Source organism: Adiantum capillus-veneris, chromosome 5 (assembly GCF_014529385.1).
Source record: "Adiantum capillus-veneris isolate H3 chromosome 5, ASM1452938v2, whole genome shotgun sequence".
Classification (NCBI taxonomy): domain Eukaryota; kingdom Viridiplantae; phylum Streptophyta; class Polypodiopsida; order Polypodiales; family Pteridaceae; genus Adiantum; species Adiantum capillus-veneris.
In genome coordinates, this window is record NC_140935.1 from 159,888,742 (window position 1) to 159,960,830 (window position 72,089).

At 43.4% G+C, this 72,089-nt stretch overlaps 1 protein-coding gene across 1 annotated transcript; it reads right to left on the minus strand.

Annotated features, from left to right (window-relative positions):
* Nucleotides 1-2,284: 2,284 nt before the first annotated feature.
* LOC147458425 (GABA transporter 1-like) lies at nt 2,285-40,345 on the minus strand. The gene is made up of 7 exons (XM_086513063.1): nt 40,129-40,345; nt 39,648-39,878; nt 9,269-9,366; nt 8,994-9,180; nt 8,477-8,607; nt 4,033-4,269; nt 2,285-2,692 (listed from the first exon to the last, which is right to left on the minus strand). The coding sequence occupies exons 1-7, from the start codon at nt 40,211-40,213 to the stop codon at nt 2,303-2,305; spliced, it is 1,359 nt and encodes a 452-aa protein (XP_086369189.1). The 5' UTR covers nt 40,214-40,345; the 3' UTR covers nt 2,285-2,302.
* Nucleotides 40,346-72,089: the final 31,744 nt, after the last annotated feature.

Below are 72,089 nucleotides of genomic sequence, written 5' to 3' on the forward strand. Positions count from 1 at the left end.
TTGAACTGGGGAAATCCAGGTGCCCACGACTGCGCAGGACTACACAGCATCGACGGAGGCTACGTCAAAACATTCAGAGCACGCTGGCCAGGCATGCACGACGCCCGGTCAGACTACTAACCATGGAGGAAATTGATGAGATTCGCCAACGACCGATGCTAGATCTTTTGTGATTCAGCTATCCCAACTAGCCACCCATTTTTGCTTAGTTTTTCGGCTTAGCTCACATCGACCTATCTAGAATCCCATAATATATATCTTTGTTTTGTACTGTTGATTAGGTTATTTTGTTACTCTGACTTTGTATCAGATCCACCACCTTGTAACTTTCTGGTCTCATAGGTCACTATGGCCTTTTGAAGACGTTAATATAACATTTCATTTCGTTTCATTTCTCTCTCTCTCTCTCTCTCTCTCTCTCTCTCTCTCATTTTCTACACGCGCACGCGTGTGTGTGTGTGTGTGTTGGTGGTGGGGGGGGGGGGGGGGGGGGGGGGGGGGAGACAAAAAAGGAAAAATGGTCAAAATGCTCTTCAAATTTGTGGAAATTCCCAAAATAACCTTGTAATTGGAAAAAATTCCAAAATTCTCCACAAGTTTGGAATAAAATTCCCAATATGCACGTGACATTTTCCAAAATCCCCAATCAACAGAAAACATGGCAAAAACGGTAATCTTCCCCATGTGAAGCACTCAATTCAACAAATGGAGCATGTTAGTATGTGAATTCTTGATGGTATTATGGACTCGACAAATAAAATAACTCGATATTGACACAGGCAAACGCTACCATTTTTGGGTATGTGAATGATTATATTTGGCTAACTTTGTAAATATTTTGCAAATTATCATTGAAAAAACTGAAACAATTCCTTGTAAAAAATAGCACAAGGGTATTTTGGGAAATTTTCAAATTACAAAGAACTCTGAGAAATTCCACAAATTTGAGGGGTATTTTGGTACTTTTCCAAACAAAAAAAAATACAATTTGAGTTTTCAACAATTCACGTGCAGATAAATTTTGTGGCAAAATGAATAATTTGTAGTTCTAAAGATATGGTCAATGGTATTTGATCAAATCTAATACAAATACGACCAACATATGATACGATCAAAAGTATTGGTCTAATTGGTTGATTATTTGTGTCATTTGGGTTTATACAAAATTATTAAATTATTACCCTAAAGATGACAATTTGAGGCGAATAATACAACGCGATGAGAAGGACTACTTCTTGATGGGTCATGCCACCTTCTACATCAGCCCCTAAGCAATCAAAGAGAGAATTTGAGAGAGAATGCCACATAGATTAACACTGACTGGAGTATCATTAGGCCATAAGAGTACAAGGGCTGATGCAAAAAAAGGCTGCCAAAAAGAAGTAATAGTCCATGCAAATATAAGCAAAAAAACAAGCTACAAGCTGTTTTCCAGAGTTGTGACCTTAGGTGAGAGGGAAGTCCATCAATCACTTTTCTACTTTGCAGCCCACAAGAAGATAAGGGCCTTTATCCCCCCCTTTCCATATTGTGGGTAGCTCATGTCTCATTCAAAACTGACATGGCTGATGAAGCTATGACCATTGTAGAAGGTGGCGGGCTGCACCGCATTGAGAGAAATGGAAGGGACAGGCTCTAGCATAGGGGTGGTAAGAGAGAGAGAGAGAGAGAGAGAGAGAGAGAGAGAGAGAGAGAGAAGAGAGAAAATTCTCCCTTTAACTTTTATGTAATCAATACCTTTTACTTGCCAGCACTAGTTATTTTGGATTGTTTCACTGTATTAACAAAGCACAGTCTTTGCCCTTTGAACAAGCTAGAAAAACAGGCGCTAACGTTTATGAAAGCTTAGATTACACATTCATCGAAATACAATAGAGTTTAGAAAAGGTCACCAAACAGTTATCAATTCTTACAGTGTCTAACCGCCGACAGATAAGTCAATGTTACTATCAGCTGAATTTCCCATCATTTTGGACCAAAAAAATTTGTTTTTCTCGCATGTGTGTGTGTGTGTGTGTGTGTGTGTGTGTGAGAGAGAGAGAGAGAGAGAGAGAGAGAGAGAGAGAGAGAGAGAGAGAGAGAGAGAGAGAGTCTTCAAAGATATCCGGTAGGAAGTTATGCAGATTGTTCTATAACTAGGCTCATGCAGTGAGGTCATGGTTGATGGTAAATTATGTTGGTGTTCTTCTACCATCTGCATTTTGCCAACAATGCCACCATTGATGATAGTTGAAAACTCCCTATTTCTTCTCGTCTTGGGAGCTACCACAAAGAGACTCGTGCAAGCACTGAAAGGTGTCTATCAATATATGACACCATTAGCAAAAAGCTTGAATTTCTTTGCATCAAGGGAGAGTTGCCCAATGGCAGCAAGAGAGCCTAGGATTGTCAAAATTGAGAAGCAAATAACCATTCCCATATGGAACCAGTACAAGAAACTCTGTTTTGGAGGCTTATAAACAATCGCGGCAAAAATGATTGGAATTACAAAGACTATTGGAGTGTACCCAAGTGCTCCCATGAGTGCATTAATGTCTCCGAAAAATGGTAGCATTGCTGCAAAAAAGCTGGCTGTTCCTACAAATAACGCTCTCCCAAAAACTCGAGGAGCTAGGTTGCGTATTGAAAATCTCCCTTTGTTCACATCGGCAAACTGGGCCTCCAACACTTCGAATGCGGGTTGTAAGTACACCTAAAAACATCTCAAGTTATTTAGACAAAGATGAGTCATTAGAGTTGCTTCTCTCATTTATGATCAAGTCCTCTAGGATTGTTTGGTTAGCATGTTGAATGTACATAAGAAAATTCCAGAATAGCCAGCCTTACACTTCAAAACATTCCTTCTTCCCCCCCCCCCTTTCCAAAAAAGGAAAAACACACATACACACGCATGCCCCTCTTTGGACATTGCTGCCCTTCAACCTCCACAGCGTGCCGTTCCTTGCAGCTTTTTCTACACTTGAGTTGGCTTCAGATTTCTCTTCTGCCTTCCTGGTCAAGATGTGCTTGATGATGTGGGTTTTCAGCAGTCACATCAGCAAGTGGACTGGAGTTGACCTTGCTGAAGCCCCCCTGCCTCTCTCCTGCAAGTGCGCAGCCCCTTCTCCAGCCCTCGCCATCGTCCCCCCTCCCCCCAGCTTCCTCGCCCTAACGCTCCCATCCTCAGCTCACCCCTGCCCTCCGCCCTCCTTGCCTGCCTTTGAGCCCGCCATCGCCCCTTTTTCGCAGCCGCGCCTCCTCTCCCTTCCCCCCCCCACCCCCCTTTTTGCTGCATCCCAACCCTCACCCCCCGCCGCCTCTTACCCTTCTCTTGAGAATGGAAGTGGAGTGTGTGAGTGGGTGTGTGCTTGCAGCTTTACCCTCGCCATCAACGCCTTCGCCTTTGCCTTTAGACACAGATGGAGGCTCCTGCCCCGCCACACTCGGCCAGAATCCGCAAGTTGGTAAAAACTTCTTCTACTTCTTCCATTAGGTTTTAGGCCCCTTGGCCCTAGTTTTGTCAGTTAGATCATGCCACGTCATCAGTTTGTGACATTCCCTTCTAAACCATGTATATATAAATTCTTCCAATGACAATACAAAAGTCATCTAGTTAGAAACATTTAGGTCTTTGTGAGAAGAGAAGCATCAAGGAAAGTCCTCTCTCTGGGCTTCCATGAAGTTTAAGCCAGGTTTAGTCCTAGTCTGCCATCCCTCTAACATCCCCTGCCTGGCCTCTCTCTAGCTGTGCATAGCAGAAAACATGCAATGTTTACCAAGCCCTGTCCCTGATGACTATAGTAGTGAATGCTGTTTGATACATAAGCATAAACAAAATGTGTCAGCTTGTTCACTTCTACAAAATTAACAATTTTCTACCTACTAGATTTTGTCATTCTCTACTTTTTCTGAAATAAACAATCAGTCACTAATGCAAGCCATAGTTAAAGCAAGCACACAGCTAGAACAATTTCATCAATCTATGCACCCCAATAAAAAAGGGAAACACTTCAAATGCCATGGTCCAATCCAGAGAAAAGAAAGTAGACTTACTACGGAGATTGCGATCAGCTGGATAAAGACGAAGGCATATGCAGTAACAAGTAATGTCCTTGGCACCAGGTGGACACCATTTTTGGGAGACATGTTGTCAAATATGTTACTTTGTGCAGCATTTCCAAATGCCCAATATCCAGACACCGCAACTGAAATGAAAGTGGATACTACAACGCTGTAGCAAAGAAGTAGGCCTTTGACCATTTTCCCTGCTACAGGTGGGGAAACTGTGGCCTGTCACCAGGGTAAAATATTTTCTCTCTCTCTCTCTCTCTCTCTCTCTCTCTCTCTCTCTCTCTCTCTCTCTCTCTCTCTAAGAAAATCTTCTATCAAAATAAACATCTCAAGGGCAAAGCTTCAAGATAAATGTACAAAGGCGATCGCTACAGAGGTGTGATCCCAAAAACGTCCATACAACACAATGAATGACCAAGACTATTTCTTGGTTTTCAGAAAATTCTCTCAGCTCTCCTAACATATACAGTCTTTTGCAATCCAAGAGGGTAAAATTCTCCTCGTACTGTGCCATAGGCAAAGCAAGAGGAACAATATCTCTGTCAAAGCTACATAAAGGTACATTAGAATCCCCAAGAACCTCAACGGTTCAAGAGGATCCGAGTTGTGGGCATCTGTGGGAGGACTTGTGTCATAGATCCTGACCCAGCAACTCTTGAGACAGGTCATTGGAGGCTGTGGGCTTGGGAGAGCTGTCCACTGGCACGAGTGCAATGGGATCCTGGAGATTGGTTTTGGAGGGACCCTTTCTCCTCAGCCGACCATCTAGGTGTCCCTTCCTTTCAGTACAATGTTCGACTAGGACGTCACATACTGGCAGCACGGAGAGAGGCTCCTCCTGCTGTAGCACCTCAATGACAGGAGGAGGGTATCAATGAGAAAGAGGAGTGTTGGGAGCTCGTCTGTGGCCTGACACTCTGGTTCATCTGGCAGGCCCGCTGCTTCCGCATCTTTGACGCTCGCTTTGTGCCACCAACAAAGACTGTTTGAGATTTTTGGCTAGAGCTGATCCATACTCTTAGGGGACAATTCGAGAGACTCCAGGGCAGCTCCGACCGCATGCGGGAGCGTAGAGGCATTCCTTCAACTCTGGCGCCCTGGGCCTTTCTTCACCGTGGTCCAGGGTGTGCGCAGATGGCACTACCGTCCACCTCTGTGGCTTTTCCCTCCTCCCATCTCCTGATTTAGCCTCATTGTACATATGTTGTTTTTTCATTGGGAGAGTCTCCCCTTATGATTGTCGTAGCCCTCTCTACTAGAGGTGGTTGTAGACCTATGGGCAGTTTCATTAACTAATAGAAGGATCTCTTTCTTGGGGGGGGGGAAACAAGCCTTGCACAAAATCAGCCAAAAACCAACAGCACAAAACGCGAAAATCTGTACAACTGTGCTACGTGGCATGTCAACGTAATTTACAAAAATCAGCCTCAAAGATCAAGCTTTTGTATGTTAGGGTTAGGCCCTTGGCCAGTGCTTTGTAAGTTCTTCAAGTTGTCACAGTTAGGATTTTAAAATCCTATCCCCTTTTTAGGCCCCTCGGCCTCAACTTCTTCAATTCTTCAGCTGTGCTACGTGGCATGTCAACGTCAAAGATCAAGCTTTTGTATGTTAGGGTTAGACCCCTTGGCCAGTGCTTTGTAAGTTCTTCAAGTTGTCAGGGTTATGATTTTAAAATCCTAATCCCCTTTTTAGGCCCCTCAGCGTCAACTTCTTCAATTCTTCTGGTTTGAATTCTTCTTGTCCTCTCGGCCATTTTCCTTCCAGTGGCTTGCCACATCATCACTTTGAGACATTGTCCTAGTTAGAAGCCCAATAAAGAACACGTCATCACTTTGGGACAGTGTCCTAGCTAGAAGCCCAATAGAGAACACTGTTGAATGTCCTCTCCATGCATAGTAGCGAGAGAGATGGGAGTCTTCACAAGAGGGGTGAAAACTCAGTTGCCAGATGAGAGAGTATATGCCATTGGACTGTGCACCACCCTCACTCAATACATGCCCCAGACTACTAAGTTATGCAGCAGGAACTCTGGTGGAACGTCATCGTAGAAGGCTTAGAAATCTACGAGTAATAGCTAGACCCTTGCCCAAGCTGGTAAGACCCATTACCTGTCTCCATCCGTATAAGTAACAATAGGATCTGCCAAAGTCAAGCAAACTCCGTGCTAGAGCTCAACTAGCCTCATCCAATGTCTCAATTAGACCCTAAAACCTCCTCTCCCCAACAAGGGAAAAATCACAATCCTGGAAATAAGCATAGCAGGAAAGGTAGCCCTGAGGTAGTGCAAAGGCTGTGTAGCCAGCAACCTATAGCCCACCATCTTGCATACCAAACATAGCTCACCACCTTGCATACCAAACACCATGCCTCCAATGTGACCATTAAACTGTTAATGGAGCTGTGAGTGTCCGCTTAAAGAACTCCGAAGGAAAGTCCACTGAAATCCATGATGAAGAGAAAACTCGCCTCCAATAAGTAAGGACGAGTGCCAACAGAATGTTGATTTTTTTATGACCCAGTGGGAGACCCCACAGTAAAATCACTGAATTGAGTATGGATCCTGAAATGCACACGACCGCCAGTGCATGACCATCACCATTGGGTAGCCATTGATGGTAAACAAAATAGTGAGGATTGTCCCTGTGAGACAGCATATGCTTGGTACCTCATAATAGTTGCAAAAAGGGATTTCATACTATTGTAACATGCAATCTCAAAAGAACTTCACATCTCCAGCCACTAGATCTCGTGCAGGAGTGATGTGGAGTTGCTAGGTGACATCCAAAGCATTCTCTAATTTGACAATTGTTTGGCATGGTGGTTCATTAAAAGTGGACAAAAAAGAAAAGGTGCCAACCTATGGGTCCAATCCGGTGTCCTTCTCTCTCTCTCTCTTCTCCCTTTCACTTAAAAAACTTGCGTTGAATTCCATTTACAGGTTACAAATGACACGAACTGTGTCAATAAGCTACACAGAAATCTAGACAACAATTTTTTGCCACATTTTGTATTACCGGCCTTTGATGTTCCCATAGGCTGGTTTCAGCGATTCCGTGTTACTGCTTGTCGACATTCCAGTCCTGCTCATCCTGCCTTGCTGCGGCTGACAACTGGAGATATGGCATAAAAACTGTGGCCTACGGCCGAGTCTGCTGACGCTGGTGCTGAATCTAAGACCGTTCGGCACTGGCAAACCACCACCAGATGCCCCATCTGACAATAGATAAAACAACTGCCTAACTCATCTATAACAACCGTCAGAAGAATAATCTCCTTAGGGAGATCCTTAAGATCGCCAATCAGAACCCTGCTGGTAGGAATACCAGCAGCCTTGGAGGCTAAGGAAGCAAAGCTCATCGGGGACTCAATGAAGGAATCATTGAGATCCCCCATCTGGGGAAGCAAGGGGAGTACTCAAGGAGCAGGCCAAGGAGGCAGCAGATCGAAACAGGGAAATATCCCTCCTCGATAGTCACATCACTTGCAGGGTCAACACCACAGCATCATCATTGAAAATAGGCTCATTTGGAATACTTTAGCACCATATCTAGCCCCTCCAACTCAATCTGATAGTATCCGCAGGCAAGAATCTGCCGGTCAATGATCTTGCCTCTGTAAGAAGGGGGCCCTGGACCAAATATCAAACTTCTCTCTATTAGGGAGTGTGCAGACAATCCTGCAAACGACAGAGGTCACCTGAAGACAATTGACTCCTGTTGCTAATTTCACTTTCTCCTCCGAAGATAGAGAATGGTATTCTGTGGCACGGCGGGGGGGGGGGGGGGGGGGGGGGGGGAGATGCGCCTTCAAAGTTCCTCTTGAGGCAAAGGGAGAGTCCTCCGTTTAAAATTGTTCCTACTGTTGTACAAGTAGGAAAAGGTGCAAGAGTGTGTGCGGTCCAAACCGCAAGCGTGGAAGCGGAGAGATGCAAGAAAGAGAGCTTTCCATAGTCAAAAGAAGACGAAATATAAACTAAGGACATAAGATGGTACGAACGCAATTTGCAGTTTCTCCACACTAACCTGGGTATCACAATTTCTGGGATCCTTAGAGTGACTAAGTAGCTTTACTTGATTGAGGACTCTCATTGCATCTTGCTCTAACAGCAGATACATTTTATTTGAGTGTCTCTGTGTCGCAATATTCCTCATACCTTTTTCCCACTAAATTACTAATATAGCAACACAGCAAGGATGCTACAAGAAAATACTTCCACATGCTCTGAGTGAATATTCCAGACAACTTAAACAGAAAGGTCGTCTATCTACGAAAATCATGAGGTTTATAGCATGAACACACCAGAGATTTGCACCTCCAAGTTTACAATGCTGGTGATCACTAATCTGTTCGTTCACAATCACTTTGTCCAGGATGAGAAGAAAAAAAGGAAAAAGCCTCTTGCTTTTGAGCATCAGCAATTACAGACCTGAATCTCTGCAATGATGGCATTACCAAAACTGGTTGCAATAATAGCAAGGGAGCCAAAGACTCCAAAAATCTTATGAATCACATTTCCTTTCACTGTATAAACCTTGGCAGGAGCATCAGCAGAAAGACCTGCACTGGAGAGAGTCTGATTAAATGACAAGACCTCTGAAATTCCTACAGTTCCTCATAAGAGAAAGCATGCATCTCAAGTAGACAACGAACCTGACATTCTATCAGTAATACTTACAATACTATCAATTGTAACAACCAGATATATTTACTACTGCAATACATCCATGGTCAACTGGAACAAATAAAAGGTGGTGCGTATAAAAAAAAAATCAATTGTGACCTGAGGTTTCAAAATTTATAAATGGTGACAATCCTGTTACTCATCAATAGGCCCTCATTCAACACACAACTGATGCACTTATCTTACTGTTAAAAACCAAATCCGCAAAAAAATCAGGAAATAATATCAGAACTCTATGCTGGAAACTATATCAACAATTTACCTGCGATAATAGATCCACAAGTTGCACACACACTGTATCCAAGGCAAAGCAAAAGAGACAAGAAATTAACATGTCGCAAAGAATGAAATGATGGAAGCTGAGCCAGGATTGCCGTGATAACTCCAAATAACGAAATAAACTGGTAGAGCTTTAGCGGGCCATTCGAATTGTATATAATGTAAATTTCCTGGAAAACAAAACATCACATAGCCTTCGAAAGATATTCATACTCTCCTTTGAGTAGAGAAAGATCTTGCTCCTAGGAACACAAGTACCTTCATGCAGACACCACCAACTAAAACCGCTCCAATGACTGTAATGTAACATATTGTAAACTGCAATGGTCCTATCAGAAAAAAGCTCCATTTCTTCCCTGAAAAATAGACAGGTAGCTTAAACTAAGCCATCCCTTAAGCATCCAAAAAACAATGCACATGAAACCAAGCCAAGAAATTTATATGAGGTCATAAATTACGGCAATTGAGACATTTCAATTGTTTGACCAAAAAGCACTTAAAAGCTGTCACAAATTAGATGATTTGGAATGGCCAAAGGGAAAGAGTAGAGAACAGAAGAGACGAGCTGGAGTGTCCATGCAAATCACCCTGAAAAACATGGCAGGGTTCGCACCACGAACCATGGAAAGCTGTACGGATGGGCTGACGCTGCACTCTTGCACAAAATTGCTTGCTGAGCCTCAGTTATGAAAGCAGGTAATTTTGAGATGCTTTTGTGCAACAGTTATAAAGGGCGGTTCACTTTGGTGCCTTTGGTACTTTCTAAGACTGACTTATGATTTTAAAGTCGACTTTGAGGGTTTAGGCCAGTGCCTAAAAGAATGAGATCAGGGGCACCATAAGTTCTGAGACTACAACTAAGTGGGAGACTGAGAAGAGAAGAAGCATGTGTGCACTTTTTGAATTGCAACCTCTGCCACTGTCAATAAATAGAGAAATACTGCCAAGGGCGCCTCATCGAGGGGCTTCGAGGGGGAACTCCACCTCTTCATGATCCCTTTTCACAGGCATGCCATATTGTACGATGAACACGATTCGCTCATGAATGGGCACGAATGTATGCAAATTACTCATGAAAAGATGAAATGTTTACATTCAAGGAATTCACATTCCATGTCTCTTCCTTGGCACGACACAGTATCAGAAAGAGCACAAGAAGGATTGAGCATCAAGCATCGGCATTTCCATTGTGTTTTGCCACAGTTGATAGATTTAGATCAGAAAGTCAAGATTCGACCGCATTGTTTGCGTGTGTTTGATGAACGGTTTGGCACTCCGTCTATATGTTCATCTGCATTGCATGCACAGTTTTTTCGAAAGACTAGAATTTTTCTAGCCACTTTGCATGGAATGAATATGTACATGTTTTTGTGTTGGAAGTGGTTTCAGGAATTTTCAACCTCGAAGATTCTTGAAGCAGGAAGAAGCATGACTATCAACGAAGTTGAAGCATTGAAGGAGCCACAGAAGACTTTGTGACGCTTTCGGTGCGGCCCAAAGAAGCAAGCCTTGCAGACCTTTATAAAGTTCAAGTATCGCACGACCCACGCATTAGAGTGGGCCGGCGAAGAGTCCTTCGCAAGATTCCAGACCCTGTAGGCGATCTCCCTCGACACCATACAGTTCGGTACCAGTACCTCACTTTGAAAAGGAGGGGATGTCACGTGCACATCTAACCCTATGTGTATGTGGACAAGCTACTTCGTGACGTTCAGCCAATCTAGATTAGGAAGTGATCTGGCGCTTGTGTGAGTCTGTTCGCAGACCATGCATGTCCAGACACTTAGAGTAGATGCATATCCTCTGGTTACACACAGCATGATCATCAGATTCCCACCAGAACCCATCAGGAGCGTTTTTACAGTGCATAGACCTATTTTCCCTATTTTTGACATTTTTTACTTATTATTTTAAGTGACTTTTGTTGGGAATTGGGTAGGGCAATTTCACTAAGCAAGTATATATAGAAAACTAGCGCTACCATCCCACAGCAAAAGAGGCAGCAGTGACCAGACATCCAACAGGCACCTTCTCAACAAGACCCCCCCCGGGACATGTCAACCTAGCGTTTTCAGCCATCAACCAGAATCAACCAGCGTTTTCCAACAATTGTAGATCAGCCAGCGTTTTGCAACTTGCAGATCTACCTGGAGTTAGCAGACCACAGCAGAACACCTAGCGTTTTGGCATCAGATCGCAGATCAGCCCTAGCGTTAGCAGAATCAGCCCTAGCGTTTTTGGATCTGCAGGACTCCTAGCGTTTTGCAGATTCGTCGCGACAGAAACCCCAGAAGCATCAATGTTTTCAGTTTTCAGCACATAGACACCGCACTAGAAGTCCCAAACCTCGCAGATCTCACCTTCCCGCAGCAGATCCTTGCCGCACGGTCAGATCCAGCATAGTTTGCAGATTCAGCCCGGAAAACGCAGATTTCAGCATCTGCGTTTTCAGCGTGTTGTCGTCGCATCGTCGTCATCGACGTAGAGTCAGAATTCAACAGATAAAGATTTGCAAATTTCAGCCATTAGCATTTTTCAGATTTCAGTCCGTCTCGTCGTCGTCGACATCGTCAGCAAGTCCAAGCATTGTAGAGATTTGGTAATAGACCGCTCTCGCCATAGAGAGTGGGGCCTTCGGAGGAGGGTTTGACAACATTCTAGTGTCGTATTCTTCTCTCTCTATCTCTCAATCTCAACACCTTCATTCACAATGTTGATCCACTTTGTTTGTGATCATTTGCACTCTCTCACTAAAGGAACAGAAGGCTCTCCCTTCCGTAAGTAAAAGGAACCCTTGAGCACAGTTCGGAGCACTCATCTTGAGCAAAGTTCAACATTCACTTCCGCTGCACCTCAGAGTGGCGCAAGCCGAGATTTGGACTCCAACAACCCCGTCATAGAGAAGATCACATTCAATTAAGTATGATGGTAAGATGGATGCTAGTGTTATTCATTCTTGGTTGCATCAATTTAATGCTTATTTTGCAACAACTAAGAAGACAGGAAATAGCAAGGTTTTGACGGCAGCTATGTACCTTGCCGATGATGCCATTAATTGGTACTACGCATGGCAAGAGGCACAGTTGGGTGCGCACCTAGAGGAAGCCGAGGAAGGCACGCCCCTTTCCTTCAATTGGGCCGACTTCCAAAACAAGCTCAAGACGCGGTTTATGCCACCACAGTACCTAGCACTGTTGAAAGACGATTGGCGCAGTCTCAAGCAAAATGGTATGCCAGTTATGTTTTTCTCTAATCATGTTTTGCAGCTCGGCACCCAATTACGCAAATCGGATGATGAGCGCAAGGAGGCTTTCATTTTCGGGTTGGACGACTATACCAGGTTTGATGTCGAAGTCCTCGACCCAATCGATCTCAACAAGGCGGTAGCGATTGCTCTCGCACAAGAGATGAAGCACAACAAGGGAAACCCTAAGGAAAACAAGACTTCTCCAAGTACCACTCAGACTCCTCAGAACTGTAAGAATGGTAAGAATGGTAAGAACGGTAACTCTTCTAACCAATCTTCCAATAGTCTCTCAGAAAAGAACTCTCCAAATAAACCTAAGGGTAAAGCTAACACAATTGCTAAACCTAAGCTCACTCCATATGAAAAGGCAGAACAAGGAATTTTAGGAGGATACATCACGTCGGAAGAACAAAGCATTTTGTTCTAAGGAAGGTCGTTGTTATCATTGTCACATCAAGGGTCACATAAAAAGAACATGTCATAAGCTTGACTCTAATGAATCTAAAGAACCCACAGAACCCACTTCCTCTGTCAATGCAATAAATGAGAACACGTGTAACTAAGTCAGACTTTGTAAATAATGAATTTATTTACGAGAAAAGAATTATCTAATTAGTTGTGTGCACATCAGAATAGATTTAGCAGTTCTGGGGCCTCAAGTGCGCCCAAGTTTGGGCCAGTGCACCTCAGGGAGACCCTAGCAGAAAATACCCTGAAGCCCTAGCGATTGGGAAATCGGGTCTTCAATGAAGGGGTAGATAGTAGCCTCAAATTTCAGGCTCAGAAAATTACGCACGCTAGTGCAAGCACAGGAATGAGATGGGGTCCTTAGAATAATAACCCTAAGACCTGATTATTTTACGACCTTAGGATAAGTTAGTTAAAAGTATTCTTAAATGATTTGCGCTGGACCAAATGGCCGGACAACTGCGAACAGGTAATGCCAGAGCATTGCTGGTACGGCAATGCGCTAGGGAGCAGATAACGTTTTCATTTGTTGCATCTATGTGTGTAGTTGTGCACTTAATTACACATTTCATTAACTAGCATAGGATTTTTAAAGTCAAAAGTTAAATGGTTTTTAAATTTTAAAGTAAGTGTGCCACTTGGCACACTTTCCCATGCAATCTCTCTCTCGCTCTCCCTCACTCCCTCTCTTCATGCTAGCGCCCCCTCTTCTGGGAGGCTATAAGAGAGCAACCCCTCCCCCTCTTGCCAGGTTGGCAGTGCACTACCCCCCCCAAGTTGACCATCCTCTACACAGTGAAGCTCTCCATTGAAGCTTGAGAGCAGCACCTTGTGGTGTATGTGGAGCCTCTGAGCACCCATCACCTAGAACAAGGCCTCTCATGGTTGCATGCAGCTTTGGGAGAAGTTTCATCGCGTAAAGTAGTAGAAAACTCTCTGTCTCCCTTGTCTAGCTGCTGCAAATTCCCTGTTTTCAGCCCCTAATCACTTGTATTAGGGTGAATTTCAGCAAAGTCTTAATAGAATCTTGTTCCTCACTACCTACTCTACACATACACCAAGTTTGGAGCATTTCCATCGCGAAAAGAACCTCCATTTTGACATTGGAACACGCTCAGGTAACAATTTCTCGTTATGTGCAGAAAATTACAGCAAGCGTGTGTGTGTGTGTGTGTTTTGCATGTTTCTGTGGTTGGTTGATTGCAGGAATAATTACGTCCAAAGTGACATAGTTAGCGGAAGATAGACCCTCATTCGTGAGAGCTTCCGATGAGTTTTGTGGAAGGTAGACTCTCCCCTACGAGAGCTTCCCAAAATCTCGCAGAAGAGGATAGATCCTCTCAGTAGTCAAAGAGCAGTTCTTCTACTCTCTCAGTCAGAAGCAGAAAAAGGCCAAGAAAGAATAGAGGACGGGCTTTCGCCCCGTTCCTGTGCTTGTAAAGATTCTCCCTTAGTAATAAAGATATTCTCTTTATGGGGGGGGACCAGCCCATCTTCTGGTCCCCAATGAAGTGTCAAGCTTTCTCTCTCTCTCTAATTCTCTTAGAGTATTTGAAGTACAATTAAAAGTCAGTTTACGCTTCCGTATTTTTGTGACAGTGGTATCAGAGCAAGGTCATCTCTCTCTTCCTTACGGGATTGACGACTCTTGGCAGACTGCAGAAATAGGAGGACGTGAGATAGAGTTCTCTCTCCTTCAACAGCAGGTGGAAGAGTTGCAAAAAGCTCCCTCCCATCTAGAAGTCCAAAAGATTCTCCATACTCTTGAGAAAGGGAAGGAGAAAATGCCGATGGGGTCGGGAGAAATCCCGCAGAACCCAAAGGCGCCAGAACCAAGGAAAGATCCTTTGATTGGAACCTCCCGCATGCATGAGAGGCAGAGGAAACCTCCAGAACGTCATGTGCGGTTTAACCCAAAGGTTCAAGAGCAGAATCCCCCTGATTCCCCTCAGTTCTCTTTCATGAAGGATCTGGATGACATCGTTGCTCCGGAAGACATGTTTCTTGACGATCCGTCGCAGCAAGAAGTGCATTCAAGGGAAAAGACTCATGTCCATAAGGAGTCTAAGCATAGAAAGAAGGAGCACCATAAGAAGAAGCACCACAGGCAGAAAACATTGAAGTCGGGAGACAAAGATGTGAAATTCGACACCTACAATGGACGGCGTGATAATGACAAAGCTTTGGCTTTCATCCGCCAATTCGAAGTTGCATTTGCTAAAGGGAATTTTAAAGAAAGATCCAAGCTTCGCCATGTCAGTATGTACCTGAAAGGCACCGCCAGCAGTTGGTGGTTAACCCTTACCCTCGAAGATCGCAAACCCCAAGACTGGACTGCTTTCAAGAAGGAGTTCTACGCACAGTTCGTTCCTCCAGACTATGAGGAAGAGGTAAAGAAAGAATGGGATCGACTTTCACTGTCAGAGAACGAAACTGTTCCACGCTATGTGGATAGGTTTTGGGACGTTCTCTTGAAAGTCACTCCATTCAAGAAGATTGACGATTCGGAGAAGATGCGCAAGTTTGAAGCAGGTTTGCATGAAGCTTTGCAAAAGGCTATGAAGCTTTACCCTCGAGGTAACTTGCAGATACTTATGGAATCAGCCCGCATAGCTGATGGAATACATGACAAGGGTACTCCCAAGAAGATGGAGCAAAGCACTTACCATGCCAAGCAGAAGGCTCTCCATGAGCAGCCTACCTCTACTTCTTCTTCGCAAAAGAAGAAAAGAACCGCCTCTGAAGCAGAAGCAAAGCCAAATCAGCCCAAGAAAGGAAGATATCTCTCTCCTGCTGAGTTGCGAACCTACATTAGTGAAGGAAGATGCTTCAAGTGCGGACAAGTTGGTCATATGAAGGGTGATTGTCCTACCAAACCTCTGCAACCACCCTCTTCCAATGCAGTCCCAGATGTACAGGGAAATACAACCAAGGATGGAAAAGAAAGAGCTCTTCTCAAAGCATGGGGTAGTATCAACAACCAACGCGCTCTTATTTTGTTTGACCCTGGTAGTACAGACAACTTCATCTCTACCAAGCTAGTTGATGACCTGAACTTGCAGCCCAATCGTTTTGGAGTTTCTATTCAAGCACAATCTGCTTTCAAAGGGCAGAACTCAAACTCTACTCCAATCATAGGGAAGTTGAATCTAAAGGTCGACGACTACAAAGATCAAGAGTCTTTCTTACTAGCTTCACTTGAAGGATGCAATGTTATCTTGGGAATGCCTTGGCACTACAAGAGGCATCCCATTCCTGACTATGTTCAGAAAACCTTATCCTTTGCTCATAAAGGAAAGGAGTATCTTGTACTTGCAGATGCAGGTGATTGGCGTATTCCTATCGCCAATCACATTGCCATCAAGAAAGAAATGAAAAAGTGTGTTTCAACGCACTTGATTTTTGGAAGAGAGAGAGATGTGTCTGTTTCACAACTTTCTTCCTCTTTACAGCAAAAAAGACTAGAGCAAAAAAGACTTAAGTTATTAGAAAGTTATAAAGATTGTTTTGCAGATGAACTTCCAAATGAACTCCCACCTTCGCGACCTGAGGATCATACAATTGATTTGATCCCAGGAAGTTCTCCTCCAAATCAGCCCCCTTATCGAGTTAGTCTAATGCAGCAAGAGGAAATTCTCAAGCAAGTTAACGAACTTTTGGAGAAGGGCTTAATAAGGCCTAGTACTTCTCCATATTGTTCACCTGTCTTGCTAGTACAGAAAAAGGATGGCACATTCCGCATGTGCATAGACTATAGATCTCTAAACAAGATCACAATCAAGAATCGATTTCCAATCCCTCGGATTGACAACATTCTTGACAAGTTACAAGGAGCAAGTGTCTTTAGTCGTATAGACTTGAAGAGCGGTTATCATCAAATCCGCATAGCTCCTCAGGATGTGCATAAGACTTCATTTAGAACAACCTTCAGGTTGTATGAATTTCTAGTGATGCCTTTTGGACTCACTAATGCACCAGCTACATTCAACAGAATGATGGATAGAATCTTCCACTTATATAGAAGTTTTACAGGCGTTTTCTTTGATGACGTCTTAATCTTCTCAGAGTCGGAAGACGAACACTATAAGCATCTCGCCCTAGTGTTTGAAGAATTACGCAAACATAAATTATTTGTGAATGCTAAGAAGAGTGAGTTCTTTTTAAAAGAAATCCACTATTTGGGCCATATAGTGTCTCACAATCAGGTGAGGATGGACCCTGATAAGATTCAAGCAGTTGTAGAATGGCCTACGCCAACTACTGTACATGATGTACGAAGTTTCCTTGGCCTCTGTTCCTATTATCGGCGTTTCATTCGAGCTTTAGCCGCGATAGCAGGTCCCCTCCATGACCTGACAAAGAAGCGGATTCCATTCCATTGGGGGTCTGGACAAAAACAAGCTTTCGAAAAGCTTAAGTATCTACTTAGTCACGGACCTGTTCTCACCGTCCCTCATCTTCGCAAACCTTTCGAGGTATACTGCGATGCATCTGGAGATTGTGTAGGAGCAGTTTTGAACCAAGAGGGTCACGCGATAGCCTATGAAAGTCGGCGCCTTAAAGATGCAGAGTTGCATGTCTTTATATACGAGAAAGAGCTAATGGCAGTAATTCATGCTCTTTCCATTTGGAAACACTATCTATCAGAAGCTAATTTTATTATCAAGACAGATCATCAAAGTCTTCGCTACTTTCTCACACAGAGAAAGTTATCAGAAAAGCAGATGAGATGTTTCAATGTTCCATTTTCAGATTTTACACACTTCTGGAACAAAGAATGCAGTTGCAGATGCTCTCTCCAGGCGTCCAAAGATCAATGCACTAATAACAATTTATCATGAGGAACTAGAATCTCTCAGCGAGATGTATCCTCAAGATCCAGACTTCGCCACAATTTGGGCGAATCTTCAAGCTGGTCACTCAAGGCCACCTTATTCCATTAGGGATAATACGCTCTATCGTCAACAAGCAATATGCATAGCTCAGCCCTTACAACAACAGGTGATGGATGAAGCACATAATTCTCCTTATGCCGGGCATCGGGGAATTGCTTCCACCACTAGTGCCCTCGAAAGGTATTTCTTTTGGCCAACACTCCGTGTGGACATTGAAAAACGTGTACGTGAGTGTTTAGTCTGCCAAAAAGTAAAATATGACAGACATAAAGTTTATGGCAAACTTCAGCCGCTCCCTGTGCCTAACACGCCATGGGAAAGTATTGCCATGGATTTTATTACGGATCTTCATAGATCCAAGAATGGAAATGATGCAATCTGGACTATAGTAGACAGATTCAGTAAGCAAGCACATTTTCTTCCTGTAAAGAAGACGATCAAAGCTGATCACATGGCTAGAATATTTCTAGCTCAAATTTTTAAACACCATGGATTGCCAAAGACTATTGTCAGTGATAGAGATCCCCGCATGACTAGTCTATTTTGGCAAGCATTGTTCGAAAACTTGGGAACTAAGCTTGATTTTTCATCAGCTTATCATCCTCAAACAGATGGTCAAAGAGAAATCGCTAATGCCACTGTTTTAGATCTCCTCAAGTGCTATGTTTCGAAACGACAATCCGAATGGGAACAGTACTTACCAATAGTTGAGTTTGCGTATAATAATACCATACATTCCTCAATTGCTAAAGCTCCCTTCGAAATTATTTATGAGAAGCCACTCTTACTTCCTATTATGGTGACCAAAGAAAACATCTTCGCCGCAGATGAATTTGTGCGCAATAGCAATATTGATATTGCCCATCAACAAGTAAAGCAAGCGATTCTTCGTACTCAAGAGCAACAGAAGAGAAAAACAGACAAGCACAGAAGGAATCTCAACCTTGAAAAAGGACAATATGTCTTGCTTCGGTTTGAGAAAGCTAGATTGAACAAGCGGGTCGACAAAGGGAAAGTTGTCAAACTTTCCCATAGATTTTACGGCCCTTTCAAAATTACAGATAAAGTCAATGACGTGACTTTCAGATTGGATTTGCCTTCTAATTGGCGCATCCATAATGCTTTTCATGTCAGTCTCCTCCGACCATACGTTGGACCTAGTATAAGAAGATCCTCCAGAAGTCGAAGAGACTGAGGAAATCCTTCAACCTGAATAGATAATACACCACTTGGAGAGACAACTCAAGTCGGGGAGTCTACATCGAAAGTATTTAGTCAGGTTCAAGAATTACACTCCTTTAGATGCAAAGTGGATGACTTGAGTCCGATCTTAAGCACTACCCAGACATCTTGCACGGTTATGTTGACGCTCTACAGTTGAGATCAACTGTTTAGAACCAAGAGGGATGTAACTGAGTCAGACTTTGTAAATAAATAATTTATTTACGAGAAAAGAATTATCTAATTAGTTGTGTGCACAGCAGAATAGATTTAGCAGTTCTGGGGCCTCAGGTGCGCCCAAGTTTGGGCAGTGCACCTCGGGGAGACCCTAGCAGAAAATACCCTGAAGCCCTAGCGATTGGGAAATCGGGTCTTCAATGAAGGGATAGATAGTAGCCTCAAATTTCAGGCTCAGAAAATTACGCGTGCTAGTGCAAGCACAAGAATGAGATGGGGTCCTTAGAATAATAACCCTAAGGCCTGATTATTTTACGACCTTAGGATAAGTTAGTTAAAAGTATTCTTAAACGATTTGCGCTGGACCAAATGGCCGGACAAGTGCAAAAAGGTAATGCCAGAGCATTGCTGGTACGCAATGTGCTAGGGAGCAGATAACGTTTTCATTTGTTGCATCTATGTGTGCAGTTGTGCACTTAATTGCACATTTCATTAACTAGCATAGGATTTTTAAAGTCAAATGTTGAATGGTTTTTAAATTTTAAAGTAAGTGTGCCACTTGGCACACTTTCCCATGCAATCTCTCTCTCGCTCTCCCTCACTCCCTCTCTTCATGCCTACGCCTCCTCTTCTGGGAGGCTATAAGAGAGCAGCCCCTCCTTGCCAGGTTGGGCAGTGCACTACCCCCCCAAGTTGACCATCCTCTACGCAGTGAAGCTCTCCATTGAAGCTTGAGAGCAACACCTTGTGGTGTATGTGGAGCCTCTGAGCACCCATCACCTAGAACAAGGCCTCTCATGGTTGCATGCAGCTTTGGGAGAAGTTTCATCGCGTAAAGTAGTAGAAAACTCTCTGTCTCCCTTGTCTAGCTGCTGCAAATTCCCTGTTTTCAGCACCTAATCACTTGTATTAGGGTGAATTTCAGCAAAGTCTTAATAGAATCTTGTTCCCCACTACCTACTCTACACATACACCAAGTTTGGAGCATTTCCATCGCGAAAAGGACCTCCATTTTGGCATTGGAACGCGCTCAGGTAACAATTTCTGGTTATGTGCAGAAAATTACAGCAAGCGTGTGTATGTGTGTGTGTTTTGCATGTTTCTGTGGTTGGTTGATTGCAGGAATGATTACATCCAAAGTGGCACAGTTAGCGGAAGATAGACCCTCATTCGTGAGAGCTTCCGATGAGTTTTGTGGAAGGTAGACTCTCCCCTACGAGAGCTTCCCAAAATCTCGTAGAAGAGGATAGATCCTCTCAGTAGTCAAAGAGCAATTCTTCTACTCTCTCAGTCAGAAGCAGAAAAAGGCCAAGAAAGAATAGAGGACGGGCTTTCGCCCCGTTCCTGTGCTTGTAAAGATTCTCCCTTAGTAATAAAGATATTCTCTTTATGGGGGGGGACCAGCCCATCTTCTGGTCCCCAATGAAGTGTCAAGCTTTCTCTCTCTCTCTAATTCTCTTGAGTATTTGAAGTACAACTAAAAGTCAGTTTACGCTTCCGTATTTTTGTGACAACACGAGTGTGACCCAAGTCTCTCATGATCCTCCCATTGATGAGTCTCTCATTAAGTGTTATGGTCATGTGAAGGGTCAACGTTTTGTCATATTGTTTGACCCAAGCAGTATGCATGATTTGATTAGTGACTCTCTTGTCGAAAGAGCCCGCTTGGAGGTTAGCAAGACATCTCCTTTCGAGGTGTCAGGTTTCTCTCCCGGTATGGACTCTCTCATCACGTACGAGTGCCTTGATGTTTTGTTCACTGTTCAACAAGCATCCTTCCGCAGAAAATTTGTAGTATCTCCTCTTTCAGGATGTGATATGCTTTTGGGCATTCGATGGTTTCGTGAGCACAACTCTCTCATTGATTGGCCGGACAATACGTTTACTTTCAATGCCAAAAGTGACTCTCCCATTGTCATTCGTGGGGAGCAAGTTGTTTATTCTTCATCTCTTATTTGTAATGTGCAGGTGAAGATTGAAAAGAATCAGGAGAAGGAGACTCTCTCAATCTTTTCTTCTTCAAAGCACGACACATATGATTTGCATGATGATGATAAGCATGATGATTTGCATGATCAAGATGTGATTATTCACGAGCATGATGATTTGCATGATAATGATGTGATTACTCAGAAGCATGATGAATTGCAGGATAATGATGTGATTGTTCACAAGATGATGGTTTGATTGATACTTTGTCTAGTGAAGCTAACCTCATTGCAGATTCGATCGATCACAAAGAACCCCCACAGGAAGTATTGTGTATTCGAATGATTAGTCAGCACGCATTGTTCGAGTGTTTCATTCATCATGCTTTCCTATATTTTAGTCACCGTCCTCATGTGATCCCTTTTCCTAGGCATACATATTGCACGATGAACACGATTTACTCATAAATGAGAACGGATGTATGCGGATTACTCATGAAAAGATGAAATGTTTGCACCTAAGGAATTCACATTCCATGTCTCTTCCTTGGCATGGCACAGTATCCGAAAGAGCACAAGAAGGATTAAGCATCAAGAATCGGCATTTTCAGTGTGTTTTCCCACAGTTGATTGATTTAGATCAGGAAGTCAAGATTCGACCCCATTTTTTGCGTGTGTTTGATGAACGGTTTGGCACTCCGTCACTTTGTTCATCTGCAGTTTTTTCAAAAGAATAGTCTTTTCCAGTCACCCATGGAATGGATATGTTCATGTTTTTGTGTTGGAAGTGGTTTCAAGAATTTTCATCCTCCGAGATTCTTGAAGGTAGACGCATGACTATAGACAAAGTTGAAGGAGCCACAGATGACTTTGTGTCACGTTCGGTGTGGCCCAAAGAAGCAAGCGGTGCAGCCCTTTATGAAGTTCAAGTATCACACGACCCACACATCAGAGTGGGCCGACGAAGAGTCCTTCCCAGGATTCCAGACACTATTGGCGATCTCCCTCGACACCATACAATTCGGTACCAGTACCTCACTTTGAAAAGGAGGGGATGTCACGTGCACACTAACCCTATGTGTACGTGGACAAGCTACTTCATGACATGGGTTCAGTTCACTTAGCTTAAGAAGTGTTCTGGCACTTTTGTGAGTGTTCGCAGACCGTGCATATCCAAGCACTTAGAGTAGATGAGGGTTTCCAGAAATTAGGGTTTCTGCAAATTAGGGTTTTTGACAGAAACTAGGGTTTGCAAGAAATTAGGGTTTCTGTTGTCGGTAGCCACGTCATCACCTTGTGACATACCCCCCTCTTGAAAGCATTGTAATCGACCACGATTACGCCTGCAAAACCAACAGAAGCCATAAACCGTCTTAGCAGACACTCACTGTTAGTACCTACGAACTAGGAACACACATCTAGCACATGTACCAAATCGACAGTCACATCACATGACATTCAACATTCATTCGGATCTTAGACCATGATTTATCGGCAATGTAGCTAGCAATCGCATCTAGATCCAATCGAGACCTCATCGATGTCCGATTGACTAACCCCTATTGCAACCATGTCTATTCGAGATCAATCAAACCAAAATGCTGCAGTCATTTCGTCTATAAGTTCCTGCACTTAAAAGAAGTCAAGAACAAATCAGTATCATAATCATGAATTCCATTTCATAAAGTCATACAGCAGAATACTGTCAGCTTTTAGTATCCCTGAAGCTTAAAGAGACATCAATGACTCTAGTATCTAAATCAAGGCACCTGTTGACTTCTGGGTTCCATTTGGAGTAGACTATGCTAAACCAAAAGCATCGAGGTAAAGTTTCACAATCTGAGGAGTATCTGCTAGGTCCTCCTCCATCCACTTCGCATCCAATGCAGGATAGTTCTTGAACTTAACCAAGAACCGCCTTCGGACTTACCTTTATTCTTCTCTGTTCAGGAACAAGGATCTCGTTTTCTTCCACTTCGGGTTGCTCATCAGGCTCCCCATCATCAGGCACATCACCTTTAAAAGGTTTCAAGACTCACATGAAATGCATTGTGAATCCTCCAAGTATCTGGCAGTTTCAATCAGAAGGAGACATCATTTATCTTTTCAGTGATCTGGAAAGGTCTGTAGTATCGCATACTAAGCAAAGCCTCTCCTTTCCCTTTTTCTTTCTTAGGCGTGCCTTCTCAAAACGTAAAAGCACCAATCATCTTCCTTCAATTTCTAGTCGCGACGATGGCGATCCGCTGCCTTTTTCTGTCGTTCTTGAGACTTCTGCAAAGTCTCGCAAACCTTGGCAAAAGCCGTATCCAAATCTCGCGTATATTCATCCGCTTCAAAGATCTTATCTTTCGTGCTTAGGAACGGTGGAACCTTCGCAGCACCTTCAACAATCTCAAATGGCGCCTTTCCCGTCGAAGAGTGTATCGTGTTATTGTAGGCAAATTCCACCAAAGGTAGGTACTTTTCCCATTGAATCTTCTGATCTGAGATATAAGATTTAATAAATCTAGAACCACTGAATTTGCAATCTCAGATTGCCCATCAGTCTGCGGGTGGAACGATGACGAGATCTGCAACCGCGTGCCAATGTTCTCCCAAATTGCCTTCCAAAACAAACTCGTAAATCTGGGGTCTCTATCGGAGACAATCGTCTCAGGCATGCCATGTAATCTGAACATCTAGGCCACAAACAGTCTCGCTAAGTGATCCGACTTGACTGTTTTCTTCACTGGAATGAAATGAGTCTGTTTGCTAAATTGGTCAATAACAGTCCAGATACCATCGTGACCACTCTGTGTTCTTGGGAGATCAAAAATGAAATCCATTGCAGTACTTTCCCAGGGACGGGTGGGTATGGGTAAAGGCTGTAACAATCCCTGTGCCTTATGCCTGTCAAACTTGACCTTCTGGCATACTAAGCAACTACGCACAAACTCTTCCACATCCTTTTTGAGTCTCTGCCAAAAGAAGTATCTCTCTACCCCCTTCATGGTGGTAGCAATGCCGCGATGACCCGTAAAAGGTGGACAGTGGCATTCAGTCATAACCTTTTCCCTCAACGGCTGTGTAACGCACATGATGGTTTTTCTCATCAAGTAGCCTTCCTGAATGGAGTATCCTGCTACTGTCTCCCCATCCAGTATCCGTGTGAAAATATCAGCAAAATCTGTATCTGTGGCATATTGATCAACCATATCCTCAAAGGTCTTATGATGTATCGCGGAAATAGCCAGAACCAACGGTTTTCGAGACAAAGCATCTGCCACCACATTCTTTTGTCCCTGCATATGGACAATCTGGAAGTGAAACTGTGACGAGTTGTTCGCCCACCGCATCTTCTTTTCCGAAAGCTGCTTCTGTGACAAGAAGTAGCGCAAACTCTGATGGTCTGTAAAGACAGTAAAATCCGCTCCGAGTAGGTAATGCCGCCACTGAGTAAGAGCATCGATAACCGCCAAAAGCTCTTTCTCATAAATCTGTGTTGTCATCTCCGGCCTAGAGAACAATCGGCTCTCGTAAGCAATGACATGGTCTTCTTGCATCAAGAATCAAGACCGCACCAAGACCACGACCACAAGCATCACAATATACTTCAAATGACTTCTCCAAGTCCAACAAAGTCAAAACTGGTCCCGTAGTCAATTTCTCTTTCAATGTATGAAAGGCAGTCACCTCTGTGGATCCCCACGAGAAAGGGACTCCTTTCTGTGTCAAGATATGCAAAGGGGAAGCAACCTCTGCAAACTTTCGTATGAACCACTTGTAGTACGAACACAGTCCCAAGAAGCTTCTAACTTCATGGACATTCTTCAAATCGGGCCAATCACGTATAGTCTCTATCTTGGCCGGATCCATTTGCACTCCTGCTGCTGAGACAATGTGTCCCAAAAAGTATATCTCTGGTAGGAAAAAATCACTTTTCTTTGCATTAATCACTAACTTGTGATCTCGTAATGCCTGAAAGACCTGAAGCACATGATCTGTGTTCTGCCTCATTCTTGGAGAAAACAATGATGTCGTCAAAGAAAGTGCCAACAAATAGCCTTTACTCTCGAAAAATCCTGTCCATCATTCGGTTAAATGTCTCAGGAGCATTGGTGAAGCCAAAAGGCATCACCAAAAACTCAAATAACCCAAAAGTAGTCCGAAAGGCTGTCTTGTAGACGTCTCCCAGCGCGATTCAGATCTGATGATATCCACTCTTCATGTCAATCCTGCTAAAGCACGAGGATCCCTGTAACTTGTCGAGTATACCATCGATCCTAGGAATCGAAAATCTATTCTTGATGGTGATTTTGTTGAGAGCTCTATAATCGATGCACATTCTCCAAGATCCGTCTTTCTTCAAAACCAACAACACTGGAGAGCAATACGGTGAAGTACTAGGCTAGACACGACCCTTTTCCAAGATGTCATGTGCCACATCCAACCCTATGTGTCCGTGGACAAGCTACACCATAGCAGGGTTCCCGTCAGTCCAGTCAATCTAGATTAGAAGTGATCTGGCACTTTTGTGAGTCTATTCGTAGACCGTGCATGCTCAGTCACTTAGTGTAGATGCATATCCTCTGGTTGCACACCGCATAAGCATAAGCATTTCCATCAGAGTCAGTTTGGGGATTTTTCAAGTGACTTTATCCTATTTTTCCCTATTTTTGACATTTTTCACTTATTTATGAAGTGACTTTTGTTGGGAACTAAGTAGGGCAAATTGGGTAAGTTAATATATAAGCAAACCCAAGTAAGCACAATTGGGCAGATGAGCAAGGAGCACAGCAGGCTTTCCAAGCAGCAGGTACTCCCTCCCTCTCTCAACAAGAACCTCTTCAAGCTTGCTTGGTGAGGCCACCCCCTTCAGCCCCTCAGCGTTTTGGGATCACCAGCAAGCCTCTCTTCCTTGGCGTTTCTCCCCCAACAAGCCATCGCCAACAAGCCTTCCCGCTTGGCGTTTTCCCCTACCACAAGCAGCCTTAACCTAGCGTTTACTAACGCCAGCAACACCTGCAAAGGAGCAGCGTTTTCAGCCATAAAAACGCAGCCTAAGACCTGCAAAATCTTCAGCGTTTTCAGCCTACGACAGCATCCATAAAAACGCAGCCTTGACCTGCTTATCCTCAGCGTTTTTTTCATCTCTACAAGCCTCGACAAATCAGGCATTTTCAGCCATAAAAACAGCAACGAACCAGTCATTTTCAGCCCCCCAAAGTGGTCCAGAATCTCAGCCATTACCCATTTGTAGACAGCAGATAGAAGAGCATCGAATTCAGCCCTAAAGTCATCGTCGTCGTCATCGGCATAGTCCCCGTTTGCATCAGTCCATGCATCATCATTGTACACCTTTGTGCAATCAAAAGTAGACCACTCTCGCCGACGAGAGTGGGGCCTTCGGAGGAGGGTTTTACAACCTCTCGGGTATCGTATCTCTTCTCTCTCCTTCTCTCAGTCTCATACACTTGCACGCACAATATCCACTCACTTTGTTCGTGATCATAGCACTCTCCATAAAGACGGAAGGCTCTCTCCTTCCCTAAGAACTAAAAGGAACATTGAGCAAACATAGATCACTAATCTTGAGAAAATACAACATTCATTCCGCTGCACCTTACACAAGAGGTCTTTTACTTGGTTCATAATCTCTTCATTCTGTGCTCAGTTCACACGGTAAAGTGGCCGGTTCGGTAGTGTGCTTCCAGGTATCACATCAATGGTATGATCTTCACGACGAGTAGGTGGTAACTCGCCTGGTAGGCCTTCTGAGAAGCAATCGGCGTGAGAGTGGAGAAAATCTTGGCGTTCTTTATCAAGTTTAGACATATTTGTCCTATCCTTATCGCTCAATTCTTTCATAAAGATCGAGTAAACAAACAGACTGGATTTCATTAATTTAGAAATGGCCGAAGCCGATACAATAGGGACAGACTCGCCCTTCAGTTTAATATCAAGTACAATAGTTTTGCCCTTCTCTGTAGTCAATGTCGCTTTCCTCGCCCGATAATCGACCACGGCGTTGTTCTTGTGGTACCAGGGAATCCCTAAGAGAACATCACAACCCTCCAAAGGCATTATGAAGAAGTCCTCATGCCCCAAATACCCCTGACAATGCAACCGAAGTTTGCCAATGACAGGTGTAATGGCTACGTCCCTGCCGGGTGCCGCTAGAACTGCCTCCGCAAGTGGTCCCATTAGATCGGGAGTGATCTCGAGCAGCGCCGCCAATTCCGGTGAAATGAAGTTGGCCTTGGCTCCTCCATCAAAGAAGATCAGGGCCTCTTGATCTTTCATTTTGCCCCAAGCTCGACAAAGTTCTGTACTCTCGTCCATGGTGTTGGGATCGGTACCCACACAATCTGGAACTAGTCCTGATTTCATCTTGCCTTTTCGTCCACGTTCCTCAGCTGCTCTCGAACTCTCAGGCCTGTTGTCGTCCTTATCATTCTGTTCTTTCTGTGCCTTTTTAGGGCACTTCGCGGAGATATGTCCATGTTCCCCGCATCCAAAGCACTTCCCCTCCTTGATGAATCGAGCTTGCTCCTGAGGAGTAAGCTTGGGTCGTGCATCCTTTTTCTCTTGGTTGCTCTTTTTCTTTCTACTATCATTCCTAGAAGTCTGTTCGGCTGTGTCATGGCCTCATCTGTGGGGTAGGTGAGACTGCCAGAGTGAATGGCAAAGCCCCACTTCGCATGACTCATCAACTCCTAAATAGCAGCTGACTTCTGTTTCAAGCAGTGATCTCGGATCTCTGTAGATAGACCCAAGGTGAACCGCTCAATCTGTCCTCTGAACGAGATCTTCTTGAATGAAGAGGCGGGTAGAAAAGAGCTCCAGAATCTTTCACATTAAGCATTGATTGTATCTTTCTTGGTCATCCGAAGATGGTTCCAAGCAGCTCGTATATCTCGTTCATACTCTTGCGTCAACCAAGAAGAAATAAAAAGCTTCTTGAATTTCAGCCATTTAAGTGTTGAAGCTCGCTGCTGCTACACGCTCCCCCCCCCCCTGTTGCGCCATCACTGCCCCTCACCCCCCTCCCCCTCTCTCTCGCCCTCGCGCTGCCCCCAGCCCCCGCGCTGCCTCCCTTTCCCTCTCGTTGTCCCCCTCGCCCTCGCGCTACCTCCCTCACCCATCCCAGCCCGCCGCCCTCCCCCCTAGCTGCCCCCAAGCCCGTTCGCTGCCCCCCATTCCTTGGCCGTTTCTCCCTCCACCCCCCCCCCCCCCCCCCCCCCCCCCCCCTCTGTCCTCATCGCTCCCGAAGGTTTTCTGCACCTGGATCTGCAAAACATCTTCTTCGGACAAGTGCTCGGCGTTCTCGGTTGCAGATTTTCTTCACCGCCCGCTTCTTCGACTCAGCAGTAGACACAGATGGAGGCTCCAGCTCCGCCACAGAGGGACTCGCCTGAAGCCCCCTCGCCCAACCCCGCTGAGCCCACCATTCGACTTGCTCTCTCGCCGACAAAGCAAGCGAGCCTTGCCGCAGAGGTAGAACGCCTGCAGGCGACTTCTGTCATTTGCAAGGTTCTCGGCACCCGTCCTAGCAAAGGAGAGCTGCGAGACCTTCTCCAGGCCCGCCTTCTCGCAGAGGTGGGCAAGATCTTGGATGTCCAAATTCCCGGACGGGGGTACTACCAGATTGAGTTCGAGACTTCCGAGACGGCCTCCAAGGTCATAGCTATGAGTCCACTAGCCATCCGAGCATCACGCGCCCACTTTCGACAGTGGCGACATGGTTTTGACTCGACTTCGGATGTGCTAGTAGAGGAGGCAGACATCCCCATCTCAGTTTTCTTTCCGGGTTTACGGAGGGAGTACCTTCCACTTCTCTCTAGGATTGGCTCCGCCATCGAGACTGTCCTGGAGACACCTCGTACGGCAGCATCAGTAGCTGCCAAGGCAGCTGGCATCCCTTCAGTTCGAGTTTTGGTCAGAGATACCCACACGCTCCCGAAGGTCATCCTTCTGCCTCGGGTGAGTGGGGGTTGGTTTAGACAGAGTGTGGAGTACTCGGGTCTCCCGAACCAGTGCTTCATTCGTAGACAGATTGGCCACCTAGCGAAGGCCTGTCCACGAAGGAGGCCACGACCTGCACCTCAGCCTCAGCCCCAGCCTGCCAAGGCTGGGCCACAGCCACAGCCAGCGGCACAGCGCACAGATTCAGAGCCATCCTCCGAGCCTGGGGCTCCAGCGGAGGAGGGGTGGCAGCAGGCCCGTGGCCGTCGACGCTAGGGGCCACAGCGACAGCCTGGCACTCAGAGTGGCCCTCAGGTGCCTGCTCAGCAGCAGTGGGTTCCCAACCGCTTTGGTCCTCTTGAGCAGGAGGAGCCCCCTACGCCAGCCTCCATCTCCGCTTCACCCTCGCTAGCCGCCCCACCTTCAGATTTCCCCTCCTCCTCCTCATCCCTCCCCCGCCCTCTGCTCCCACCCACTCCCCACCTCGCCCCCCTGTCTCTGTCGCCCCACCCCGCTTCTCTTCTCCTCCGCCCACCCCCCCCCCCCACCCCCCCACCCCCCCCCCCCCCCCCCCCCAGCTCCTTCTCCCCCTCCTCCTGCTTTAGTACCACAGTCGACTCAGGAGACTGGTCCCTCGCCGGCGGCTAGGAGATCTCTTGGCAGCGCCTTTGCCACGAGTCGCCTAGCGAGAGAGGGTCAGCCCTTCTTGCGGCCCCCTCTGCAGATTCAGACATCTTCCCTTGCAGCTATCCCTCGAGGTCTGACGAGCATTGACCTCCGACACCGCTGGGATTTCTTCGATTACGGGTTCACTCGCTTTCTCGGCGATTCCGCAGCAGACCACGAGGCAGCCTGCTTTAGGGTCCACGCTTTGTTCCTCGCCGCTAGGGGAACAGAGGCCTTGGACTCAACGGTTGGTTTCTCCTTCCCTCTCTGTGGTAGGACCGAGACAGAGTGGTCCCTCAACTCAGTGGTGGGATAGTTGAATACACAGGTTCTCGAGTTCTCTCACCACATGAAAGAACTTGGAGTTACAGATTTGCTGCAGAGTTTGTGGCCACTGGCCCAAGTTTGCGGTGACACCCCCAGACTCAGCAGGATGTAGGCACATTGTGGTGTACTTTTTTGCTGATACGCAGTGTTTGCCTTGCTATGTATACATTCATGAGGACTCTTGGATAGAGGAGGTTGCTTTACACACGGCTCGCTCTGCTTGGGCTTGGGCCAGGCACTCACTGCAGTCTCGCCTATCTAGAGGACGCTTGGATGTGGATTACTCCCCATCCAAGCCAGCCTCGAAGATAGCCCGTCTTGCTGCTGCGGCAGCATCTGTTCTCTCTCACTCCCCATGAAGATCGTCTCGTGGAATGTGCAAGGACTAGGTGGGCCCCAGTTTCAGCGACAGCGGGGCCGATTGTGTCAGGAGCTTCAGCGTTGCCTTGTGGGAGGAGAGATTGATCTCCTCATGCTTCAGGAGCACCATTTGTCTGAGAGCCGCATTCGGCGATGTGGTCAGATTTTGCGTGGACGTTATGATACCTTTTGGTCAGCTGCTTTTGGACCTGGAGGCATCCAAGGTGGGGTATGTATGACTATTGCGGACTCATTGCAGCAGGCCATTGTGGGCAGAGGGATTATTGTGCCAGGCAGGGCTCAGTGGATTACTATGCAGGTTCAGGGTGGCCTTGTGGGCTTCCTGAACATCTATGCGCCCAATGTGGCGAGTGCTCATGCAGAGTTTTGGTCACAGATTGTTGAGTCTTTGCCACAGGTTGACCATTGGTGTGTAGGAGGGGACTTCAACATGTTGGAGGACCCTTCTGACAGGATCGGAGGCAGCCATGCTACTGTGCATGGAGTCGAGTTAGCAGCTTGGGAGAGGTTGTGTATGACTTTGAGGGTCTCGGATACATGGCAGCATTCTGGCTTTGTGAGGCATCCAGAGAGTCTTGCCTTCTCTAGATCGGACTGCAGAGTGGGAGGAGTGAATCTATCGCGGATAGATCGCTTCTACACTAGTGACCACTTCAGTGACTTGGGGGGATCAGTGGGCATCTTGGCAAGGACATCCTTCTCGGACCATGCACCAGTGATCCTCACAGTGGCAGACAAGCAGAGGAGTGGGAGCACGATGCTTCGCATCCCAAAGCGGGTCTTGTTGGACTAAGCACTCAGAGAGAGGGTAGAGGCTCTCTGGACAGAGGGCATGGACAGCCAGGCTCTACCTGCAGACAGAGTGGCCTTAGGCTTAGCTCAGCTTAGCCACTTTTTTCTCCAGGAGTCTCTGGCTCGACGGGCTGCAGAGAGAGAGGAGCAGCGTCTCAAACGAGTCATTGCTTCACTACAGAGGATGCAGGAGCAGCATCCAGACAGTCCATGGTTGGAGGAGCAGTTACAGCAGGCTCGACAGGAGCTTGCTTGCACAGAGGAGAGGCGCCATGAGTTTGCCTTTCACCGACAGGCATCTCAGTGGACTCAGGTGGGTGACAGAGTGACAGGTGCTTTTTTTGAGACAATGGAACCTCGGCACTCGCATGCCAAGGTCAATCAGTTGAGGAGACCCGATGGGTCAGTTGTTTGTGAGCCCGAGGATATGCGTGCAGTTGCTACTGACTTTTACCGTGAGTTACTGTCGGCTGAGCCCCAGTCATTGAGACAGGATGCACGCAGGGAGCAGGTTTGGGCATTGATGCCTTATCTTGTGACTGAGGAGATGCGCCAGAGGCTAGAGATACCTCTTCAGCTTGAGGAGCTGCACACGACTCTTAGGGCCCTCCCTCGTGGTAGCTGTCAAGGTGAAGATGGGCTGACTCCCAGCTTCTTCTTGGAGTACTGGGACCTGCTTGGCCCAGATCTTTGTAGTGCCTTTCAATACATTCTGCACACAGGAGTGATGCCGGATAGCATGAGTGAGGGCCTGATTTACCTCATTCCAAAGGAGGGTGGCTCCTTGATGAGATTCGACAGTGGCGCCCCATCACCATCCTCAACTCAGCCTACAAAATTCTTGCCAAGGCTCTGAGTTTGAGGATTCGGCCACTTTTGGAGAGCCTTATACATGGGACTCGGACAAGTTTTGTCAAGGAACGCAGTATCCTTGACAACATCTTCACTTTCTGGGAGGCTTCTGCCCTGGCACGACTCCGTGGGGAGGACCTTGTGATTCTTCTTCTCGATTTTGAGAAGGCATACGACAGAGTTGACTGGGACTTTCTAGAGGGCATGCTACGCAGGATGGGCTTCTCAGATGCTTGGATCAGAGGGGTGTCATCTTTGTACAGACAGGCTCACAGTCAGGTGCTTTTGGCAGGAGGTAGAGGTGAGCGCTTCATGCTCACACGATCGGTCAGACAGGGTTGTCCTCTTGCCCCCTTTCTCTTTCTGTTCTATGCGGAGGCGATGAGTAGATTTTTGGTGTCACAGCAGGTTGGTGTGAGGGGCTCAGCACTCCCTATAAGGGGAGATGAGCTTCTGGACGCTGAGTTTGCCGACGACTCAGCCTTGTACTTAGAGGGCCAGGAGGCCAATTTACACAGATGTGAGCAGACTTTGGAGACCTTCTGCTGTGCATCGGGCGCACTGATCAACTGGAGAAAGACAGTGGCTTTCTCGGTTGGCAGTGCTCCTGTGCCAGATTGGATGCCAGGAGAGGGTTTCAGGTGGATTCCTCTGAGGACTGCAGTTCGATACTTGGGTTGTCAGGTTGGTTTGAACTTGTCCCCCGAGCAGCAGATTGCTCCTCTTCTCCTGTCCATCAGGAGAAAGCTGTTACATTGGAGCTCAGCACGACTTTCGCTGGCTGGTAGAGTAGTAGTTGCCAACCAGGTGTTGTTGGCGACTATGTGGTACATCACTTCTTGCTGGATCTTCTTGAGTTCTTGTATCAGCCAGGTAGAGAGGCTGATCAGGAACTTCCTTTGGTCAGGTCGCGACACTCAGATTGCCCGAGCCAAGGTGGCTTGGTCGGTCATCACACTTCCCTGTTCTGAGGGAGGGCTTGGGATCATTGATCCAGCACAGCAGAGCAGAGCCCTTCTTGGGAAGTTCGTCGTCAGAGGACTTCTTCCAGGCGAGGAGCCCTGGAAGGAGTTCTTGCTGCAAAGGCTTCGTGCCAGGGTGCCTCAGTCAGGAGGCCCTTGGCAACCTTCGACCAGATGGATCTTTACAGAGTTGCGCCGAGTTGGTTTGAGCAGGAGACTGGAGAACCGATTCGTTGTGAGTTTGCTTCGATCTTGGGAGCTCTTACGGCGTGGCCTAGAGCAAAGACAGCCGACGTGCACGAAGCACCTACGGCAGCCCCTCGTCTGGAACCCCATGGTTAGCACTCAGAGGCCACTTGGTTGGGAGTCGGCCTCATGTTTCTTGGGGTCCCATTGCAGCAGGTTCAGCGCGCTCTCTAGGTGACTGGCTAGAGTTCACAGGTTTGCCAAAGGAGGTGCAGGCTGTCTAGCTACAGGGCATGAGAGGGGTGCAGAGCATGTGTCAGGACATCAGAGTCAGTTCCAGCTGAGTGGCTCACGCCTCTCGAGCCAGTAGCACCCCGGTGGATGGGAGCCTTCACACGACTGGAGGTTCTCATTTCAGTCAGGGCTTGCTCAGAGACTGTCCCAGTCCTGTTCTTCGAGCTTCAGGGTGGGGGACGATTACAGCGAGTTGCAGTAGAGGCCCCGCAGGTGGCAGAGTGCTGTTTCCAGAGGATCCGAGTTGTGGGCATCTGTGGGAGGACTTGCGTCATAGACCCTGACCCAGCAGCTCTTGAGACGGGACACAGGAGGCTATGGGCTTGGGAGTGCTGTCCACTGGCACGAGTACAGTGGGATCCTGGTGAGTGGCTATGGAGGGACCCCTTCTCTTCTGCAAACCGCCCAGGAGTCCCCTTTTTTCAGTACACTGTTCGGCTTGGACGTCAGCACAGAGAGAGGCCCGCCCCGCTGCAGCACGTCATTGGCAGGAGGAGGGCCTCACAGTCGAGTTCTTGACAGCTTTTTGGCAGAGGCTGTGGGACTCCAGACAGCCGAGGCGCGTCACTTTGTTCTAGTGGCTGGTTGCACACAGAGCCACAGCAGTAGGGAGCTGGCTTGTGCATAGTGGTCTCTCGGCCGCATGTGCAGCCTGTGACCAGTTGGTGGAGAGTCAGCGTCACTATCTTTGGGACTGTCCTTCGGCCCAGCAGGTGTGGCTACGAGTTCTTCGGCAGATGCCTGCCCTCTCCACGGCTCGACAGTACACTTGGGGGGCGGCGGCTTGGTCCACCCTCACGGGCCCGGCACTTCAGTTTGAGCTATCTTCCACCAGCAGGATGATAGTGATGCAGGGGGGGCGACCTACACTCCAGCCTGCTACAGATCTTACTCCACAGGAGTGGTGCACTGAGAGAGAGGTGTTGGGAGCTCATCAGCGGCCTAGCTCTCTGGTTCATCTGGCGGGCCAGCTGTTTCCGTATCTTTGAGGCTCGCCCTGTGCCACCAGCAGAGACTGTTCGTGACTTTTGGCTAGAGCTGATCCATACTCTCAGAGGACAGCTTGAGGGACTACAGGGCAGCTCCGACCGCATGCGGGAGCGCCGCGAGGCTTTCCTTCGACTCTGGCGCCCTGGGCCTTTCTACACCATTGTCCAGGGGGTGCTCAGATGGCACTACTGTCCACCTGTGTGGCTTTTCCCTCCTCCCATCTCTTAATTTAACCCCATTGTATATATGTTGTTTTTTCATTGGGAGAGTCTCCCCATCATGCTTGTTGTAGCCCTCTCCTGCAGAGGTGGATGTAGCCCTATGGGCAGTTTTCATTAACTAATAGAAGGATCTTTTTTTTCGGGGAAAAAAAAAATTTTTCAGCCATTTAACTGGCACAGTCTTGTTTAACAGAAGCGTGGACCACCAAGTGCGAGCATTCCCCTTAAAGTAAGAGGCAGCTCTCCAAATCTTGGAGTGCTTTGAGTAGCGTCCTCCCGCGAAAGCGATGTCAAACTGCTGTATAAAAGACAGCCTTCGAAGCATCTGAGTATCCTGAAAAAGTATCAAATTTAATCGAGTGTCCACCTTCCTTAAACTCTTGAACTTTCTTGCTTTTATTTTCCAGAAAGTCATACTGGTTGGCTTTATAAAAATTCTTCTTGTTCGCATAAAAGTTTCCGTCATCGGAATCTGAGCTGTCTGTAGACGAGTCCTCAGTAGAACTGTCAGTCTCTGGGCGAGATTTAGCCTTCTTTGCCTTTTTCTTGCCCTTTCCGAAGCGTTGTTTCTTGCTTCGCTTTTTACCTTTTCTGTCTTCTTCGCTCGAATCTGAAGAGCTAGAAGAACTGTCAGAAGAAGAAGAAGAAGAAGAAGAAGAAGAACTGGGTACTCCTTCAAAGTGAACGCGCTTCTTTTGTTTCTTTGCTTTATCAAATGTCGACTGACGACCCAAATATCCCGGGAAGTCAGTGCTTTTCTTCTGCTTTTTGCCGTGCTTTTTGGCTTTCCTTTGCGCGTCAAAAAGCTGAGCAATCTGTGCATCAACCACCTCTTGTAATTCCTTCTCTGAATATTTCTTGTGAGCAGAAGGTTTCTTGAGAGCGGGTTTCGGGGGTGGTTTAGTGGTTTTCTGCCACTGCTCATGCACTTCCTGAAAAGAAGTCTTGCTCATATATTTTGCAAATTTTGGGTCCTTCGCAAAATTGAGCATCATCTTCGTTGCATCGCCGATCAACTGATGACGCTCCATCTCTCGTCGCTCCACCTCAGTAGGCGAGGCGGGCCTACTCTTTGCCGGAATCTTCGTTGTGATCCCTGCCCGCATCTTCGGATGCAGAGGGAGTCGACTGATCCTTGCGTGAAGCCATAGGTGCCGCGGAAAAAAAATTGGGGATCGGATTTCCCGTAGAAGAGAAATCGGCCGTGCTCTGATACCACTGTAACAGACTTGGACACTCCAAGTCAAGAATCAATCACCACAGCACCAAATAACCACTTCAAAACAATTCACAGATCACAATAGATTTGCACTGGCCCGGCGGAGTTCCGTGCCTAGAGATATTGGCCCCAAAGACTGGCGCCCCTTTCGGTATTTCTTTATGTATTAAAATCAATGTCGAAGAGCGGTTAGGGTTTCACTCTCAGACTCTGCGTCCAGATGCTCTGAGAAGTGAGCCCCTCACCGCGTATTTAAAGATTACAAGGGATGCCCAAAAGCAGAGCCCCAAAAGCTTCCAGTTCAAAAGCAATTTCTCTCTCTCTCTCAAGAGAGCAAAATAAAGCAAATTCTCTCTCCCTAATTTCCTCTTGCGTAGCCAAAAGCATGCAAAATTGCGTCGCTAGGCTGCTTTTTTTCCACCTCCGGAAATCCGTACACTGATGCCACGTGGCATTTGGCGCCTGTTTTAGGGTTTCCAGCCACTTTAGGGTTTCATCCATCAGTTAGGGTTAGGGTTTTCAGAAATTAGGGTTTTTGGTAAAAATTAGGGTTTGTAGGAAATTAGGGTTTCTAGCAAAAATTAGGGTTTTGCTGTCGGTAGCCACGTCATCACTTTGTGACAGTCATGCTGTGTGCAACCAACCCTAACTGCTAGCTGAAACCCTAAAGTGGCTGGAAACCCTAAAACAGGTGCCAAATGCCACGTGGCAGCAGTGTATGGATTTCCGGATTTTATGGAGGTGGGTAAAAAGCAGCCTAGTGACGCAATTTTGCATGCTTTTGGCTACGCAAGAGGAAATTGGGGAGAGAGAGAGAGAGAGAGAGAGAGAGAGAGAGAGAGAGAGAGAGAATTTGCTTTATTTTGCTCTCTTTGAGAGAGAGAGAGAAATTGCTTTTGAACTGGAAGCTTTTGGGGCTCTGCTTTTGGGCATCCCTTGTAATCTTTAAATACGCGGTGAGGGGCTCACTTCTCAGAGCATATGGACGCAGAGTCTGAGAGTGAAACCCTAACCGCTCTTTGTACTCTGACATTGATTAATACATAAAGAAATACCGAAAGGGGCGCCAGTCTTTGGGGCCAATATCTCTAGGCACGGAACTCCGCCGGGCCAGTGCAAATCTATTGTGATCTGTGAATTGTTTTGAAGTGGTTATTTGGTCCTGTGGTGATTGAATCTTGACTTGGAGTGTCCAAGTCTGTTACAATGACCATCAGATTTCAGTCAAAACCCATCAGGAGCATTTTTACAGTGCATGACCTATTTTCCCTATTTTAGCCAATTTTAACTTATTACTTTGAAGTGACTTTTGTTGGGAAACTAGGTAGGGCAAAATGAGTAAGGATCTATATAAGAAAAGCTAGCGCTAGCACTTTCTGGTAGAAGAGACAGCAGGGACCTGACATCCAACAGTGCACCTTCTCAGCAAGACCCCCCCCGGCGGATGACTTAGCGTTTTCAGCCAAGAACAGCCAGCATTTTCTTCAGCTTTGCATATCTCCTAGCATTTTGCATTTGCAGCAGCCTGGCGGCAGCACGACACAGCAGATCACTAGCGTTTTTGCATCAAGTACCAAATCAGCCCTAGCGTTTTTGGAGCAGGTACAACAGCCCAACGTTTTGCAGTTCCTCGACGATAGAACTCAGATTAGCATCAGCGTTTTCAGTTTTCAGCATCAAGACACCGCAGTAGAAGTCCCGAACCTCGCAGATCTCACCTTCCTGCAGCAGATCCTCGCCCCACAATCAGATCAGCGAGTGTTTACAGTTTCAGCCCGGAAAACACAGATTTCAGCATCTGCGTTTTCAGCGGATCGTTGTTGCATCGTCGTCGTCACCGACATAAAGTCAGAATTCAGCAGATAAAGATTTGCAGATTTCAACCATTAGCATTTTCAGATTTCAGCACGTCTCATCGTCGGCGAGTCCATTGCATTGTAGAGATTTGTGCAATCAATAGTAGACCGCTCTCGCCATAGAGAGTGGGGCCTTCGGAGGAGGGTTTGACAACATTCTGGTGTCGTATTCTTCTCTCTCTATCTCTCAGTCTCAGTACCTTCATTCACAGTGTTTATCCACTTTGTTTGTGTTCATTGCACTCTCTCACTAAAGGAACAAAAGGCTCTCCCTTCCGTAAGTACATTCACTTCCGCTGCACCTTACAAACCAAACAGGCAAAATTAAGACGCTTGACTATTGGTGAGATTTTAGCACGTCTCACAATGGTAAGAATAAACAAAGAACCACCAGTAAGATATATAACTCTAGCACCCTCTAGGGTAAAGGGGCCAATAGAAGGCCACTTAAAACATGAGGGCCAATAGAGGGACATTCAATGTGAATGATTTGAATTATTTAATAGGATTGACAGTTTTCAATAAAATTGATACAAAAAGATAGGCCATATCAAGCTCTTGCCATTCCCAATGCCATCGCAATCATAATTCCCATATATTTTGGTCATATTTTTCATTTACTTTTAAGGTGGCCTTGTTTTGGACCCCGGTCCGTTATTGGCCCCTTTACCCTATGTCACATGCAAAGTCATTGCCCTAAGTGAACGCATCCCCATCTACTACTATCATACATGAAGAACCACTCCTTGTGTGGAGCCACATGAATGAGGCACCAGATTCCAAGATCCAAGCTGGAGAAAATGAGCCATCTTTGCTAGGCAACAAACATACAGATAAAGTAGAGGCAGACAAAGCATCACGGTCATCATTTGTGACAGCATTGACGTCTTCAATGTTGTCCCTACCTTTGTCCTCTTTCTTGCCCATTGCCTCCCATTTCATCTTTCTTCTGCTCTTTCCACTTCCAACATTTTTTCTTTTTATGTGCCCTTTCTTCTTACAAAAAAAGTACTCCACATCTCTCTTATCACAAGATGTAATGCGATTTTGAGGCTTGCTTCTCTCACTCGACTTCCCCTTTGATTGCTTCCTACCGCTGTCAACAGTGAGAGCAACACTTTCTTTTCGTTGATCAACCGACTTCCATCTAATCTCTTTCAGAAACAAGCTACCAACCACATCACCAACGTCAGCATACCAGATACTCGTCGCAAATGTGTCTCCATGACAAAGAGAATGAGCATAACAAGCATGTAAAATTTACCTCTTTCATCTAAGTTCAGCTTTTGTAACTGTAACTAGCTAACAGTAATGTTGAACTCATAAGGTAAACCATGTTATAAGCAGTCTTCTGAAAGCATAAAGACTTGGATAAGATTGTGCCAAATTTTATGCTACCTAGCATAGAATATTTAGTGACCTCAATGAGGCATTTTGACTTAAAAAATTTCCACCACAAGTGCTCAAAGTTCTCGCAATATTGTGTGCCATTCTAATACTTAAGAACGAGTATAGTGCCCTCTAAATTACATCTGCTCTTGCATCTTAGCATTCATCCCATGTTATATATTAGCCACCTTAAAGACCGCTTGGCTCAGGATTAAAAGAATTTCCACTTGAGGTGATTCCAACTTGGACAATATTACTTACAATTGAACTCAAGTAAGGTGAGTTCCGTCATTGACAACTCGGGTGAAAGGTCTCAAAGTATCTTACTAAGTGAGAGCATCATCTGCAGCCTGGAAGTCTGTGAGGTTGTTTAAGAGGCACACTTTCCCAATGACACGACTTGTTAAGCTTTTGTGCTTGACCAACAGTAACAAATGTAAAGTCCGTGATACTTTCCCAAGCCAAACTTGCCCGTAGCATATTGACACGATTGATAAATAACACATAAATGGTTCATGCAACAAGTAACTGCAGCATTACCGCTGGAACTTATACAAGGAAAAATTTCACTAAAAATGATGTTAATTATACCAAGCAATGGAGAAAGAAATTCTCTCACCCATTATGTGATCAGCAAGATCGCTGAAGCGGACAAACCTTTTGCCTTGAGACTCCAAGTGTTCCAACACTTTAATCAGTACATAATACGCATAAAACGAAATTCCAGCCCCTAGTAGGAGTGCGAACACACCAGGACCCCATCCAATGAAAGCAAACGCATAGGGCAAACTCAACAGGGCTGGCCCAGCTGTAGCCCCTGTAAGATGGTACCCTGCATGAACCCATGATCCTGCAATCACAAATAAATCAATTAGTTTAGAAAGTACAAAAGCACATAATGTAACTTCCAGAAAAATAACTTGGAATATGTTATAAACTACTAAAATCTAGCTGTTTAATCCCTCCACCTTTAAAATTTGTCGAGTCTCTCACCTCTTCATATTATGAATTTCAGTTTATGTTTTCAAATCAGCGGTTGTTTTGGTGTTTGTGTGTGTGGGGAAGGGGGGGGGGGGGGGGGGGGGGGGGCGCGGGTTTACCTTTTGCCTGTAATACAAGAGTCGCTCCAGCATCATCAGCTTTCCCCCGTGCATTTGGAGCACTGTGTAGTTGAGCTTCCTCCATGGGGGGGCGCTGGCGCAACTACAAAACTGCAATTGACTTTTTCCGGGTTGGAATATCCGCGCAGTCGTTGGAATGGGGGAGGGCGATACTCGCCAGGCAAAACTCGCGTCTGCCATTATACTAGTACTAGTACTAGTAGTGTTAGTAGAGTAGCTGGGCACGAAACATGTTTTATTTTTTGCAATCGCTTTCACACGACAGAAACCTTTTCTTGGTAACGGCTGGACCTAAGAGAATTAGGGACTGTGTGATTAGGATTGTTAATTAGGGCCGGTTCTTAGGTAGACCTGTCAAAGTCCAGGGGAGGGGGGCTGATCGTGGCCCTCCATTGACTAGCGATTAAAATACAGGATTATCTTCTCAAGCCGTTGGATACCTGCCACATCAGCCTGCGGAATCTGTAAAACTTCCTTTTTTTCAAAAGCCAATCGTTGACCCGCACATCAGCATGAGTAATCGCAAGGTCGTTTTCGCTGCGCAGAATCTGCCTCCGAGTCGCTTTCGCTGCGCAGAATTTGTCACCAAGTCGCTTTCAATGTTGGGAATGCGCACGTAGGTTGCTTTCTGGCCCCACTCGCCCTGGACGTTTGACGGCTGGGAATGGTCTCCTGGAGACCATTCCTCTATAATAACAATTCCCACAGTGGCTCCCGGCCTCCGCCGGTCGCCACGTGGTCACTGTTATTACAAGGAATGGTCTCCAGGAGACCATTCCCTACACCATAATGGCAAAACCATTTTTTTCTTTCTTTCTTATATTTCATGAGTGCGACTTTGGGGCATGCTCCTTAGGTGACAGAAGAAGAGAATATCTACATATGTCTAGAGCTTTTTGTCTCTAACCTTCTATCTATTCATGCTTCACCTTTTTCTATGCTCAGATTTACCATACTCTCATTACATAGAAACCTAATGTGTCTATGTGCATGTGCAAGCATGTACGTGTGTGATTTGCACGAATCATAATTTCTAAAGTAAGTATCCTCTCTCTCTCTCTCTCTCTCTCTCTCTCTCTCTCTCTCTCTCTCTCTCTCTCTCTCTCTCTCTCTCTCTCTCTCTCTCTCTCTCTCTCTCTCTGTGGATAGTTTCCTACAACGTTAAAATGCTCTTCTTCTCCTGTGTGTGTGTGTGTGTGTGTGTGTGTGTGTGTGTGTGTTGATAAAAAGAAGAAAACGATATAACCTTTCTATCATCCAAGTGTGGTAGATTGGTTATGCCATTTCCCTCTTGAATAACAGGTCTTTAGTTCAACTCTCATCGGATAGATATTTGAGGTCTCTTGGGATAGTTTCCTACGACATTAAAATCCTCTTCTTCCTCCTCCTCTTCTTCTTCGCTCTCTCTCTCTCTCTCTCTCTCTCTCTCTCTCTCTCTCTCTCTCTCTCTCTCTCTCTCCCCCCCAAAAAAGAGATGGAGAGAGCCGCCTATTGGGAGATACAAAGAGAGAATACTTCCACCCAAAAAAAGAGAGATAGAGAGACACAGCGTGCACATGCAAGGGTATGATCCAATAGTTCTCCTTGCATGAACGTAGACCAGCGACACAAAAATTGTGCACTTGCCATCTAATCATTTTGGTGACGTGAGACAGCCCTTGTAGACTCTGTTCTAGCCTTTGTAGATGTTGTTGTAGAGAGGCACCATCAACTCAAAAATGCTCATGCCTAGCTGATCGTATACATAAGGGATGACCCGGGGGGGGGCTCTCGATAGAATCAGGAGATGTTCCCTTGATCGTAGGGGCATGTTGTTGTGGGTGTACTTTTAGATCGGTTTCGCTCGATCAAGGTATGTGTGTGCACCTAAGAGCTGAAAGTGGTTGCTTTTCACTTAAACTCTCAGAATAGTAGGTAAAGGGGAGTTCTATTTACATTGCTTCTTTTGAATGTGTAGATAGTGGGAACAGGGCGCTAGTGCATAGTTAAATCACTTCGTCGAATTTGGCAATTATCGGAGGTAATTACCATCGTTATTGTACAGTACACAATCACTCAGAGCTTAGTCTAGATAATTATAAATAGGACCCACTACTCCATTTTGTGGGATGTCATTCCATAGTCTAGAGTCAACCCTTGTAATCGTTAAGTAGTTGCTCTTGGCAATCATTGCACTCTCTTGCAGCTTCATCTGATGGCAGTTGTACTATTTCCAGCATATGAATGTATCAGTATCAATCTCATGTTCGGTCTCTATCTTTGCATTTCCATTTCAATCTATGTCTGATTCTTGTGTTATCTGAAGGCTGACCTAGACTAATAATGAACTCCTAGTCTTCAACCTAGAATAGCTGTGAGAAGTGACCAACTCATTCTATTTAGGCAATCACAGCGGTGAGATCCTCCTAGTTTGAGTTTTGGAGTTAGCTGACAATCGCAATGCCGTCCAGAAGATCAAGAAGAGGGAAAAGACCTACCACAATATTCACGGAGGAACAAGACCAAATTATCATAGTGGTTGAAGAGTCAGAGCATGGCTCTGAGGGTGGGCCTAACTTCGAGAATGACAAAACGGATGCTAACCTCAACCAGAGGGAGATTGAGGAGGAGCTTGGGGGTTCCAAACGCTCTACTTAGTCGAGGAGAAGTCATTTAAAGAGAGCTGAGAGACGTTCTCGCTCGCAGGGGTCTCATAAAGCAAATAAGGCAAAGGGAAGGATCAGACAGATGGGAGTGATGAGAGCAGACGTAGTCAAAAAACAACACATACAAAGTGCGAGAGGAATAATGAGGAAGACACAGTCACAGAGATAGATGATCAGTACAATGATAGGTGGGATGCTAACACTGATCATTACAATAAGTATTGAGCCAAAGAGAGGAAGTCGAGCCTAAAGAAAAAATCCAGACACATGGACCACGAACCACATCATCACAAGACTAGACATGGACCTAAAATTTTATTTTCCTATATTCAAGGGTGGGAAGAAAGATGTTACGATGTCCACATAGAGGCTTTCAAGCAATACGCATAATTGAAGGACATCAATGAGGATTGTTGGGTAAAGGCCGATGTGGCCGACCCACGTGACATTAACCTACACTTACTAACTCTTTTTCCTTTAAACATAAGAATAAAGAGACCCACAAGCTTTGAAGCTTGAAGCTGTGTGTTTCCCCCAAACTTGGACTCTCTCCCTCTTCTCCATCCCCTTCCTTGCATGCACGCGCACGGGATTTGTGCCCCTTCAACTAGTATCAACTCCACTGCGTGAAGCCCCCCTTTGGAGCTTGGATCAAGCAAGCATGGCCTCTTGGAGAATCACGATCTGTTGGTAGAATTGAGCACGAGATTAAGTGCTCGGGGCAAGGTTGCCGATGAATCGAGAGCTTCGAGCAAGCATCAAAAGCAAATCAGTCAATCTGTTGCGAGCTGGAAGTAGATCATGCTCACTTCCCATGTGTGAAGTGTGTGCGAGCTGAATCGGGGTATCTTGCATAGCACGAGAGCCCTCTTTCTAGTTTTTATGTTGCTTTTCTATTTTTTGGAGCGGAATTTCTCCTTTTCCCATTGCCCCCAACTCCCAATTTTGAAATTGAAAACGACACGATATTAAGCTGAGATTAGGGGTTCCCTCTTAGGCATGTTCAAGAAACCTCATAAAGGTTGTTATTTTGTCAAAATATTTCATAGGAAGAAGAAATGAATAGCAATACAAGTAAATGTTTAACGTTATTTAAATTGATTGTGTTTTCAAGATAATCAATGAAATTTGTGATGAGTCTTGAAGATTTTAAAGTGTTCTCTGAGATTTTTCTCGCCATATAAATAAAACTCTGCACAATTTTTTCAAGCTTTTTAAGTCATTAAATGTCAAATGTACATTAAATATGATGATTTTATTGTTTCTAAATAACTTTTTGTCGAGTCCAAGATCTAGGGGTCGTTCAGGCAGGAGGGTGCTGGACTCTTTGCCAATTGGAACATATGATTCCATAGACCAAATTAGCTCTGTTTCGGAGTCAGAAATGGGAGCAGGTCTGGAGTTGTCTGAAGATGATGTTTTGTCTCATGAGATGGACAAGGCTCTTTGCATGATGTCAACCCCATTTTGGTTGCTGAAGAATGTAATTTGCAGATTGTGCCCTAGGAGATAAGAGATGAGATTTCTGCAGCCATTGGGCCAAAAATGAATCGAATGCATTTACACATGAAGGTGCTGATATTTTGGCTTCTACTAAACTCTTCAGCTACTTTGAGTGTCCTCCTATTCCACTTTGTCGTCTATATCCATATGCCAAAGTTCGAGGCTTGAGGGACAATTAAGTGGTTTCAAGTCAGCCTTTGCAAAAGAAGGCTACATGCAAGAAAGAGGGTCTTTCATTGTTTCCTTATGGTCATGTCAGAGAGAGGAAAGAATGGTCACAGGTGGGAAAAGCTTCTTTAATTTACTTAAATTCAAACTATTTTGTTTTTAAAGTTACTTTGCATATGAACACGTAATCTTATGTAGATGAGATGACAAAAGAGTGGGATCCTCTTTGGGTGGAGGTCAATGAAGACTTTGAGATGGAGTTGCAGAGTAATTCCAAGGTTGTCAAGTTTTGTGGGCCATATGTTCTATGTGTGGGAGGGTAACCATAGAACAGTGGCATGGACTCGAGCCATAAAAGAAAAATTTTCTACATCAAAAGATAAGCATTGCAGAGTTCTTTGTACAATTATTGATCCCACCAAAGTCCCTGAGATTGCTTTGCTAAGCGGCCTTCAGAGAGTGAACTTGTAAGTGCTCTTTCAAACTTTTGGGATTACTAATTGTTTTTTTAACAAAGTCAATGCAAATTTTTAAATCCTTTTGTTTGGTTTTAATAGCATGAATTCTCATTCTCTTGTTACTACACATGTTCGGGATGAGATTGTGAAATTGTCTCATATTTGTGATGCCGATCCTGACGTTTACCTGAAAGCTCTACCCGAGAAGGATCGAAAATTGATTGAAGATGTCAGAAAATACTATTCTAAGGGGCAGGTACCATGGTATCCTCTAACACGTAAATATTTTGCACGGCTTGTCTATGATGTAAGTGGAATGCTTTCTGTCTCTTTTGCGTTAAATGCCATGCAATTTTGAAATGACTATGTAATATTTATTTCTTTTGATAGGTGCAATACAACTCCAAGGGTGGATCAGCTCTCTTGTGAGAGTTTGTATGTTGACGATTTAAAGAAAGAGCAAGATAAAATATATCATGACCTCACTACAAAGTACAGTGATAAGATTGGGAAGGTATTCTTTCTTGTTGGCAAATTTTATTGTGTGAAAGATATGGTTTTAACGGCATATTTTTAAGAAGGTTGTTTTTTGGTGTTGTTAGCTTCTTAACATTTTGGACCCACACTTGGGGTTCGGATTGGATAGCAAAAGTTTTGTCATTGAAATGGAACCCTCGAAGCTGGGCAACATTGGAGAAGATTAACTTAATTGCTGTTTTGGATGCTCCACTTTAAAACAAGCTACTATGGTTGTCTCTTCTAGAGGCAGATAATCTCACTAGAGTTGCATATGGCATCAAAAAAGGAGACCATGTTTATAGGATGTGAGTCTACTAATACTTCAAACTTTTGATGCTTTGAAGAAAGTATATTGAATGGTTTTTCAATTTCATTTTTTGGTGGATTCAAGCTGGCTTCGTCGGTGGCTAGGGTATTTGATAGACCATCGCAGTTAGTGACGGATATGTTGGGCACATGTGGAGATGTTGTATTGTCACCTGATTCTACTATGATATTCTACTTTGAGGAGATAAAACTCGAGGCTAGGCCTTATCTCTTTCCTTTGGAGGTGTCTTTGGAAATGAGAACAAATGATGTTGATAAAGAAGCCCTCAAAAAGATAGACACTTTGCGTATGGCTGCACAGAGATTAGCATACAAGTACTTTTGTTATCATATTGCAATGCAATTTATTTTATTATAAATGTGAAAAAATAATGTATAAATTGTATTTTTTGTCAAGATTCTTGGCCTTTTTGGTGTCTCGAAAGATGCTTCGTTGGATTCCACTACTCGCTAGAAAGTGGACACAATTGAACTTACCCGATTCATGCATGTATTTGGAGAAATTGCATAAGCTTTCTTCATGGGAGATTGAAGCTTGTCCTTGGTGGATTGACATGGAGAAAGGCCATGTGCTGGCTCGTGAGAGAGACCTTAGAGATGCCATGCTTAGAGATGGAGCTTCTGATGTCAATGGAGCTTGTTTTGTGCCAGCTGCATTGGGTGATGTATGTACAATGCTTCTAGCACGCCCAACAATGCAATCAACATAGTCATCTTCAGGTATCGCAAAAAAATATTATTTGCATGTTTTGTCTTGACATATATAAACTTTGTATTTTTAAAGTATTTTCGTTGAAAAGGGTTGTCTCGAAAAGCGAAGGAAGTTATGGCAGACACTACTGCACATGGTTTGATGAAGGAAGCTATGCCATTATCACATGGTTGGACTATCACTTGTACTTATGATCCATATTATACTTTATGGTCGATTACATGTTCTTTTGATCTAATTTTGAACAATTTATTTCTCAGATATTGGTGGATCTTCTCGATTGTGTCGTGTCTTCCATTTGATTATCCAGATGATGTTATGATGCATGGCCAAACTAGTCATGATTTTGATCGATGTATAGCTGTCACCGGAGATTACATTTCCATTTCTGGAGATTTTTCACTGGGAGTTAGGTCTCCATCTTGGTCTTTGGTTCATGAGCATATGCTCAAGGCCCGCCAAGGCGATCTTGTTTATAGGGGAAGTGGCAAGTCAGTTGCGTGGGCTACAGATTTCATTTTCTTGGACCTTCCTTATGGAGGTTTGATTAGTGGCTATGGTGTCAATCCTATGTGGGATAGGATCACAAAGGATCATGTTCGCGCAGGAATTCATCTCGCATGGAACACCTTATCGGACACGGGATGGTTGTTAGTCATGGCCTCTTTTACAGGTTTGTAGCCTTTACCACTTTGAAGTACGTATTTGGAGTTCACATTTGAAAGTATTAGTCACTGATGTGGTAATTTTCATTTTTGGTGATTCACTTCGATGGGTGGAGAGGTTTTTCATTGCTTTCGACATGCAGATTTATCGACGAATAGTGGTGCTCCATCATACTCCCTTCGGCTACATGGAGACAGGAGGAGAAAGAGTTGAGGTGATCATTATTTTGATTTGTTTTTATCTTATACTTTTATTTAAGGTGTGTTTCCCTTTCAAAAGAAAAATAACGTTTCTTTTATTGTATGTGTGTAGTTTGAGACCTCGATGTTGTACATGGTGCATCGACGGGGTCCAACACTGCCCATTTACATAGCTGAGAGCATGCCTTGTTTTCGTGCACTCGGCATGAGGCCTACACATTCTATCATGCAACACTATATCCCGGATACCTCGATATCCATTTCCGCAGTTAGGGTCCCTTGGCGTGGAGCACCTGCAGCGGAGCACCTCATTTTTCGGTGCTTTTGTAGAGATGTTGTGCAGGAGTAGAGGCATTTGCTTGGAGTTTGGGTGCGGAATGGCACCTATATTGGTGGCATGTGCGGCTTCCAGGCGAGTGTGTGGTTCTTTAAACACTGATGATAGCATTATTACAGGTTTTTTTGCAGCCTATGTTACGTAGCAAAAAGCGGAACAGAGAGGATTCTTCGATTCCTACAGATTTGGAGAATGAGGGTGATAGACCTATGGGTGGGAACCCTTTTGATGACTAGTGAGGCTCCCATCCCATAGCTAGACTTTTTTTACACTTTTGGACACTCTATGTGTGTTTTGGTTTTCCTATTTCATTGTGTGTTTAATGATCTCTAAGTATGCCTTGGATTTGCTTAGATGGTTGTGAAGGATCTCATTATAGTAATTGATTAGTTTATAAATTTTTATTTTTTTGTGAAGTATATTGCCCGTCTACGTTGAAGCTGAGGCGAGACGAATGGCATTAGATAATCGCTTTGATTTCCAACTTCTCCAGCAACCTCACATTCGCAATATTTTTGTTGATGATGAGTGTGACTCTTCATAGAAGTATCAATTTGCAAATTTTGCCATATACTCTTCTTGATAAATTTTCAATGTAAAATTAGCATTTTCTTCACGTTAAAAGATTAATGGTCACACCTTTAGATATATGTTTCGTTTTAGTTTTGTATCAATGTGTTGTGTTAAAAATTTAGAACCGAGGATTGCATTTCAAAGAAGTTCTCTTTGCTTTTGAACTTGCTCCATTTCCTAAAATTTTAGTATGTTTAAGTTTACTATTGCATAGATGGTCCTGAAGGATCTCACCTATAGAAGTTTTAATTCAAAATTTTTGCAATGTACTCTTTTTGTAAATTTGCACTGTAACATTCTTGTGTGCCTCAAGGTTGAAAGATTAATGGTTTGATCTTTGGATACATTATATTTGTCAATTTGTATCAATGTGTTGTGTTAAAAAGTTAGAACCAAGGATTGCATTTGAAAAAGGTTCTCTATGTTTTCGAACTCGCTCGATTTTTTCAATCGCTCGAAATATTTCGCTCGGGATCTTGTGATTAGTGTGTGCATAAGTAGTTGCATTGAGGGGATGGACCGGAATGGCCACACTAATGCAAGGTAGGTATGTTAATTGCATGCTTGTGTAGTTGTGTGATTAGGGTGATTGATGTGAGAGGTTAATTTCAATCACATGATTGTGTGCAAGTGATTAGTAAGTAGGAATGTTGGTTGATTAGAGGAAGCCCCTTCCATGGCTTCTCTTATGATGGGTAGAAGGATCCCTTGAATCCTCTATTTGATGCATCCTATGACTCTCGTGCCTCCAAGCCCTAGCGGGGTTGCCGATCCACGGATTGATAATTTTGTGTGGGTTGCGATTAGGCCGTTGCTACAATGCCCATCCATATTTGGCATCGATGCCGGGGACGAATAGACCTAAACTAGGGAAAACAAGAGCGTCTTGTGTAGTTGTTGTTTAATTTCCTCTAGGATCACTCAGAGTTAAACTTTCTCTTTAAAAGCACATAGCTTAAGGGTGTCATCTTTTGCTATGTAAATGTAGATTGGGAGTAGATTGTACTTGCTAAGTACCTTGTAGGATTGTAGGATTAGGTTAGGATTTTGAGAATGATTGATGGACAAGACAAGTCTTTAAATCAAGGCTCAGGAAACCATAAAAAACAAGAAAACAAGCGTTTGTGGACACCTTCCACAACCCAATTGCAATATAACCTAGGAGTAGGGTAAGTAGAATTCGAGGTGGGATCTCAAATCATTGCTCACTTTGAAAGAATCATTTGCGAGTTGTTTATGTGAAGTTGCAAAATTTCAGGTCTACGACTTGAAACAACAGTAAAAGAATGTCAACCAATGAATCCGGTTGGAGATTATGCTCATAAAAGTTGTATGAACCAGTGGGTAAGCATAAAGATGCAATTGAGGTAAATTTTTAAGAGTTTGCAAAACCTCAAATTATTTACATTTTCTTGAGGATTTAGGCCAAATTAAGTTTTGATTGACTCAGAGGCTTAATACATGTCACAAAAAGATTGAGCATAGGAAAGATTGCAAAAATAGTTCATTTAGGTCAAAAGTAAATAATGTGATTATTTTCATTTGGCTCAAAATTGATCATGGTTAATACCAAAGACTCTATGCATGATTACAAACATCTTTTGTGAAGGCTCATAGAGTTTGGATTACAAAACAGACCAAAAACTTGATAAAAATTGGAATCAATACTAATTGTCGAAGAGAAATTGAGTTTGACTTGATAAATCTTGTTCAAATTTTGTGAATCTTGACTCAGAGGCTTAGTTTAAAGTGTTTAACATGTGTGTATACTTAAATGACCAGAAATATGCTAGATTTTGACAGAAGTAAATAATCGCAGTTATTACTTTTGTCCAATTTTCCAACATTTTTGGCTAACCAAGCATACCACAGGTTCCATCGTGTTGTATTGAAGACTCAAACCAAATTTGGTGAAGTTTGGATCTTTAAAGTGAAAATTGTGGCCAATTTTGTAAAGACGATCTGCAGACACAAAACTGTTGACAAGTTGAGCAAGGTTTATCCAAACTTGGTGAAATTTTGCTTGGGAGGTTAAGTTGAGTTGCTTTACCTGTTTGTATCAACATCTTGGCAAAAAAATGCTAAAAACCCTCATAAGTAAATAATCGAGTATTGCGAGAAGCCCAGCGAAATATTTCGAGCGATTGAAAAAATCGAGCGAGTTCGAAAACATAGAGAACCTCTTTCAAATGCAATCCTTGGTTCTAAATTTTTAACACGACACATTGATACAAATTGACAAATATAATGTATCCAAAGATCAAACCATTAATCTTTCAACCTTGAGGCACACAAGAATGTTACATTGCAAATTTACAAAAAGAGTACATTGCAAAATTCTTGAATTAAAACTTCTATAGGTGAATAGAAACCTCTATAGGTGAGATCCTTCAGGACCATCTATGCAATAGTAAACCCAAACATACTAAATTTCTAGGAAATGGAGCGAGTTCAAAAGCAAAGAGAACCTCTTTGAAATACAATCCTCGGCTCTAAATTTTTAACACAACACATTGATACAAAACTAAAATGAAAAATATATCTAACGGTGTGACCATTAATCTTTTAATGTTGAAGAAAATGCTAATTTTACATTGAAAAAATATCAAGAACAGTATATGGAAAAATTTGCAAATTGATACTTCTATGAAGAAAACATCCTCCTATGAAGAGTCACACTCATCATCAACAAAAATATTACGAATGTGAGGTTGCTGGAGAAGCTAAAAATCAAAGCGATTATCTGATGCCATTCGTCTTGCCTCAACTTCAATGTAGACGGGCAATATACTTCACAAAAAAAATAAAATTTTATAAACTAATCAATTAGAGTAATGAGATTCTTCACAACCATCTAAGCAATATTAAATCCAAGGCATACTTAGAGATCATTAAATACACAATGAAAAACGAAAACCAAAACATGCATAGAGTGTCCAAAAGTGTAAAAAAAGTCCAGCCATGGGATGGGAGCCTCACTAGTCATCAAAAGGGTTCCCCCATACGCCTATCACCCTCATTCTCCAAATCTATAGGAACCGAAGAATCCTCTCTGTTTCGCTTTTTGCTACGTAACATAGCCTACAAGAAACCTATAATAATGCTATCATCAGTGAGCAAAGAACCACATACTTGCCCTGAAGCTGCACATGCCACCAACATAGGTGCCGTTCCGCACCCAAACTCTAAGCAAATGTCTCTACTCTTGCACAACATCTCTACAAAAGCACCCAAAAATGAGGTGCTCCGCTGCAATGCTCCACGCCAAGGCTCCCCAGCTGCGAAAATGGATATCGAGGTATCCGGGATATAGTGCTGCATGATAGAATATGTAGGCCTCATGCCGAGTGCTCGAAAACAAGGCATGCTCTCAGCTATGTAAATGGGCGGCATTGGACCCCGTCAATGCACCATGTACAACATCAAGGTCTCAAACTACACACATACAATAAAAGAAACGTTATTTTTCTTTTGAAAAGGGAACACACCTTAAATAAAAGTATAAGATAAAAACAAATCAGAAATAACAATCACCTCAACTCTTTCTCCTCCTGTCTCCATGTAGCCAAAGGGAGTATGATGGAGCACCACTATCCGTCAATAAATCTGCTTGTTGGAAGCAATGCTAAACCTCTCCACCCATTGAAGTGAACCACTTAAAATGAAAATTACCACATGAGTGACTAATGACTTTCAAATGCAACTACGTACTTCAAAGTGGTAAAGCCTACAAACCTGTAAATGAGGCCATGATTAACAACCATCCCATGTCCAATAAGGTGTTCCATACGAGATGAATTCTTGCACGAACATGATCCTCTGTGATCCTATCCCACATAGGATTGACACCATAGCTACTAATCAAACGTCCATAAGGAAGGTCCAAGAAAATGAAATCTGCAGCCCACACAACTGACTTGCCACTTCGCCTATAAACAAGATGGCCTTGGCGGGCCTTGAGCATATGCTCATGAACCAAAGACCAAGATGGAGACCTAACTCCCAGTGATAAATCTCCAGAAATGGCAATGTAATCTCCAGCGACAACTATACATCGATTAAAATCATGACTAGTTTGGCCATGCATCATAACATCTTCTTGATAATCAAAGGAAAAGACACGACACAATCGAGAAGATCCACCAATATCTGAGAAATAAATTGTTCAAAATTAGATCAAAAGACCATGTAATTGACCATAAAGTATAATATGGATCATAAGTACAAGTGATAGTCCAACCATGTGATAATGGCATAGCTTCCTTCATCAAACCATCTGCAGTAGTGTCTGCCATAGCTTCCTTCCCTTTTCGAGACAACCCTTTTCAACAAAAATACTTTAAAAATACAAAAGTTTATATATGTCAAGACAAACCATGCAAATAATAATTTTCTACGATACCTGAAGATGACTGTGTTGATTGCATTGTTGGGCGTGCTGGAAGCATTGTACATACATCACCCAATGCAAGTGGCACAAAACAAGCTCCATTGACATCAGAAGCTCCATCTCTAAGCATGGCATCTCTAAGGTCTCTCTCACGAGCCAGCACATGGCCTTTCTCCATGTCAATCCACCAAGGACAAGCTTCAATCTTCCATGAAGAAAGCTTATGCAATTTCTCCGAATACATGCATGAATCGGGTAAGTTCAAGTGTGTCCACTTTCTAGCAAGTAGTGGAATCGAAAGAAGAATCTTTCGAGACACCAAAAAGGCCAAGAATCTTGACAAAAAATGCAATTCATACATTATTTTTGCACATTTATAATAAAATAAATTGCATTGCAATATGATAACAAAAGTACCTGTATGCTAATCTCTGTGCAGCCATACGCAAAGTGTCTATCTTTTTGAGGGCTTGTTTATCAACATCTTTTGTTCTCATTTCCAAAGACACCTCCAAAGGAAAGAGATAAGGCCTAGCCTCGAGTTTTATCTCCTCAAAGTAGAATATCATAGTAGAATCAGGTGACAATACAACATCTCCACATGTGCCCAACATATCCGTCACCAACTGTGATGCTCTATCAAATACCCTAGCCAGGAGACCCTCCCGACGAAGCCAGCTTGAATCCACCAAAAAATGACATTGAAAAACCATTCAATATACTTTCTTCAAAGCATCAAAAGTTTGAAGTATTAGTAGACTCACATTCTATAAACATGGTCAACTTTTTTGATGCCATATGTAGCTCTAGTGAGATTATCTGCCTCTAGAAGAGACAACCATAGGAGCTTGTTTTGAATTGGAGTATCCAAAACAACAATTAAGTTAATCTTCTCCAATGTTGCCTAACTTACAGGGTTCCATTTCAATGACAAAACTTTTGCTAGCCAATCCGAACCCAACTGTGGGTCCAAAATGTTAAGAAGCTAACAACACCAAAAAACAACCTTCTTAAAAATATTCTGTTAAAACCATACCTTTCACACTATAAAATTTGCCAACAAGGAAGAATATCTTCCCAATCTTATCACTATACTTTGTAGTGAGGTCATGATAGATTTTATCTTGCTCTTTCTTTAAATCGTCAACATACAAACTCTCACAAGAGAGTTGATCCACCCTTGAGTTGTATTCCTTGGTCATTTGCACCTATCAAAAGAAATAAATATTACATAGTCATTTCAAAATTGCACGGCATTTAACACAAAAGAGACAGAAAGCATTCCACTTACATCATAGACAAGCCGTGCAAGATATTTACGTGTTAAAGGATACCATGGTTCCTGCCCCTTAGAATAGTATTTTCTGACATTTGCAATCAATTTTCGATCTTGGGTAGAGCTTTCAGGTAAATGTTAGGATCGACAGCACAAATATGAGACAAATTCACAATCTCATCCCAAAGATGTGTAGTAATAAGAGAATGAGAATTCATGCTTTTAACACCAAACAAAAGGATTTAAAAATTTGCATTGACTTTGTTAAAACAAACAATTCTCAGTAATCCCAAAAGTTTAAAAGAGCACTTACAAGTTCATTCTCTGAAGGCTGCTTAGCAAAGCAATCTCAGGGACTTTGATGGGATCAATAATTGTACAAAGAACTCTGCAATGCTTATCTTTTGATGTAGAAAATTTTTCTTTTATGGCATGATGCCCACAAAACTTGACAACCTTGGATTACTCTGCAACTCCATCTCAAAGTCTTCATTGAACTCCACCCAAAGAGGATCCCACTCTTTTGTCACCTCATCTACATAAGATTATGTGTTCATATGCAAAGTAGCTTTAAAAACAAAATAGTTTGAATTTAAGTAAATTAAAGAAGCCGTGACCATTCTTTCCTCTCTCTGACATGACCATAAGGAAACAATAAAAGACCCTTTTTCTTGCATGTAGCCTTCTTTTGCAAAGGCTGACTTCAAACCACTTAAATCATCCCTCAAGCCTCGAACTCTGGCATATGGATAGGGACAACAAAGTGGAATAGGAGGACACTCAAAGCAGTTGAAGAGTCTAGTAGAAGCCAAAATATCAGCACCTTTATGTGTAAATGCATTCGATTCATCTTTTGGCCTAATGGTTGCAGAAATCTCATCTCTTATCTCCCAAGGCACAATCTGCAAATTACATTCTTCAGCAGCCAAAATGGGGTTGCCATCATGCAAAGAGCCTTGTCCCATCTCAAGAGACAAAACATCATCTTCAGGCAATTCCAGACCTGCTCCCATTTTTGACTCCGAAACAGAGCTAATTTGGTCCGTGGAATCATATGTTCCAATTGGCAAAGAGTCCAGCACCCTCCTGCCTGAACGACCCCTAGATCTTGGACTCGACAAAAAGTTATTTAGAAACAATAAAGTCATCATATTTAATGTACATTTGACATTTAATGACTTAAAAAGCTTGAAAAAATTGTGCAGAGTTTTATTTATATGGCGAGAAAAATCTCAGAGAACACTTTAAAATCTTCAAGACTCATCACAAATTTCATTGATTATCTTGAAAACACAATCAATTTAAATAACGTTAAACATTTACTTGTATTGCTATTCATTTCTTCTTCCTATGAAATATTTTGACAAAATAACAACCTCTATGAGGTTTCTTGAACATGCCTAAGAGGGAACCCCTAATCTCATCTTAATATCGTGCCGTTTTCAATTTCAAAATTGGGAGTTGGGGGCAATGGGAAAAGGAGAAATTCCGCTCCAAAAAATAGAAAAGCAGCATAAAAACTAGAAAGAGGGCTCACGTGCTATGCAAGCTACCCCGATTCAGCTCGCACACACTTCACACATGGGAAGTGAGCATGATCTACTTCCAGCTCGCAACAGATTGACTGATTTGCTTTTGATGCTTGCTCGAAGCTCTCGATTCATCGGCAACCTTGCCTCGAGCACTTAATCTCGTGCTCAATTCTACCAACAGATCGTGATTCTCCAAGAGGCCATGCTTGCTTGATCCAAGCTCCAAAGGGGGGCTTCACGCGGTGGAGTTGATACCAGTTGAAGGGGCACAAATCCCATGCGCGTGCGTGCAAGGAAGGGGACGGAGAAGAGGAAGAGAGTCCAAGTTTGGGGGAAACACACAGCTTCAAGCTTCAAAGCTTGTGGGTCTCTTTATTCTTATGTATAAAAGAAAAAGAGTTAGTAAGTGTAGGTTAATGTCACGTGGGTCGGCCACATTGGCCTTTACCCAACAATCCTCATTGATGTCCTTCAATTATGGGTATTGCTTGAAAGCCTCTATGTGGACATCGTAACATCTTTCTTCAGCAGCATAAAAACTAGAAAGAGGGGACACCTAATTTTCTAAAATTTTCTCTTAATGAAATCAAGAAAAGGAATTTTGTGTATTTGGAAAAACGATTTTTTTCTAATACATACTGTTAGGCAATAATCTATACCAATTCTAAATAGCACCAATTAATCTGCGGTGCGGTAGAACCCTCTGACATTTAGTTTTCTTGTTGCATAGACTCCGTGCTATCTATGACAAGATTGTAAGGCTGTCGATAAACTGTGTGTGACGTGGCATGGTATAGGGCAGAGTGTACAATGTGTGTAGAAATGTAGACGACGGTTGTGTACATTGTACGCTGACTGAGTCACTGTGTAGCGTATCCGTATGTATGGTGTAGAATACGGGACAATAGTTTACCCGCTTTCAGAAGCTAGGCAAGGCCAACAACTTCTCTCTATGATCACTCTCTCTCTCTCTCTCTCTCCAGTCTCTCTCAGCGCGATTCACTAGAGTCTGGAGCTCATGCTCATTGAGAGCATCTCCTCCATTGCCCACACAACTACCTCATTGATGGCCATAATCCAATCGTAGTCCCTTGCCAGTCCATATCGTTAGTTTCTCTCTCTCTACACATCCAGATCTCAGTCGCGACTCTCTAGTTTGTGACTGTGTCATGTGAACCTTTCACCTGCCTCCTAGTAGTACGCACAACACTATCCATGACCGTCCTCATTCACCACCATGCCGCTCTGTCTCACCTCTCTTTCTCTCTCACACACTGTGCGCTGCGAGAATGTACTCCGAGCTCATGAAGTTCGGCTCATGACTTAATGCAGTTGGGACATAACCAACAAAGAGCCTTTACACTCGAGCGTGGGCGTGTTCATGCAATACAACCCACTTCATCTTTTTCGAAACCCACTTCTATTCTGCATTCTTTCCTCCTCACCCTGGTCGCTCAACACCCGATCATTGCCCCTCCAATTTATGCCCCTTCAAGGCCTGCCAGGTCAACAATGCTTATTTTAATGCTTATTTACATTTGACAGTGATGCTTACTGGTTGAAATAAAAATCGACAAGTCCTGCAGACACCTGCGCCGTTGTAGGCCCCTCAGACAAGCTAATGGTAACTGCATTATTGCACTCAATGGTTGTCGTTTACTCATTGAAATTAAAATCAACAGGTCACGCCGACATCTACGCCGCCCGCAGGTCCCTCACACAACTGTTCACCTGCGTTATTTTATTGCTTATTTGCACTCAACAGTGCTCGCTTACGCATTAAAATTAAAATCAGCAGTAATCTATTCAAGCATACGAAAGCCACAGAAAACAGGCTCAAATGAATTGCACCGACGCAGATGCGTTCAAGGAATTTCAAAAGCAAACAAACTGTTGGAGTACCTCTCGTTGGGAATGCGACCTCGACGAGTTGGAGTAGGAGGCCGACGTGTGGACGACCTTGGCGTGGGCTGGTTGGAGGCTCGTGGAGCAGGATGCTCCGCCACTGTTGTTTTCTCTGTGTCTTGAGACTCACATTTTTAGCTAGGTTACACAGAATAGAAAGGTTTTCTAATGATAAGTTTTGAGAGAGAGAGGATTAGTAAAGACACATATCACTCAAAAAAACTTATATGAGAATAATAAATAAATTTTAGAACATATGTGACTTTAAAAAAGATATTGACGACGTCTTATTGATTGGTCGCATTGATGAACCATTGTATGTAATGATACCTCACATGTGAAAAAAATATTATAGAGTATCTCGTTCTGTTTTTATGTTTTGTTTAAAATATTCATTTTTGGCTTGCTCAACAGTTTGTTTTCTCGAACATGTCTAGACACATAATTGTTTACAGTCCTTCAAAAACATAGAAGCTTGTCATCATGTCAGATAAAAGGCATATTGAGTTTTCTACATCTAATATCAAAAGTCACTTTGCACTTCGGGCTGCAAAGTTTACCCTGCATCCTTTGACATTATTAGGTGATCATGTGAAGTTGGAAGAGATTCCAATAAGCTCAGGGGGAGAGGGGTATTTGTTGGATCATGAATACTCTCAGTTCTACAAAGTCCGCGTAATCAATCTTGGTATCGGTACCGCTGAAGCTCCTATCCTCCTAGACTCAGAAATAGATGAAGCCTCAAAACCCATCAAAAGTGCACTTGAAATGATCCGGGCTTTTCCTAAACAAAGTAGTTTATTTCAGTCTCTAAGTCAGATTGGAGAGATTTTAAAAGTAAAGGAGCTACCTTCTGACTATGATGGATATGTCGAGTTTGAGCTCCCCGCTCCTGGAGACTCATCTTGAATGGCAGTTATGGAACATCGGCATGAGTCATTTGTGGACAGAGTATGTCACTTGTAGTTCAGATTCATTTACAGGTGCTGTCAGATTTAGCAGGTGTTCTGGCCATCTGAGATGTAAATGTTGACTGCCCATACTACATTGGGCTCAGGATATGTAATGAAGTTCACTGGACAGGTCGATTATTAAAATCTCCACCATGTGGGCTAGTATCTCCAGGATATGGAGCTTTAAGTTGTATGCATTGCTCTCAGGCGCCAGAATGTGTCGCCATTTGTCCTGCTATTATCTACTACTGTTTGCCAAGAGATAAATTATATGCCACCAGATGTGTTCTTTATTTGGGGGAACACAAACATCCTTGTCGAGAAGGAAAATGTAGAGTATCAGAGGTTGAAATTGATGCACTATTGAAGAACATGCTACTCTAGAACCATTCATAACTCCAAAGCAGTTGGAGTGCATTATTTTTGAAAAATTAGTTGTTCAAGTTGAGCCTATCTTAAATGACATAGGTGATGATGAATTTGCCGCCTTTTTGGATACAATCACCCCACTAGCAAATAAACGAAGAATTGAAAGAACATTAGAGATTGCAAAGAAAGCAAAGAACATTTCTGCTAAAGTCTTGGAGGCTGTTCTTGACCTTAAGAGTAAAAGTAGATATCCTTACATACAAAGTGTTCTTTTTCCAGGACAACTTGGGAGAGATCAACAGCCACATGTTTTCAAGATGTCTGTGAAAGGTCCTGGTAGTGGGGTTGAATTAGTTAATAGAATGAGGCCAGGTGGGAACCTTGAAAGTATGTGGATCCATTTTGATCATGTTCATCGTGTTAATGGATGGCCAACCATGTTTGCCCATGTCTATGATCCATTTGTGCGAGAGTTAATAACCATTGCTACTTGTGAGTTTACTGTTGAGAACCAGTTTGCTCAAATTGAATTTTGGAAAATGCTTAATAAAGTTGTCGAGGATGCAGGCTTTGAAAAGCCAGAGTTTATAGGCTTTATGGCAGATGAAGCTAATGATAATTGGATTGCAGTTCGCACAGTTTATTTTGGAGGTGCCAAAAATGTCACACCTGGTAAAGAAAGATCATGTGCTTTTCATTGGGAGCAGTCCATGATACGACACACAACCAAGTGTATTTTCCCTTCGTCTCAAGAAGAGCACAAAATCTTATGCCACAAGTGGAGGTGTGCTCCTTCAGAGAATCAAGATGACATTTGCAAGGGGGAGCTACGTTGCTTTTGGAACATTGTTCATGCTATTCATGATGAGATTCCCTGTTTAGAAACATGGTTGGCTTGGTGGGATGTAAGAGTGTTGCATTGGGGGGGCAGATTTGTGTCCCAAGATGAATCTGGTATTTTTATCCCTAATACAAATCTATCAGAGACAAAGCATGCAAGCATGCGAGCTTCTATTGGCTATAAGGAAAATCTCAACTTGTATGAGGCAGCTGGTGTGGACATGTCAATGGCAGTACTACAAAGTGTGAAATATAATGCCTATCTTAAAGGTGTTTGTACATTTGTTGGACTAGGCTTAGAAAACATTGCAGAGTGCTTTAAGTATCGTACTTCTGGTGCTTCAATTGCAAAAAAACTAGTTGATTATGCTAATGTTTCTATGGAGGAAATGGGTTTCGATAGTCTTGAAATGAATAGAATTCCCATAAGAGAGAAGAGCAATAGAAAAAAAGACCAATCTTTGTTGGCGCAGAAGTACAACTTGATGAGGACAGCCATAGGCCTGAATTTGTCACAAACTGTTGACATTGGTAGTTCTCGACAGCGAAGAGATGAAGCTCGTGATGTAATCAATGTTTGGCCTGAGATGAGAATAGCCAAGAGTATGTGGGAAATAAGACTTACAGAGCCAGGGTCCAAGGTCACATGCTTTGGAGTTGTTGGCGATCAGAGAAATCGATGCGGCCGGTTTATAAATGAGAATTCTTTTGGTGTAAAGAATGGAGTTCCAGCACCTTGCTTTTGGGGACGTCGGCAATATCCCAGTGCAAACTCAAACCCAAGTGGATTTAGAGAGGGATTTATTTGGTTTTGCAATACCAATAACATGCATACATGGAGAGTCCATGAGATGGTTGTGGGACCTCTTGGACCAGCGCCCAGAGTATGGCTCCTGGCAGAGGGAACATCATTGAATTTGTCAGAAGCAAAGCATCTACAAGTTGGTGGATTTGTGCTTCATGACACATCAGAGGGTTTGAAAACTGGCAAGGACACTCATGCTCCAAGCGGAAGACCTAGTGATTTTCGCCCAAAATATCATGAGGGCAAGGTTGTTAAGTGGAGATCTAAATTGACCAAAGAGTTCCAATGCAGGATTGACTTGGGAAGGACTATGTCAGCAGAAATGGTAAAAGAAGCAATCATTGTATGCAATGAGTCACATATATTCTACGTTAATTCGGAGGGGTCATTGGCAAAAGGGGTAACTTACTCAGTCACACTGTTTGATTTTCCATAGTGCACATGCGAGGATTTTTAGAAGCAAGAAAGTAAGAAGCTTGGATATATACCATGCAAGCATTTATATTATGTGTTTCTTCAAGTGCTTGGGTTAGATGAAAGAGCCCATGAGTTTATCCACCAAGCAGCTTTGATGAAAGTGGAACTCTTTCAGGCTTTGGGAGGTGTGCGATTAAATATCCAACGCTAGAATATCATAAATGTGTTGCAATTTTGATGTTGATGAATGCAAGCTTCAATTTATTAGATAAAACGGCCATGAGTTTATCAACCTGGCAGCTTTGTCCAAAGTGGAAGTCGTTCAGGCTTTGGGGGCTCGCGAGTAAATATCTAATGCGAGAGAATCTTCAAAGTGCTGCAATTTTGATGTTGATCAATGCAAGATATTCTATGATAGTTTTTAAAGTTCTTTACTTTTGTCAAGGTGTCAAATAAACAAAACATAGTGTGAACTTTTTCATAATTCTTTTTTTGTGTTAGTGCGCTATAATTACCATTGATTTGGAGTGGTTCGTCAATTTTTGTGTTTTCAGGTGATCAAATTCGTGAATGCGCTCAACATTGCCTAAGTCAACTCATTTAATATTATAATAGTAGAATGAAGTAAAACTTAATGTGAGCTTTTTCATAAATTTTTTTTTGTCTGCAGGCCCTGTAATTAGTAGTGATTTCAAGTGCTTCCTCAATTTTTGTGTTTTTAGGTGATCAAATGCATGAATGCACTCAACATTGCCTAAGTCAACTCATTTAATATCATAATAATTTAATGTAGTTTGAATTAAAACTTAGTGTGAGCTTTTTCATAAAATATTTTTTTTGTTTGCGGGCCCTGTAGTTAGTAGTGCGTCCTCAATTTTTGTGTTTTTAGATGATTAGATGCATGAATGCACTCAACATTGCCTAAAGTAAACTCATTTAATATCATAATAGTTTAATGTAGTTTGAATTAATTACAAATTTTTTTTTGTATGAGGTCGCTCAAAAAAGTGTTTGCTCAGAGATATTTGCTCGGATTTTGGGATCCCTCTAAATGATCATGATTATTTACATACGTCCCAAATTTGAGATTTTTTTGCACAACTGAGTATACCACAAGGTCAAGCATATGAAGTAGACTACTCATATTATTTGGATCACAAAAGTGAGACTTAAGCCAATGAAAATTGAGTCTGCGGACACTAAACAGTTGATAACTTGGACAAATCTTGTTCAAATTCAGTGAAACTTGTCCAGAGACTACAACAAGGTGTCTACATGGCAAACTAAGCCTAAAAAGTGTAAAATTTGAGAATAGTAAATAATCATATTATTTACAAGATTTTGAACTTTTGAGCTTGTACATTGTTAGAACAACATAATACAAGGTCACCGGTCAAGTTTGGGTTCCATCGGATCCAACTCAATTTCCAGGTTTCAAAATAGTCCTTTAGCTCTTTGCAAGGGTAGAATTTGGAAATCTCATTTGCTGACTCACTTAGCTCAGATTGAAGTGATATACATAGACCAAATCACAATAGTTAGCAAAAATTGCACAGTCTTTGAAAGAAATAGATAACTTGGTTAAAACGGACACAGAAACTAGGTTGCAGGCAAGGAATTGGGAGCTTGACAAGAGTTGAATTCGAGTCAAGTGGAAAAATGGATAATGGTATGTACTCTATCCAGGGCTTAACAAATCTATATGAACCTTAGATCTGGTCGTATACTAGCAAATCAAGGCGTACTTGGAGAGACCGCTAGTAGGGTATCCACCAAAGAGAGTGTGAATCAAGGTGATCAACTGGGCACTGTCTTTGAGGAAGTCCCGGACACTTATTCCGACTCAACATCTGAAACGTCTTCCTATTTGACTCAGTCAGGAACCGAAACAACAGTGCGATATTAACATATACTCACCTTTTATAAGAGTAACATCCATGGAGCTCAGGTTTACCTGGATCCTAATGAAGAGTATGCCATTCACATTGATGACCATGACATAAATTTTGAAGAGGAAATCAGAGCAAACAAACAAGGAAAAATGTATATGGATAAAAACCAGACTGAGTATGTAAAAATTGAAAATCCTGATGTGATAGACAAATGGGGGTTAGAAGTGAATACAATAATTCTGGATATGGAAGCAAAAGAAGGTCCACCGATTTTAGAATTTGATGGATACGATCAAGTTGATATGAAACCTTTGAAACGGCTTAGCACTGATAATCCTAGGATTGGAGTCTATTGTTGGGAGGATAGAAACACCAAGGATCTTTTATGGACCTCTCATGACAAACCAGGGTAGTTAACACCCATGAAGATCATCTATATCTTCAAGATCAAGGAAAAGGGTTCAACAAATCTACCATCTTATTGCTATAACAATAACTTTGTTATGATGAGTCTTGAGGAGGTAGAACAGACCAGATACCAAGGGTACTCTATAAGAGATTGGATATTGGGCAAGGACCTGATCCTTTTCCAAGAGAGGAACTCCGTGAGATATCTTTTGGGAGCAATTTAAAAAACCCAAACCTACCTTATCACCAAAAAACCCGAGTGACATTAGAGCCAGTGTAGGGATACATGAGTCACTATTTCCAATAGATTGGTTGGAAGGACTCGAGACATGACCAACTGCAAGAAGAGTTGGAGCTGAGCCAAACAAACGTGTCAAGCTAGATCATTTAAAAAAAAATGGGTCAAAACATATAGTGGATCTGGGGATCCATATGACCACTTAGCTAGCTTCAAGCAATTGCTCATCCACCTCTAAGGTGATCTTCTCCTTCAGTGCATCTTCTTCATTTTTTGACAGCTGGACCATTGGCACTGTATCTTCGTCTGTGATGTGGACTTGAAAATCTTCAGCACCACTCGGCTTTGCTGTGGACTGCGTCTCAAACTCAGCAAACAAGACCGAGGGTATGTCTATTTGTGGTAGCTCTGAAGTGCCTGCCTCTTTCTACGTGTCTGGCTTTCTATCTTTGAGGAGCTGATTTATCCGCTTGAGCTCTGCTATCTCCTTTAGGAGCTCCTCCTCTCTTGGAACCTGCATCAGTGCCAGGTCTCTGCGCTGTGACTTTTTGAGTTTTAATTCTAGTTCTAAATCCTTGTTTTTCTTTTCAAGTGCCTTGTACACTTCATCAGTTCCCTTGATCGAGGCCACGATTGGGTTTTCTCTGATTTGGCGTAAGAAAATGACCTGATCATTGATTCTCTATTCACAATATTGCAGGGAAGCATTGGCAACATCTAATTGCACTTGAATTTTCTGAGTTGACAGAGAGGTTGTAAGAAGTTCATTTGTAACTTCTGTCAGTTGTTCATCTTTTACCTTGCAGGCATCAGATAATTTGGTTAGGAGGTCACCTAACTCCTCCATTTCTTTTTGTTGTTTATCCTTGGCTATCTGATGCTGTTCCGCTTCTGCCTTTAGATGTTGCACTTGCCTTTGGAGATCAGTGATGATAATCATCCTGTCTTTGAGCTCTCCTTAAAGAGCGTCGATCACCATTTCTAATTCCTTGCCCTTTGTGCTGCGGTTCAAAGCTGCAGAACGGAGTCTCTCGGTCATTTCCTGCATCTGGCGTGCATATTCATTGACTTGTATTATAATTTCATCATTGGACTGCCACTCCTCCTGTCTTGCCAGTTGGGATGTGCCTGCAACCTCATGTGTTGCTTCTTGCTGCGTCGTAATTGCTGGTGGTTCTGTAGAGGTAGATGGTTGTTCTTCTTCTTGGCCACCCTGAGGCTTTGATGCCTTGGCAGTTTCTGGCTGAGTAGAAATAGATGGTGTGGTCTCAACTCTTACTGTCTCTTAAGGTGCTGCCTTTCTTCTTTCTCTGGCTTGGGCTCCATCTCATGTGTAGTGGTATGCTCTTTTTCTGTATCTACTTCCTAATCAGTTTCCTCCGCCCGCTTTTGAGTTTCTTCTACTGCCTGCTCTGGTTCTGGCTCGGCTTATTTTTCCTCATGTCCGTCGGTGTGGTCAGCTTTTTGTGTAGATTCTGTTCATTGGGTGGACTCAGAATCTTTCTCTTTTTCAGTCTCTGCTTCTTCATTAGTACCTTTGCCTGGTGGTGATGGTGGTGGGCTAGGCATGGGATGGTCCTGTTGTTCCGGAGGCGGTGAGGTGGGTTGGGGAGATCCCTGGCTTTGCTCTTGAGTAGCCGTTTCCTCAGCTTTCTTTGCCGCTTCTTCTGCCTCTTTCAGCTTTAGGGCTTCGGCCTCTTGGTACATTCTTTCTAAATAATCTGTTGGATCATCTGCCTCTTTTCTTGTATGATGCTTTGTTCGAGGTCCTTTCAGTTCTGTGGGTACCCACTTTTCTGGGTCCTTTCCTTGTGCTTGCCTACCATGCTAGTAAGCCTGCTTTTCTCTTTCAAAACACGCTTGTTTTTGAGCTGGCTCCTCTTGGTGTGCAACCACAACTTTCCTCTTGATCTCTTCCCTCCGAGCTCTCTTTTCTTAGTTGTCAGAGCTCTCGCTACTGTGCCGCTTTGGTGAGTTTTCATCTGATTCATCGCCTGATTTAAAAGATATTTTACCTAATCTTGTAGCTCTTGGAGAGGGTTGTCATAAAATCTAATATCTAACCAACCCAAATGATTTTCTCATATTAAATTGATCACTTAATGTGGGAGAATAAATGGGAACAAGTGTTAAGATATAGATATGTGCTTATATCTATCTCAACACGGGCCAATAGTAAAGGGGCCCAAATGGGAGATGGTCTATCAAGAGCAAGGCTAACCAATGGAGCATAAGACCTCAGGGTTAGCTTCATTGAAGACCTCCAATAATGTGTGTAAAAGTCCTTTGACCTTAGGTAAGCTAGGGCTGAGCTTGAGGTGGGAACCCGGCCCAAGCTCGAGGTGCTTGTCGTGCTTGAGGTGCTTGTCCTGCTTGAGGTGCTTGTCATGCTTGAGGTGCTTGATTAAGATGCTTGAGGTGCTTGACTGGCTCCATGCTTGAGGTGCTTGACTTGGTGCATGATTAAGGTGCTTGAGGTGCCTTGAGAAGCTTGCCTGAGATGCTTGTGGGAACACCCCCTACTTCAAGTGCTTAGTCATGCTTGATGACTAAGGGGCTTGCTCATCCAAAGTCAAAAATATCCCTGCAAGGAGGGGGGCGAGCCTACAAGGGGGGGGGGGGATGAGAGAGAACACACACACACACACACACACACACACACACACACACACACAAGGGAAGCCCTAGCTTGAAGAGGCAGCAAGGACACTTGTCAAGTTCCTCCCCATGTTGTCCTCATGGTGTGCCTGAAGCCTATTGGTTGGCCACCCAAGGGGTCCAATGATAATTTAGGATATTTAATTAATTGATTTTGCATTTATCAAGTCCTCTCTCTCAAAGGGGAAAGGGGGACACTTGTCCCAAGGCTACCCATGTTGCTTGTAATGGCTTCTGCTTGTGATTGGCTAGGCCTGGAGGGGTCCAATGAGCTTCAAGCATGAGCTACAAGGGGGGGTCAACCCAAGCAAGCTAGGGGGGTGCTTAGGGGGTATACTCACCCACACACACTCACAAACACTCTCATTGTGTACTATGCAAAGTGCAAGAGCTCCCTCTCCTTCTCCAAGCAAGTAGAGGTTGAGAGCCTACACCAACACTCTTGGCTATGGAGTGCAAATCCATCCAAGAGCCATGCTTCAATGCTTGAGCTTGCCATCTATTTCTTCTTCATTACTATGCTATTATGTATGCTAGCACAAGAGTTATGATAAGTGAGGAACTAGCTCTTTCTAGTATGAAATGTTTCTTCTTCCTCTTCCCTACCCTCATTCCCTGCTAGCTCTCTCCACCTTCGAAGGTGTTTGAGGTCTTGGGACTGAGGCTTGGTATAGTTAAAGCTTTCTTCAAGTTTAGGTTATGCTATGATGGTGACGCATGAAGCTTTCCATCTTCATTGCTTCACCTATGTCACAAGGAACACAAAGAATGTATTGTAACAAGTCTCTCTTTATGGGAGAAATCATAATACAAATGCCTATTGGAGGGGGGACCGGCTCCACATAAATCCGGTCCTCAACTGTTGTCAGGTTCTCTAAATTCTCTCTCTTGCAAAAGTATTGTCCATGCCAAGTTAACTAATTGCTATAATTATGGTGCTATCTTCAATTATGTCTACCCGCTATGGTCACAAAATCATTTCTTGAAAGTACTCTCATTAAATTCCGCTACTCTCAAATTGAATAGGCAAATTCCATTTTAGGGTTGTGCTGCCAATATCCATGTATTCTGATTAGGGACAGGTGGTAGGTTGTCAGCCATCCGGATGGCATGATAGGCTATTCTTGTCAACACTTCTGGCGCGCCCAAGTATGTTATTTTACCCTCCTTCTTGGTGCCCTTCAAGGTTGTCAAGACATACTACACGTGGTCCATAGGCTGCCTTGTTGTTGACTTAAGAACCTTAGTGAAGGTGGTTGCCACGATGTGATTTGGCGTAGTGTACCTTGGTGGCCTTTTTGCCAGAAAATGAAAGTGTTGATGGTATAGACGGGCTGGATCTTCCACCTATTTGTGGATGAGATCGGCGAATGTATTCGCGGTTGTCTCCTTGGTAAATGTGCACACGGTTTTCCTGTCTCTTGCCTGCATGGTCATTCCTTCAGTGGGCAATTTGAGTGCCTCTGCCACTATCTCTTTGGTGATTACTACCTCGACCTTGTTCTCTTGGGTGTCAGATATTTGTGCGGTTCCGTCCTCTTTGATGGTGGATAGAAGCTCGTAAGCTTTCTGAAAGTCCACTCCACAAGGCTCTTGCTCGTAGAAATGCCTGAGCCCTAACCCGCGGTTAGCCTCTTTGGTTTCTGGCTTGGCAGCTACATCGTAGACCTCTTTAGGCAAGAGTTGCAACTCCACCTGATGCCCTTCTTCACTTTTGAACCTGCCAGTGAAGACCGTAGTGTGTTGCTCTTCCAGCTGCTCTTTAGAAAGGTAGGATGGCTTTGCCGCTTTTACTGACTCGGGGTCCAGTTGATACGCAGGCAGTTCTTGTAGTTTCTCTTTTTGGTTTAACTTCTTGTTGGCCTTCTTCGCTGCTTGCATTGCTCCTGTTCAGTGAATAGAGTGCAAAGTTAGCAGATTTGTTTGATTTTTCTTTGGATTGTCCTTTTAGACTAAAATGCTGATAATCTGGTCCAAATTGCTTCAAATCAGTTTTTGAACAAGCAAAGATGCATAAAATCATGCAAGGAACAAAACTGTATGGTCAAAACAAAAATTTTCAACCAAAGTAAATAATCGCGATTATTTACAGCTGAGAAAAATTTTCAACTTTTTGCAAACTTGGCTTTATAGGCTTGAAGTATATACCAAATACATGCTCTGAGGGAAATATGGGCTCATTTAAATGCACAGGTTGAAAATGGTACCAGATTTTGTCTTTAGGTCTCTAAAACAGTAGATATAAAGGAAAATTTGAAATTTTGAACTCCAAATTGATTCAAAGTTGGCTAGTGGGCTTATCACAACATGTACTTTGGATATATGATGGCCAAATATCAAAATTTCCCAATTTTGACTAGAAAGTAAATAATCGCGATTATTAACTTTTCTTCCAGAATTGACATTTTTTGGTACAAATTGGTTTTAGGCATGGTATAGACCTTTGGTATGAGATATGAGCTGATTTGGATCAAGAAAAGTTGTTCATAACCCAAATTTTGGCTTGTAAAGACTTCTTTGCGTTTTTTTTTTGGCAATTTTACAAGTAATGGGTGGTTATTTTGGCTCATACTTGATTTTTGGCATGTAATAGGTGTATACACATGATAGGTGAGATGATTTGACAATTTGCAAGAAAAAATGATGCAAAAGTAAATAATTGCGATTATTTACTTCAGTGACAAAAACTTTGCAAAACCCACAAATTTTGACCTAGACATGTTTCATACACATAATACAAGTCCTAAATTGCATTTGGTCAAGTTTGGTCATGCCGGCATCACTTTGTGCTCTGTCGACTCTCAATTCACCCTTTTTTGTGATTACTCTGTCTATTGGGTTGGTCGGTCAACTTTGAGGCTTTGGACTTGTCCGTAACATAGTCGTGAAGCTACCTGTCCAATTCTGGCTCATTTGGAGTCAGTTTGGCCTCGTATGTCGAATTTGATGCTTTGTAACCTTCGAGCCGTTTTTTGCTTTTCGAGGGCTTTGCTTGATAGATTTCACCAAACCAATCATATACATTGTATATGGACCTCATTAGCAAGCCATCTGTGGAGTCAGGTCGAAATTCTGGCATTTGCCAAAAACCTAACTTTTCTATTGGGGATCCCCTTGAACCCATCCAAATGGTCATCTGATGGTATAGAAAGGTTCTATTATGTTAGGGCATGCTATGGTTCAAATCCCATCTGATTTGGTTAAGCTAGCAGGCCGCTATGGTTAGTTTTAGGTCGTAGGTCTTCGTGCACTGCTCGATTTCTAGGGTTTTTTCTAAAGCTTTAGACTAGCCACTGGCCGTACAAAATGGATCATTATCGAGTAAAGAACTTACCCCTCATGTTTCGTGTGAGACGGCGCTGAAAAAGGTCAATTGTGGGCTCTGAAAATGTCGCGCGAAAGAGGTCGAAATCTCTCTCTGCAAAGGCTCCAAGTGGAAATGAGGTGGTTTTAGCTTACCATGGATATTTATACCTGGACTTCCCTAACCAATTTTCCCCAGATTCCCCCATTAGTCCTACTAGGCCGTGAAATCTATGTTAGACTCAAAAATTTCTCTGATCAGATTCCTGTAGCTCGTTCTGCAAGAATTTTGCAAAAGTAGGCTTGGCCACCTAATTTAAGCTTCCCACTTTCGTCTTCTGATTTCATCAAAAAGTTTGTGCTTGTCCGCCTTGTCCTTCTGATCACCATCGTGTCTTCCATTTTTCCATCTGAGCTTTCCTGCTATTTATTATTAATTTTGACCTGTTTATTTGAAAAAATCAAAGAAAATACAAAATGCTCTAAAAAAGTAAAGTAAAAATCCAATACTTAAGAAAATCCCTTGAAAAACACAGCTTTATTGTCTTTTGTTGGATTTATCCATTTTTAAGGAGTCCCTATCAACAAAAATGATGAAAAATACCCAAAAAAGGACTATTTTTGATGATTGTTTGATAGTATATACACTATTTATGCTCATCGGGAAGATATTATCAGTGAATATTCCCTTGATGATGAATTATAAGGGCATTATTAGGTAATTTTGCAAAAAATCACACGTTAACATGGAACGTTTTTCTCCCTCTTCAAACATTGCCCTTAATTACTTAGTACTTAGTGCCCTTCCACCCCTCCTAGGTGGCGTACTCCGGGACAACTGCGTGCATGGGTTGAACAATTGTGTCTGTGCATAGCCCTGATTGGATCTACCATGATATGAAGATCACTGAAATTCAAACCCATATGCTGTGCAAGAGCTGGGTCTTGAGTAATTAACTCAAGGGTTTCCGATGTCGAGGTTTGCTGCTGATGTCTTCCAAAGAGAAAATCTTGTAGCTTTTGTGCTCTCTGTTTGATTGTACTATCAGGGTGTTTTAGCATGCTGATTGCTTGAGCTATTGGTAGCACTTTAGATTGTTGTCGAGCTTTTTCTCTCCATTGGTAATTTGGTCGGCTTGGTGCTGCATGGTGTGGTGGATTCTGTTTAGACTTAACTCGCCACTGCTTGATTGGTTTCGCGGTTTGAGGAGAAGATAAGAGCTCCTTTTTCTTCCAAACCCTTTTCATGCTAGGTTCCTTGCTCGGAGATACCCGATTGTTCGAATCCATGGAACCTTCCTTTGTTTCTTCGGTGAAGTTTTAGGCACCCAGCAGATCTGAATTGGTTTATCCTTAAGCTGTGCTTTTGGTACCCAAATCTGCCTGACTCCTTACATGCTACCTGTAGCATTTGATTGTCAAGGGGATGGAGAAGATTGGGTTTGTAGATTGGTCTGTTGATTGCTTCTTTTCCATTCCTTCTTGCTTGGTGCAATTGGAACAATGAGTTGCCCTCCTTTAGGTGATAGCTTTAGTTGATTCGTATCCCAATATGGTACTGCTTTGTATGTACGCATCTAGAGAATTCCAAGAATCATCGTCTCATTCATGTGTTCATCTGGCAAGCATACAAACTGATGCAGACATGAACATCCATGTACTACCACGTTCAAGTTGACTACTCCCAATGTTGGAGTTGGATTCTTGTTGCATCCTTTGATTGTCGCTATTCCTGCTGTCAATGCTTGACTTGTTGCCTTCTTGTATGTGGAATAACTGATTGCATTCACTCTAGCTCCCGTGTCTACCAAAGCATTGGTGCTATGATTGTTGAGCTGTACTTTGATGCGCAGATCCATTCCATCTAACCAGTCGTCATCTGTTGAAACTACATCTTTAGGTAATTCCCATTGTCAATCATCTATTTCCAAAGTGTTGATGGGAATTGGTATCTGTTGGTTCTCGAGAGCAGCTTTACGCTTGAGTACCCAAAGTCTAGATTCCTCTTGGGCTTAATCAATAACCTATTGTCGCTTGATCTTCCTTTGTTTGGCTGCATGCATTCTCTCTAGCAATTCATTGGTTAGTGGTAAATTGTATTTCTTTAAACAACATCCACTAATCCAATTAGCCATTGGTTCACCATCCAGGGTGGATAATTTTATTGCTCCACTTGGAGATATATATTCAATGATAAATGGTCTGTTTTCCTTTTTCTTAAACTTGGGAATGTGTTGTTTAAGGGAATAGACTAGAACTAAGTCCCCTTTCTTGAATTTTTTTGTGATAAAGTGGGAATCAAAAATCTTTTTTTGTTTCCGCTTTTGTGCATAGATATGAGCTACAACAGTTAGCCTTTGCTCGTCTAGCTTTTCCAAATCTTCAAGTCTTTCTGACAATTCATGTCCAGTCTGCTCAAGATTCTGTGCTACCCTTAATGTCGACAATAGAAATTCTATTGAAAGTATGGTATCAAGACCATAAACAAGGTCAAAGGGCGTAGCATTTAGAGCTGTTTTGAATGAAACTCGATAAGCCCATAGAGCAGCATGGAGATTCGTTTCCCAGTCTGTCCTTCCTGAACTAACCACTTTGGTCAGTATCGAGTTAAGAATTTTATTTGTATGCTTAGCTTGTCCGCTGGCTTGTGGGTGATAGGGAGTTGATTTGTTATGGATGGCCATAAACTCATTAAGCAAATACTCTATTACCTCATTGAGGAAATGAGTTCCCCGATCATTGACAATCTCTATTGGCAGTCCATATCTCGTGAATACATACTCATATAAGAATGCAACAGTGGTTCTGGCATCATTCTTTTGAGTCGCTTTAGCCTCAGCCCACTT

Bases quoted from the DNA above. Each gene is read 5' to 3' on its own strand.
- LOC147458425 (XM_086513063.1), bottom strand. From the start codon at position 40,213: ATGGAGGAAGCTCAACTACACAGTGCTCCAAATGCACGGGGGAAAGCT. The intron at 39,879-40,128 runs GTAAACCCGCGC...TTGTGATTGCAG, and splicing joins TCTTGTATTACAGGCAAAAG to GATCATGGGTTCATGCAGGG. The intron at 4,270-8,476 runs GTCTGTAATTGC...CCCTGGTGACAG, and splicing joins CCATCATTGCAGAGATTCAG to GCCACAGTTTCCCCACCTGT.